This window comes from Bos indicus, chromosome 8 (genome assembly GCF_029378745.1).
Source record: "Bos indicus isolate NIAB-ARS_2022 breed Sahiwal x Tharparkar chromosome 8, NIAB-ARS_B.indTharparkar_mat_pri_1.0, whole genome shotgun sequence".
Lineage (NCBI taxonomy): Eukaryota > Metazoa > Chordata > Mammalia > Artiodactyla > Bovidae > Bos > Bos indicus.
Window position 1 is genome coordinate 14,356,440 of NC_091767.1, and position 72,089 is coordinate 14,428,528.

Below are 72,089 nucleotides of genomic sequence, written 5' to 3' on the forward strand. Positions count from 1 at the left end.
GTATTCTTCACAGAGCTAGAACAAATAATTTCACAATTTGTATGGAAATACAAAAAAACACAAATAGCCAAAGCAATTGTGAAAAAGAAGTATGGAACTGGAGGAATCAACCTGCCTGACTTCAGGCTCTACTACAAAGCCACAGTCATCAAGATAGTATGGTACTGGCACAAAGACAGAAATATAGATCAGTGGAACAAAATAGAAAGCCCAGAGATAAACCCACGCACCTGTGGACATCTTTTCTTTGACAAAGGAGGCAAGAATATACAATGGAGAAAAGACAATCTCTTTAACAAGTGGTGCTGGAAAACTGGTCAACCACTTGTAAAAGAATGAAACTAGAACACTTTCTAACACCATACACAAAAATAAACTCAAAGTGGATTAAATATCTAAACATAAGACCAGAAACTATAAAACTCTTAGAGGAGAATATAGGCAAAACACTCTCCGACATACATCACAGCAGGATCCCCTATGAGCCATCTCCCAGAATATTGGAAATAAAAGCAAAAATAAACAAATGGGACCTACTTAAAATTAAAAGCTTCTGCACAACAAAAGAAACTATAAGCAAGGTGAAAAGACAGCCTTCAGAATGGGAGAAAATAATAGCAAATGAAGCAACTGACAAACAACTAATCTCAAAAATATACAAGCAACTCCTGCAGCTCAATTCCAGAAAAATAAACAACCCAATCAAAAAATGGGGAAAAGAACTAAATAGACATTTCTCCAAAGAAGACATACAGATGGCTAACAAACACATGAAAAGATGCTCAACATCACTCATTATCAGAGAAATGAAAATCAAAACCACTATGAGGTACCATTTCATGCCAGTCAGAATGGCTGTGATCCAAAAGTCTACAAGCAATAAATGCTGGTAAGGGTGTGGAGAGAAGGGAACCCTCTTACACAGTTGGTAGGAATGCAAACTAGTACAGCCACTATGGAGAACAATGTGGAGATTCTTTAAAAAACTGGAAATAGAACAGCCTTAGCCAGACATCCTGGAATGTGAAGTCAAGTGAGCCTTAGAAAGTATCACTATGAACAAAGCTAGTGGAGGTGATGGAATTCCGGTTAAGCTATCTCAAATCCTGAAAGATGATGCTGTGAAAGTGCTGCACTCAATATGCCAGCAAATTTGGAAAACTCAGCAATGGCCACAGAATTGGAAAAGGTCAGTTTTCATTCCAATCCCAAAGAAAGGCAATGCCAAAGAATGCTCACACTACCGCACAATTGCATTCATCTCACATGCTAGTAAAGTAATGATCAAAATTCTCCAAGCCAGGCTTCAGCAATATGTGAACCGTGAACTTCCTGATGTTCAAACTGGTTTTAGAAAAGGCAGAGGAACCAGAGATCAAATTTCCAACATCCACTGGATTGTGGAAAAAGCAAAAGAGTTCCAGAAAAACATCTGTTTCTGCTTTATTGACTATGCCAAAGCCTTTGACTATGTGGATCCCAATAAACTGTGGAAAATTCTGAAAGAGATGGCAATACCAGACCACCTGACCTGCCTCTTGAGAAATCTGTATGCAGGTCAGGAAGCAACAGTTAGAACTGGACTTGAAACAACAGACTGGCTCCAAATAGGAAAAAGAGTATGTCAAGACTGTATATTGTCACCCTGCTTATTTAACTTATATGCAGAGTATCATGAGAAACGCTGGCCTGGAAGAAGCACGAACAGGAATCAAGATTGCCGGGAAAAATATCAATCACCTCAGATATGCAGATGACACCACCCTTATGGCAGAAAGTGAAGAGGAACTCAAAAGCCTCTTAATGAAAGTGAAAGTGGAGAGTGAAAAAGTTGGCTTAAAGCTCAACATTCAGAAAATGAAGATCATGGCATTTGGTCCCATCACTTCATGGGAAATCGATGGGGAAACAGTGGAAACAGTGTCAGACTTTATTTTTCTGGGCTCCAAAATCACTGCAGATGGTGACTGCAGCCATGAAATTAAAAGACGCTTACTCCTTGGAAGGAAAGTTATGACCAACTTAGATAGCATATTCAAAAGCAGAGACAATACTTTGCCAACAAAAGTTCGTCTAGTCAAGGCTATGTTTTTTCCTGTGGTCATGTATGGATGTGAGATTTGGACTGTGAAGAAGGCTGAGCACCAAAGAATTGATGTTTTGGGAGAAGACTCTTGAGAGTCCATTGTATTGCAAGGAGATCCAACCAGTCCATTCTAAAGGAGATCAGCCCTGGGATTTCTTTGGAAGGAATGATGCTAAAGCTGAAACTCCAGTACTTTGGCCACCTCATGTGAAGAGTTGACTCATTGCAAAAGACTCTGATGCTGGGAGGGATTGGGGGCAGGACGAGATGGAGACGGTACAGGATGAGATGGCTGGGTGGCATCACTGACTCGATGGACATGAGTCTGGGTGAACTCCGGGAGTTTGTGATGGACAGGGAGGCCTGGCATGCTGTGACTCATGGAGTCGCGAGTCGGACACGGCTGAGAGACTGAACTGAACTGAACTGAACTGACGACCTGGAAATCCCACTGCTGGGCATACACACCGAGGAAACCAGAATTGAAAGAGACACGTGTACCCCAATTTTCATCATAGCACTGTTTCTAATAGCCAGGACATGGAAGCAACCTAGATGTCCATCAGCAGAGGAATGGATAAGAAAGCTGTGGTACATATACACAATGGATTATTACTCAGCCTTTAAAAAGAATACATTTGAGTCAGTTCTAATGAGGTGAATGAAACTGGAGCCGATTATACAGAGTGAAGGAAGCCAGAAAGAAAAACACCAATACAGTATACTAATGCATATATATGGAATTTAGAAAGACGGTAATGATAACCCTGTATGCAAGACAGCAAAAGAGAGATGTATAGAACAGTCTTTTGGACTCTGGGCAGAGGGAGAGGGTGGGATGATTTGGGAGAATGGCATTGAAACATGTATAATATCATATAAGAAACAAATCACCAGTCCAGGTTCGATGCAGGATACAGGATGCTTTGGGCTGGTGCACTGGAATGACCCACAGGGATGGTATGGGGATGGAGGAGCGAGGGGGTTCAGGATTGGGAACACGTGTACACCCATGGCAGATTCATGTTGATGTATGACAAAACCAATAATATATTGCAAAGTAATTAGCCTCCAATTAAAATAAATAAATTTTTAAAAAAGAAAAAGAAAGAAAACTTTTGCAGAGATAATAGTTGAAAACTTCCCAAACATGGAAAAGGAAATAGTCAATCAAGTCCAGAAAGCACAGAGAGTCCCAGGAAGGATAAACCCAAGGAAGAACACACCAAGACACATAGTAGTCAAACTGACAAAAATTAAAGACAGAGTTAAAATATTAAAAGCAACAAAGAAAAAAAATGACAAGCCACATATAAGGGAACTCCCATCAGTTTATCAGCTGATTTCTCAAGATAAACTTTCCAAGCCAGAAGGGAATGGCCTGGTAGATGGCCAGTGATTAAAGGGAAGATCTACAACCAAGAACACTCTACTCAGCATTTGATGGAGAAATCAGATTTGATGGAGAAACCAAAAGCTTTCCAGACAAGCAAAAGTTAAGAGAATTCAGCACCACCAAACTGGCTTTACAACAAATGCTAAAGGAACTTCTCTAGGCAGGAAACACAGGAGAAGGAAAAGACCAACAGAAAGTAAATCTGAAACAATTAAGAAAATGGTAATAGGATCATACAGATCAATAATTACCTTAAATGTAAATGAATTAAATGCACAAATCACAAGACATAGACTGGCTGTGTTAGGGGAAACACATTGATTGAAACTGCCCAACACTGGCCAGCCACCATAGTAACTATTTGCATGAGTTATTTTATGACAGGAGGTAAAGAACACAGAACTAATAAGCCACCACAAATCATAAGGGTTCAGAAAAGGTCAAAGTGAGACACCACGTGTCTTACCATCTCCCAGAATCCTCCATCATGGCTGAGCAACGCATGTGCCACCAGGAAGGACTCTGAGTTAGAATGATTGGCCAAAGACAACCCAGAAACTAATCCCATCACCATAATACCTGAGACTGCAAGCATAGCAGTTGTCCTGGGTTCCCTTACCCTACTGCTCTCTGCCCGGGCACCCCTTCCCAATAAAATCTCTTGTTTTGTCAGTTCCTGTGTCTCCTCAGACAATTCATTTCTGAGTGTTAGACAAGAGACTGCTTTTGGGCCCTGGAAGGGGTTGCCCTTCCTGCAACATTTGGGTGGATGAAAATGTGTGCATGTATGCACTTCCACTTACCACATCACTCTGCTTGACTCTTCCCCAAACTGTATTCAATTATTTTATATTGTTAATCATGTCCCATTAGGCTTGCAATTGTAATTACCTTTTATTTTTTGTCTGGCAATTGATTGTGAAAAATGATAAACATCTTTTACTATTGTGATTATATAACTATTACTCATTTAATACCATTATATCATGATTGTTCGGAGAAGGCAATGGCAACTCACTCCAGTACTCTTGCCTGGAAAATCCCATGGATGAAGGAGCCTGGCAGGCTGCAGTCCATGGGGTCGCAAAGAGTCAGACACGACTGAGTGACTTCATGTTCACTTTTCACACTCATGCATTGGAGAAGGAAATGGCAACCCACTCCAGTTTCTTGCCTGGATAATCCCAGGGACAGAGGAGCCTGGTGGGCTGCCATCTATGGGGTCACACAGAGTTGGACACGACTGAAGCAACTTAGCAGCAGCAGCAGCAGCATGATTGGTCAACAGAAAAATAATAGAATTCTATATCACCAAAACCAGGATCTAAAAGAAAAACCTGTAATCACTTTTTTTTTAACTTATTTTTTAATTGAAGGATAATTGCTTTACAGAATTTTGTTGTTTCCTGGCAAACCTCAACATCAATCAGCCATAGGTATACATATAGCACCTTCATTTTGAACCTTAGTCTCATCTCCCTCCCCATCCCACCTCTCTAGGTTGATACAGAGCCCCTGTTTGAGTTTCCTGAGACATATAGCAAATTCCCGTTGGGTATCTATTTTACATATGGTAATGTAAGTTTCCATGTTACTCTCTCCAAACATCTCACCCTTTCCTCCCTTCTCCCCATGTTGCTGCCCTGTAAATAAATTCTTCAGTACCATTTTTCTAGATTCTGTGTATGTGTTAGCATATGATATTTATCTTTGGCTTTCTGACTTACTTCACTCTGTATAATAGGCTCTAGGTTCATCCATCTCATTAGAACTGACTCAAATGTGTTCCTTTTTATGGCTGAGTAATATTCCATTGTGTATATGTATCACTACTTCTTTAACCACTCACTGTTGATGGACATCTAGGTTGCTTCCATGTTCTAGCTATTGTAAATAGTGCTGCAATGAACAAGATACACATCTCTTTTTCAATTTTGGTTTCCTCAGGATATATGCCTAAGAGTGGGATTGCTGGGTCATATAGTGCTTTTATTTCTAGTTTTTAAAGAAATCTCCATACTGTCTTGCCTAGTGGCTGTATCAATTTACATTCCCACCAACAGTGCAAGAGCATTCCCTTTTCTCCAGCCCTCTCCAGCATTTATTGTTTGTAGACTTTTTGATGATGGCCATTCTGACTGGTGTGACGTGATATCTCATTGTAGGTTTGATTTCCATTTCTCTAATAATGAGCGACGGTAGGTGTTGTGAGAGGGCATCAGAGGGCAGACACACTGAAACCGTAATCACAGAAAACTAGCCAATCTGATCACACAGACCACAGCCTTGTCTGACTCAATGAAACTAAGCCATGCCATGTAGGGCCACCCAAGATGGGAGGGTCATGTTGGAGAAGTCTGACAGAATGTGGTCCACTGGAGAAGGGAATGACAAACCACTTCAAATCCCTTATGATTATACAGTGGAAGTGAGAAATAGATTTAAGGGACTAGATCTGATAGACAGAGTGCCTGATGAAGTATGCACGGAGGTTTGTGACATTGTACAGGAGACAGGGATCAAGACCATCCCCATGGAAAAGAAATGAAAAAAAGCAAAATGGCTGTCTGAGGAGGCCTTACAAATAGCTGAGAAAAGAAGAGAAGCAAAAAGCAAAGGAGAAAAGGAAAGATATAAGAATCTGAATGCAGAGTTCCAAAGAATAGCAAGGAGAGATAAGAAAGCCTTCCTCAGTGATCAGTGCAAAGAAATAGAGGAAAACAACAGCATGGGAGAGACTAGAGATCTCTTCAAGAAAATTAGAGATACCAAGGGAACATTTCATGCAAGATGGGCTCGATAAAGGACAGAAATGGTATGGACCTAACAGAAGCAGAAATATTAAGAAGAGGTGGAAATAATACACAGAACTGTACAAAAAAATCTTCATGACCAAGATAATCACGATGGTGTGATCACTGACCTAGAGCCAGATATCCTGGAATGTGAAGTCAAATGGGCCTTAGGAAGCATCACTACAAACAAAGCTAGTGGAGGTGATGGAATTCCAGTTGAGCTATTTCAAATCCTAAAAGATGATGTTGTGAAAGTGCTGCACTCAATATGCCAGCAAATTTGGAAAATTCAGCAGTGGCCACAGGACTGGAAAAGGTAGGTTTTCATTCCAATCCCAAAGAAAGGCAATGCCAAAGAATGCTCAAACTACTGCACAACTGCACTCATCTCACACGCTAGTAAAGTAATGCTCAAAATTCTCCAAGCCAGGCTTCAGCGATATGTGAACCGTGAACTTCGTGATGTTCAAGCTGGTTTTAGAAAAGGCAGAGGAACTAGAGGTCGGATTCATGTTGATGTATGGCAAAACAAATACAATATTTTAAAGTAAAAAATAAAATAAATAAATAAATAAAAAAATTGCCAACATCCACTGGATCACTGAAAAAGCAAGAGAGTTCCAGAAAAACATCTATTTCTGTTTTATTGACTATGCCAAAGCCTTTGACTGTATAGACCACAATAAACTGTGGAAAATTCTGAAAGATATGGGAATACCAGGCCACCTGACCTGCCTCTTGAGAAACCTATATGCAGGTCAGGAAGCAACAGTTAGAACTGGACGTGGAACAACAGACTGGTTCCAAATAGGCAAAGGAGTACATCCAGGCTGTATATTGTCACCCTGCTTATTTAACTTACATGCAGAGTACATCATGAGAAATGCTGGGCTGGAAGAAGCACAAGCTGGAATCAAGATTGCCGGGAAAAATATCAATCACCTCAGATATGCAGATGACACCACCCTTATGGCAGAAAGTGAATAGGAACTCAAAAGCCTCTTGATGAAAGTGAAAGAGGAGAGTGAAAAAGTGGGCTTAAAGCTCAATATTCAGGAAACTAATATCATGGCATCCGGTCCCATCACTTCATGGGAAATAGATGGGGAAACAGCGGAAACAGTGTCACACTTTATTTTTGGGGCTCCAAAATCACTGCAGATGGTGACTGCAGCCATGAAATTAAAAGGCGCTTACTCCTTGGAAGGAAAGTTATGACCAACCTAGATAGCATATTCAAAAGCAGAGACATTACTTTGCCAACAAAGGTCCGTCTAGTCAAGGCTATGGTTTTTCCAGTGGTCATGTATGGATGTGAGAGTTGGACTGTGAAGAAAGCTGAGCTCTGAAGAATTGGTGCTTTTGAACTGTGGTGTTGGAGAAGACTCTTGAGAGTCCCTTGGACTGCAAGGAGATCCAACCAGTCCATCCTAAAGGAGATCAGTCCTGGGTGTTCACTGGAAGGACTGATGCTGAAGCTGAAACTCCAGTACTTTGGCCACCTCATGAGAACAGTTGACTCACTGGAAAAGACCCTGATGCTGGGAGGAATTGGGGGCAGGAGGAGAAGGGGACGACAGATGATGAGATGGCTGGATGGCTTCACCGACTTGATGGACATGAGTCTGAGTGAACTCCGGGAGTTGGTGATGGACAGGGAGGCCTGGCGTGCTGTGATTCATGGGGTCACAAAGAGTCGGACAGACTGAGTGACTGAACTGAACTAAACTGAATAATGAGTGATGTTGAGCATTTTTTCATGTTTTTGTTAGCCACCTGTATGTCTTTGGAGAAATGTCTGTTTAGGTCTTTTCTCAGTTTTTGAATGGGTTGTTTGTTTTTCTGGTATTGAGTTGAATGAGTGCTTATAGTTTCTGGAAATTAATTCTTTCACTTTTTAAAATCCAGATGCACATTAGAATTATCTCAAAATTTTTTGAAAAATACAAATGCTCAGCTATTGCTTTTTTTCTCCAGAGCTCCAGATAAGTTTCTAATGAGCAGACAAATTTAAAAACAACTGGAATATATGATGATCCCTTACTTTTATCTATTTTTTATCTATTTTTTTCACTTTTTCTATTTCATATTCAATGCTCCCATTTCATTTAGTTCATGTTCTCCAATTTCTCCATCTGTCTTTTTTTTTTTTTACTGTTCTTTCTCAAGTCTTTATCAAGTGTAGTAAAAAAGCTTTTGTATACATATATAAATATGCATAATATGTATATTTTAGAAAACATGAATTTTTGCCTAATTAAAAAATTATGACATTTTGATTCCAGTGTTTGACTTAGTATGAATAGAATGCTAGATTTCTAATTTAAAAATAGATATACAACAAGCAACAAAGGTTTATTGTGTAGCATAGAGAACCATAGTCAATATCTTGTAATAACCTATAATGGAAAAAAATTTCAAAAATAATATATATATATATTTGTATAACTGAACCACCTTGATGTGCACCTGAAACATTGGAAGTCAACTGTACTTCATTAAAATATATATTTTTTTTTTTAAAAAGAAATATTACACGTAGGTGAACAATCATAAGAACATCTTACTTTTCTTTTAAAAGAATGGAAGCCAAAGATAAATCAAAGATAATCAAGATATACTTATATCTTAAATATAAAGATATATTTAAAGTGTTGAAAGAAAATATACACTTGGTTAAAATTTTTTTAAATATAAAGGTTAGGTGCTTTCCAACTTCTGTTTAGGATGTTAGCAAGCAAGAAAGAGCATTACTCCCACATCTATAACAACAACCACAGCATTCAACTCACTATATAATCTAAAATGTCACAGCTTTTCCAGAACTCATTAGATTCATGGTTACAGGACAACCAACTCAACCAAAATCCAAGGATGACAAGTACAGCCACGAAGAGACAAGATCTAAGTGGTCGGTCTTCTGGGGCAGATGACAGATAACATACAAACATCTAAAAATTCAAGTAAATATTTACCACATTGCTAAAGGTGGAGTGTGAGCTGATTAGAAAATATAAACCCTAAAAACGAGACACAAGGGACATTCTCAATTATTTGCAGGATCTTCACAGACCTAACCCAGTGCTCAAGAGAAAGATCAGGGCCAGGACAGGGAGATCTGAGAAAGCCCCCTTATGGTGCAGGATTCTGGAAGGGGAACACTACAGCTGGAGCAGCACAAAACTTCACCTGAGCCTGCCTCTCTTGTCACTCTCTAGAGAACAAAAGTCTTAAGTTCCTGGATGGAAATAAAAATCAAATCACATAAACAAACCCCTGTTTCCCTGAGGGTACAAATAAAACCCATAAAAATTGGAAACGACCGGTATGCCCCTCAACTGGGTAATGGATAAACAGTGATGCAGGCATACAACAGCATTTCTCTGCAATAAAGAGGAACAAAGTATTAATAGCAATATGAATAAATCTGAAATGCATTATGCTAAATGAGAGAAGCCAGACTTAAAAAGCCACATGCTGCATGATTCAATTTATATGACATCTTTTTAAAAGGCAAGGCAATAGAATAGAAAATAAATCAGTGGTTACCAGAGACTGTGGGTGGCAGGTGACTACAGATGGGCACAGGGTAATTTTGGAGGGTGAAGGAATTGTTCTCTATCTTGAATGTGGTAATGGTTACAGAACTGTCAGCACTTGTCAAAACTCTCAGAACTACACATAAATAGGGTAAATTTTATTTGTATAAATTGTATTGTATTCTAAAAGCTGTAAAAATGTATTAAATTATAAAGGTGAAATAAATACTTTTTAGATAGGCAAAAAATAAAAGCATTTATCTTGGTAACCTGCACTAAGAAATGATAAATTCTGTAGGCTAAAAATATATATAAGTATTTTTGTTTGTTCATTAGTTTTGTATGTTTTGTTTTTGTATATTAACCAGAGATTTTTTAGCCTAGCTAAGTTCACTTATTAATTCTAGGAATTTTTGATTTTTGAAAAATGCTTAGGATTTCTTATAGGAACAATCTTATCGTAAGTAAATATGAACAGAGCCTTTTAATTTTCTTAGGGATATTAAGAAAATTGATTAATCTCTAGGCATTAAATTGATGCCTAGACTTAGCATCAACATCCACTAGGCTTTTAAAAAATTACTTTTACAATTACAAAAAATAAAAATTATTGTTCTGAAATGAAGTTGTATTGCGTGTGTGCTCAGTCGTGTCTGACTCTTTGCAAGCTGTAGTAAGCTGTAGTACTGCCTTACAATTCAGATTAGTATTATAGTTTATTCTGGTAGAAAAATACCCCTAAAATATTAATAAACAACCAAGAAAATAAATACTTCTTTTCTATATCCTCTTCCAAGTTTTGCTGAATCATTTAAAATATGTGTCTGGTCCAAAGCATATTTTCAGATTATTCTGGCTGTAGTAGGAAATGATGTAGACAATCAAATAATACATCTCCTTTTTTGACATGTGCAGTATTCCCCAATCTCATTTAACTTGAGGAAATGCTTCAACAGCAATGGTCTTATTGGGATTTATTAGTGATCTTCTGAGACATTTAAAAAGTCCATAAATATATCCCATTTTACAATCTACAATGAAAAATAACTTGGAAACTCTACATACACTTTAAAGGTTATTTCAAGTTTCCAGTTGGATTACAAACACTAGGAAGAACTAGACTTGCCACCTACTTAAAATCAAGATAGTTCAAGGCTGGAAGGTTATGTTAATCTGATTCTTAACTGAAGGCTTGCATTATTTATAGGAACTATAATCACAAACCTGTCCACAGACAATTCATCAATCACTAAAGCATTCCCATTTTTGAACATTTGAGCTCCAGTTTTTAAAAATAACTGCAACGTTGTTGTTCAGTCGCTAATCGTGTCTGACTCTTTGTGACCCCATGGACGGTAGCATGCCATTTAGCTCTTCTGACCTCCATTTTCTCCTGGAATTTGCTCAAATTCATGTCCATTGGCTTGGTGATGCTATCTAACCATCTCATCCTCTGTTGTCCCCTTCTCCTTTTGCCTTCAATCTGTAAGTCAATTGAGTGGGTAAAAAGCACTCTCCCATTATTCCCATTATTCCTAGTTTTGTCTTTAAGGAGACTTCAGAGCATGGTTCTTTCAGAGTCCTACAATGAGATAGGACCATTGTCACATTTATAACTAGTTCAGTTCAGTTCAGGTCAGTCACTCAGTCGTGTCCGACTCTTTGCGACCCCGTGAATCACAGCACGCCAGGCCTCCCTGTCCATCACCAACTCCCAGAGTTCACCCAGACTCACGTCCATCGAGTCAGCGATGCCATCCAGCCATCTCATCCTCTGTCGTCCCCTTCTCCTCCTGCCCCCAATCCCTCCCAGCATCAGAGTCTTTTCCAGTGAGTCAACTTTTCGCATGAGGTGGCCAAAGTACTTTAGCATCATTCCTTCCAAAAAAATCCCAGGGCTGATCTCCTTCAGAATGGACTGGTTGGATCTCCTTGCAGTCCAAGGGACTCTCAAGAGTCTTCTCCAACACCACAGTTCAAAAGCACCAATTCTTCAGCGCTTAGCCTTCTTCACAGTCCAACTCTCACATCCATACATGACCACAGGAAAAACCATAGCCTTGACTAGACGAACGTTTGTTGGCAAAGTAATGTCTTTGCTTTTGAATATGCTATCTAGGTTGGTCATAACTTTCCTTCCAAGGAGTAAGTGTCTTTTAATTTCATGGCTGCAGTCACCATCTGCAGTGATTTTGGTAGCATTACTTAAATACTAATGAGAAAATAATGTATTTTTGAATTTTGAAATATATGGAAAAGAGAAAAGATGAACATTAAAATATCCTGGTATTCTGCCAACCAGTGATACCTACTCAACATTTTAATACACTTAAAGATATTTCTTTACAATCTTCATCAAGGCATATATCTTTGTATAATTTGAATTATAGTGCACACTCTTATTTGTATCTTCCATAAAACAATGTGATCATTTTCCACATCATTTAATGTTACCTTAAGGCTGCAGATACAAGTGTGTGACATCTTTTATTTTAACATTCTTATTATTATTAAATGGGATGGCGCTAGTGGTAATGAACTCACCTGCCATGCAGGAGACATAAGAGACGCAGTTTTGACCCCCAGGTTAGGAAGATCCCCTGGAGGAGGGCAGGGCAACCCACTCCAGTATTCTTGCCTGGAGAATCCCTGGACAGAGGAGGCTGGCAGGCTACAGTCCATAGGGTTGCACAGAGTTAGACACGACTGAAGCAATTTAGCACATATGCATATTATTGAATATTAAGTTGGTTTATATTTTTATGATTGTAAATGATCTCAATGTTTACATCATTCATTTTTCCAGTCAATATTCTTTCCTCTAGATTTCCCTCATATGTACCATCACTCTTTCTCTTCCATTTTAGTACCCAGAACATCATTAGTTATGTAGTAAAAAATAAAATAATATGTGACATATGGGCTAAGTATATATTTAGCCTTAATTTCATTCAACTAAGTTGGCTTATGTGCTTTGTTATTTTTAACAGATTTCAGTTATCTTTAGCCTGAGTTAGTTAAACTACCAATCTAGTTTATGCTTTATGTCCAAAAATACCTTATTTCAGTAAGCACTAAGAATGCTCTATCTCATGACTGTAGATGGAAACCAGTCAACCAAAGACTAGCAGTGATAACTTCACATTGACCAGTTTACAGAACAAAAGTGTTCCTCTCTATTCCTGTACAGCAAATTGCTGCCTCTAAGACACTGCTCCTCCCTTCACTCCAAAGTGATGAAGTGGCCTTCCTGATAAATGCTCCTGTGACATGTTTCACCAAGGAAGTAGAATACATGGAGGGCCATCTGAACTGTCCCCTTTAAAAGAATAAGAGAAGATACACCTAAAAGAGGGAGAAATAACAAACCACAAATGGTCCACAAAAAGAGAGGAGGGAAGAGGAAAATCACAGGCTTATGCTCAATTTTTTCCCCATGTTTCACAAGACAAAAACCTTAAAATGTTTTCAGTCTTATTCCAGGGACACTCATTCATGGGCCACTTTCCTCTCTGTCTTTCCTCCTTGCTTGTTTCTTGCATAAAATATTCAGAGAAATGTGATTAAGTTTAATTATCTACTTTCCAGATGTTTCTGAATGGACAGGCTCACTACAACTATTTTTAATAAAATCTCTTCCTACCTGGACAACGAGACAACACTTATTCATGTTATGTTAATCACTTCTTAATGGTCTCCTACACCAACATTCACAAACAGAGCCTCAGAATCCTAAAATAATTTTGTTAAAAAATCTCTGAATTTGCACTATCTACAAAACATGCCCCTCTCTAAATACCCCTAGTTACTTAAATAGGATCACAATATTTTAATCACTTCTCTAATTTGTTCTTCCTCTGTAGTCCTTTTTTTTTTAACATAATGATATTTCCATATACCCAACTTTAAATATTTAGAGACAGAGAAAACAAATGCGAGAATATAATAAAAATGGAAGAGACTGTCATTCCTGATAGAGAAATTAGCACATGCATGTCAGTGGGAGGGGCCGGTTGTGGTTGAATAGCCCTCTTTCTGCTTTCTTCTCAACCTTGTCAGACTAAACTATATACAATGGTTTCTGAAGTAGATCTTATCTTCCAAAGAGAGACACAACAAAATACTGCATCCGGCATACTTTCAATGTAACGCTGAAAATTATCCCAGGTAGTAGGGATAATAGTAGGGATATCCCAGGTCCCCTCTTCTTGATCTGGGGTGAACTTTTGTGTATGTTTTAAGTGAGAGGAATGACATTTTATCACTTCTAAAAATAAAGGATTACAGTTCATATACTTCTGCCTTGCTCTCTTGGAACTCCTGCTTGGTAAACCACACTGTCACACTGTGAGGAGACTCAGATGAGTCCACAGAGAGAGAACACATGCAGATCAAAGTGGGGGTGCTCTGACCCACAACCAACCTATGTCCCAGCTACAAACAGCACGTAGACCAGATGAGGAAGGAATCACCTCCAGGTTATTCTAGTTCCAAGATGTTGAATCACCTTAAGCCTTCAAGTCTGCCCAGCCAAGGTCCCAGAGATGGTGGAACAAAGAAAGTTGTTCTATTAAATTCAACACTAATTTCTGACCCTCAGAAATACCATTACTAAGCATAACAAATGATGGTTTTAGAATACAGAAAGGCCTCTACGTTAGGAACCTTCAAGTTGCAAACTTTCAAAGATGTGGACTTGTGTTTACAGGTCTAATCAGGTAAAAAGGTGTGAGTGAAACTGTAGCTTGCCATCCACCTCCTGGGCTTTCCAGGTGGCTCAGTGGCAAAGAATCTGCCTGCCAATGCAGGAGACATGGGTTTGATCCCTTGGGTCAGGAAGAGCCCTTGGAGAAGGAAATGGCAACCCACTCTCGTATCCTTGCCTGGAAAATCCCATGAATGGAGAAGCCTTGGAGGGCTATAGTCCGTGGGGTCACAAAAGAGTTGGATACAACTTAGTGACTAAACAATAACTCTGTTTTCTACTGCTGACAATCCTTTAGCTCTATGACCTCCTACCCCTTCTCCCTCCTCCAGTCAGTAACTCTTCTTGCCTGTTCACTCGATGCCAGCCCATTAATGACAGCTGTTGTACTGTGCTTTTCAAGCTACTGTACTGTTAGACTAAAAATGTTTTTGTTTTTTATGTACTATTTGTGTGAAAATTATTATAAATCTCTTACAGTATAGTACTATATAGCCAATTGTGTTAGCTGGGAGCCGGACTAACTTAGTCGGACTTATAAGCAAATTGGACTTATAAGCAAATTGGAACTTGCTTTCTGAATGGAACTCGTTTGTATGTATGGGACTTACTGGACTAAGTTTTGGAGTGATTATTTTATTACGGATCAAAAAATAACTGATAGCATTTTCCTCTCTCTTTCTTCCTCTGTCTCTAGCCTCTCTCTCTCTCCTATAAGTTGCCTTCTCTTTACATCTGCCATCATAGTGTTAGACAAAGAACAGGCTCTGGGATGATGACAATGACAGAAGAAATAACATCTTCCTTTCATTAAGTGCTTCTTGAATTTCAGTCACTTTGATAACTGCTTTTCATGTATAGTTGACCCTTGAAGGACACAAGGGGTTAGGTATGGCAACTCCCCATGCAGTGGAAAATCCAGATGTAACTTTACAGTCTGTCTCTATTTGTGGTTCTGCATCAGCAGATTCAATCAACCTCCCATGAGATACAGTATTGGAGTAGTATTTTTTTTTTAATCCATTTGTAGGTGAAGCCACAAAGTTCAAACCCTTATTGTTCAAGGGTCAATAGTATTATCTCATTTAATTTAATTTTTACAAGAAATCTTTGAGGTATGTCTTATAACCCCTATTCCATCCTTTAGGAAACTATAGCTTAGAGATGTTATATCACTTGCCAAGTTTGTTTATCTAAACTAGGCAGATTTCTTCACCATGGAGCTTTAATTCTGGAAGCAGAAATACATGATAAATAAAAACAAAAATGAACAAAATGATTTCTAATTATGGCAAGTGTGACGAGGAAACCATAAGCTGATGCAATAGAAAGTAACAAAGGCAGAAGGAAGAGTGGGACTTACTGATAAAGGTTGGTCATGGGAAGCATTTCTGAGAAAGCAAAACTATATTTTTCTCTTTACAATTCTAGGATATTTTAGAACTGTCAGTCAGTTTCCTTTATAATCCTAAAATGTTTAGCCTTCCTCAAGTCTACAAGTTATCTTCCTCCAATTTTCCTTTTCTCAAAATTTGAAGATTTTCTCCCCAACACATTTCCTACTTGCATGAGGATTTCTGGAATTTTCTCAACTCTGTAAGTTTTCAGGTTCAAGGCATCATGGGAATAAAAATGAAGTGTTAAGACTGAAGTTATTACTTGGAAGCATCTTGGAGTAATTACAGGAGGAACACAGGGAGAGTGTTCATGGAAGATTAGAGACTAGTCTCTGGCCTCCCAAGACACTCGGAAGATCACTCAAACTCTGCTCACTTTATCTCCCGTTCTTTTCTCACACCTACTTCCTATGCAGTTCTCTCCAGCAAAGCAAGTCATCATGCTTTCTTGGCTCACCTTGAACATGAAGACTGTTACTAAACATTTCAATAGAAGCACTAACAGAACAAAGAAATGATGGCACTGACTGCCTAGTGATGTTTATTTATTTATTTTTTTTAATGAAAGCCACAGGTACTTTTCATTGGATTAATATTTGTATGTGTTCAGTCACTTACCCATGTCTAACTTCTTTGCAACCCATGGACTGTAGCCTGCCCAGGCTCCTCTAACTATGTAATTCTCAAGGCAAGAATACTGGAGTGGGTTGCCATTTCCTTCTCCAGGGGATCTTCCCAACCCAGGGATCAAACCCATGTGTCCTATGGCTCCTACACTGGCAGGTGGATTCTTTACCACTGAGCCACCTGGGAAGCTTATCAGCTCATAGGATGTGGTAAATCTCATGGCTGATGTGTCTGGGCATTGTATGAGTGTCACTGCTTATGAACATCCTACGAGCACCCTCCCAAATCAAAATACTGAAACCACTTCTCTCTTGGACCAAGACTAGCCCCTGTGAGATTGACTGGGGCACCACAGAAAGGTCACTTGAGACCACCAGGAGCTTATCAGGTCAACACCAAAGAGGAAAAAGAGAAAAAGAGTCTTGGACAGATAAGAGACAGATAGAAAAAAAAAAAAAACAAACATGGATGGAGGAAAAAATTTAGCAGCCCAGAGATACAAGCCATCCTGGAAAAAAAATTAAAAGAAAAAGGGATAAAGGGGATAGATGATGTTGCAGTCAGCAGCATATTTGTATATGCTGGGAATTGAAGGATCAACATCAGTCTTTCTCCAAGCCCCTTTCTCTCACTTAAAGTCTCTGTGTAATAAAGGACAGCTTCACATATTTTATCCTCAGTAGCTTGATTCCAAAGCTAGTTATCCACTTTAAATGTGTAATCCTCAGTTTTATGCTTCTCATTTCTCACACAATAAAACATTAGACTCAGTTAGTTAGTAATGGGACTGAATTATCTAAATGAAAATTAGTGATGTTAAAGGCAGGTCTGGGCTGGGAACCAAGAGGGTCTCCCATCAACAGGCGTATCTATCACCAAGGTCATCAGGTATCCCAAATGTGGCCCCAGACACCTTCATCCTGCCCTCCCTCTACTCACAGACTACTCTGTCTACTCACAGAGACCCCACGTGACATAGGTTCCCTTGAGCATGGAACTTTGCAGATGAAACTGCCACACAGCATCAGTAATAAATGATAAACAGTGGGGAAATGTAATGAGGGGGAAGGGAGAGATGGCAGAGCAGAATTCCCTGAAGTCATTAGAATGAGTCTCCACTAGTATGTAGTTCTAGTAACAGTCCCCTAGAAGCCCTGATTCCAAAATGTTCTTTCTGCCACAGGCCCTTCAGAGAAACACCTGAGAACAAACCTAAGCTCTGTTGACACTATTCTTGCTTTAAATTCCCATAAGATTTTCATCTGGCTGACACTTTCAGTGTCTTCTTAGTGTCTTTCTATTGCTTGATTATTTGCATTTGCTTCCAGAAAACATGCAAAGATCCCACAGGATAAGACTGTTACGGTTTCAAAAGCCACATGAGACTTTAGGCTTAACTTTCCATAAAACCATTTGTTATACTGGGATATTTATGGTCAGCTAAGAAATAAGTCCATCTTGAGGAAATCCTCAAATTTTTACCAGGGCCTGATATTTTCTTTCTATTGAAGCATTAGAATTAAAACAATAAAAATATTAACTAACTTTTATGCCTGGGTCAGAAAGATCCCATGGAGGAGGGCATAGCTACCCACTCCAGTATTCTTGCCTGGAGAGTTCCATGGACAGAGGAGCCCGGCAGGCTACAGTCCATGGAGTTGGAAAGAGTGGGATATGACAGAAGCAACTGAGCACACACACCTTTTATGCAACTACTGCACCTTTCATCAGAGTATACATGGAGCAACAGGCTGAGCTGCTTCCCCTGCCCTGTACTCACATGTTGGGCTGGTCTGGGAATTCCAAGTCCCCCATAGATCTAGATGTCTTCATAATGAGTCATGTGTGCTGTTATATTAGCTATCAGATCCAAGTTTCTGTCTCTTTCTATGCACCCTAGAAGATCTGGGAATTGGATCTAGACAATTGTCCTTTCCAGATCTCCTCTGTAACATCAGTTTTCCCCTAAAGCAAAATGGCAAGCTATGGTGTGTAGGCCCAGTTCAGTCATCACCCTTTTACCAATAAAATCTCAATGGAACACACCCACTCTCATTCATATAGGTATGGTCCATGGCTGCTTTCTGAATAAAAAAAGGCAGCTTAATAGTTTTGACAATGATCATATTATCTACAAACCTAAAGTATTTAATATCTAGCTATCTAAAGAAAAAGTTAATTGATCCCACCCGCTAGAGGATTTCTGTTGTTGTTCAGTCGCCAAGTCCTCTCCAACTCTGCGACAGCATGGATGGCAGCACGCCAAGCCTCCCTGTCTCTCACCATCTCCTGGAATTTGCCCAAGTTCATGTGCATTGAATCGGAGATGCCATCCAGTTATCTCATCCTCTGTTGCCCTCTTCTCCTTCTTAGTCAGTTAGAGAAGGAGAAGGGGCTTTTTGAAGAATGTTAAATTCTTTTCCTCATCAAATTGATTTCCAAACAACCTGGTACTTCTCACTGCCCAGGCTAACAGAGCTTTGTCTGTTCAGCAAATTCCTCCAGAGACCAAGCCAACTTGTGCTTTTTGATCTATGGAATCTAACCACTTGCCATAAACAGGAATAATTTATGTTATTCAAATAAGGCAGTCCTATTAAAGGAATCAAATCATAAACTTAATCAACCTATTATATATTTCCCAAATCCCTTAGATTTCTGTTTTTCTCGTATTCCATACCACTTAGAAATACTAGAGTTTAATGTCTCCATTCAGATTTCTATGGAATCCTTTGAATATTACGCTTTTCAACAAACTTATTAAGATACAATTCACATGCCAAAAATTCACGCATTTAAAGCTAACAACTCAATGATGCTTAACACATTCCCAGATCTGTGAAATCATAATTGCAATCTAATTTTACAACATTCTCATCATCCCAAAAAGAAACTCTATACCCACCAGCAGTTGTTCCCAAAACCTCACACCACCTTAAGCCCGAAGCAAACAGTAATCTACTGGATGTCTCTGAACTGCCTATTCTGGAACTTCTATTTAAATGTGAGCACACAGTTGAGGTCTTCTATGACTAAATTTATTCACTTAGCATAATATTTTCATAAGTAACCCGTGCTGTTGCATGTACCTGCACTTCTTTCCTTTTTATGTATGGCTGAGTAACACTCCATCGTAGGGAATTCTACCCTTTAAAATCCATTCTTCAGTTGGTGGACATTTACCTTGTTTCTCCTTATGAATACTGAGGTTATGAACATTCACTTACAAACTTTTATGTGAACATACATTTTCAATCCTCCAAGGAATATATCCAGAAAGAGAATTGCTAGGCCATATGGTAACATTATATTTAACACTTGGAGAAACTGCCAACCTGTTTTCCAAAGCCTCTACACCACTTTACATTCCCATCAACAATGCAGGAAGGTTCCAATTTCTTCACATCCTCCTAAACACCAATTGTCTTTTTCACTGTAGCCATCTTAGTGAAAGTGGCATCTCATTGAGGTTTTGATTTTCATTCCTAATGATTAATGGCATTGAGTATCTTTTGCTGTGCTTATTGGCCATTTTTATTTCTTCTTTGGAGAAATATCTATTGAAATCAATTGCCTATTTTCAGTTGGGTTATTTTATTTTATTATGGAGTTACAAGTGTTATTTTTTTATAGCTATAAATCCATTACCAGATATATGACTTGCAAATATTTTCTCTCATTCAGTGAGTTGTGTTCCCACTTTCTTTTTTCATTGGAGTGTAATTGCTTTACCATGTTGTGTTAGCTTCTGCTGTGCCATGAAGTGAATCAGCTGTATGTACACATATATCCCCTGGGACCTCCCTACCACCTCCCTTCCCTCCCACCCATCTAGGTCATCACAGAGCTTTGAGTTGAGCTTCCTGGGCTTTACTGCAGATTCCCATTAGCTACCTATTTAACACATATTTAAACACACACACACTCATATATGCTACTCTTCTAATTTTCCCACCTTCCCCTTTCCCCACTGTGTATACACATCTATTCTCTAATTATTAGAGAATTAAAAATCAAAATTACAATGAAGAATCACCTCACACCAGTCAGAATGGCTATCATCAAAAAAAAACAACCCTATAAACAATAAATGTTGGAGAGGGTGTGGAGAAAAGGAAACCCTCTTGCACTGTTAGTGGGAATGTAAATTGAGATGGCCACTGTGGAGATCAGCCTGGAGGTTTCTTAAAAAACTAAACATAGAACTACCATATGATGCAGCAATCCCATTACTGGGCATATACACTGAGAAAACCATAATTCAAAAGGACACATGTACCCAGTGTTCATTGAAGCACTATTTACAATAACCAGGACAGGGAAGCAACCTAAGTGTCCATCGATAGATGAATGGATAAAGGAGAAGTGGTACGTGTGCACAATAGAATATTACTCAGCCATAAAAAGGAATGGAATTGGGCCATTTGATGTAAATAGACTTAACATTTGTCATACAGAGTGAAGTAAGTCAGAAAAACAAAGATAATATATTAACACAGGTATTTAGAATCTAGAAAAAAATGATACCGATGAACCTAGTTTCAGGGCAGGAATACAAATGCATAGAGAACACACATCTTTCCACTTTCTTGATTGTATCCCTCCTTTGAGGGTACAAAAGTTGTAAATTTTGATAATGTCAAGGTGTCTATTTTTTCTTTGGCTGTTAATGCATTAGGTACCATGCCTAGCCCAAGATGGTGAAGATTCACATATATATTTTCTTCTAAGAGCTTAATATTTTAAACTCATATTTAGGTATTTTTATTTACTTTGAAGTAATTTTTGTATATTGGCATGAATTAAACTTCCAACTTCATTCTTTTGCACTGCATATCTGCGCCAGTTCCATTTGTCAAAAAGATTATTCCTCTCCAATCAAATTATCCTGGTACCTTTGTTCACAGTAAATTGGCCCAAAATGTAAAGGATTATTTCTGGACACTAAATAGTATTTCATTGAACTGTAGTATGTCTAAATGTGTAAATCCTCCAATTTTGTTATTTTTAAAGACTGTTTTAGCTATTCTATATTTCTTGCATTTCCATAATGAATTTTAGAATCAGCTTGTCAATTTCTGCAAAAGAACCAGCTTGGATTTGATAGCTGAACATACTTTACATGTTCTCTGTGAAACTTGAGATAACCTGCTAAATCATAAATATCTTAGACTGGATAGCTGATGGGCATCAGCTATAAAAGTAGAAAATATTGCTTGGGAAAGAAGCTTGGGAAGGTAAATGTAGAGAGCTCTGAGCACCACTGAAAGATTATTGCCACCCAGTCTGCTAGACTGTAATTCTGGCATCACTCCTTTTTTCTGGGAAAATCTCATTTCAACCTAATCAATTTCTCATGAAGAGTTCCTCCTCTCTCTCCCTGTGTCTCAAATTGTTACTTCACTGCACTGCAGTACAAATAGTAGCATTAGCTACCACGTATTGTGCCACTTATTATTCAAAACACATTGCTTACATAATATATTTAATGTCTGTAACCAACTTAATTGGTAAATGATATTAGTTTTATTACACAGATAAAGATATAAGGAGTCAGTGGAGAGCTTTATATATTTAGGTAGAAAGTGTTACAGATGGAATTTGGACTTATCCCACGGCAGACGGTAGATTAGTGTCAGTCACATTGTTGTGTCCGGCTATTTTGAGACCTCAAGGACTATAGCCCGCCAGTCTCCTCTCTCCATGGGATTCTCCAGGCAAGAATACTAGAGTGGGTTGCCATTCTTTTCTCCAGGGGATCTTCCTGGAGATTGAACCCAGATCTCCTGTATTGCAGGCAGATTCTTTACCGTCTGAGCCATATAACTCTTAGGCTTTTAATCTATATTTAAAATTCCCTCCCTCAAAGCACCCAATTAATGCATGCCCTTGAAATCAATTAATCATTCAAAAGTAAATCAAATTTCAGCAGTGCCAACAATCTGTATTATCTTTGTGAGTTCTGAGTCACCATGAAACAAATCGTAAATCAACTTTCATGTAGTAAGAGATCTAAAGAAAGCCCACCTGTCATTTAAGAGCAACTAGAGCTTAACCACAGTAAAGTTATATGTGATGACTTGGTTGAGCCTCAAAATAATCCACAGGGAGTGAAATAGGAAAAGGACATTGATGATAAAAAAAAAAATGTTGAAGATGGTGAGAGATATATCAAGCTCACTTTCACGTTTTACCTGCTTTTGAAAATCATAATGTCCACAATAGAAGTTTATTTTTTGAATCAGCAGTTTTGAGAATTTTTAATCCCAAGAGATTAATAGTATCTCTTTTACAGAATTAGTAACCTCGGGAAAAAATAAAACAAGATAGAATAATACTTGAGACAAGGTAAATACATACATGATGAAAACCATAGCAACAAGACTATTTCTTTGAGAACTAGTTTAAACTGATGGTTCCAGCCTTTTGTCTCATTTTAAAGGCTCCGATTTTCTCTCTCCTCCCTGTGTCCAAATTCTAGCTACCACTGCTCTAGATGGACAGTATAAAACTGCCTCAGTCCTGTCCTGAACCCTGAATTATTTGCCTCTCTTTTTCTCCCAAGCTACTCATCAGCTTATATAATCACTTTATTCTGCAACTCGTGGAGTTCAAGCTTCAAGTTTTTTCCCAGCACTTCCTTTACCCATGCTCAGTCAAACTCCACTTTCTCTAAACTACTAAAGTGGCCTTAGCATTATTTTTTGGTAGACCTCCAACAACAGGGAAAACCCCAGGCCATGTGCTCTGAAACCTATTGTCTTTATTCCTAGGTCATGATTTTCATGGGATGCTGCCAGCAAATGACAGAGACTGCAGGGATACATAACGAGTCTCTTCCTGGAAGACATGGGATTTCTCTGATAGGCAACTTTGGCTAGCAAGTTCCCAAGTACCCTACTGAATCTTTCAGAGACCACACAGCTGATTATAACATTTCCACCCACCCTACCTTCCCCTTCACTCAGAGTCAGTGCTGCCTTGTCATCTGACACCTGCTTCTCCAGATTCCCCAGGCTTCTTCCCCATTTTCTCTCACAGTTGATTTCCATAATAAAAATCCTTGCTTGTGGGGAGGCATCAGTCAGGAGTTTAGGATGGAAATATACACATTACTATATATAAAATAGATAACTAATAAGGACCAACTGTGTAGCACAGGGAACTCTACTCAATACTCTGTAATGATGTATATAAGAAAAGAATCTTAATAAAAGGAGGTTGATAAATGTATTCATATGATTCACCTTTCTATATACCTGAAACTAACACAATATTATAAATAAACTATACTCCAATCATTTTTTTAAAATCCTTGCTCATTTAATCACCTTGATATCTACTTCTTTGTTGCTGATTAGTTGCCAAGTTGCATCCAACTCTGTGACCTCATGGACCAGGCTCCTCTGTCCATGGGATTCTCCAGGGAAGTATATGCCAGTATACTGGAGTGGGTTGCCATTTCCTTTTCCAGGGAATCTTCCTGACCCAAGGATCGAACCCAAGTCTCCTACCAGCAGGCAGATTCTTTACCATCACACCACCAAGGAAGTCCAATCTATTTCTTGGAGGACTGCTAATAACTACATTTTGGATGGCTTCCCACTTCCAGTCAATTTTAAGTACAAGTTCTTTGGATTTGTTTTACCCTTTGGTCTGATAACAGCATTTACTGTTTATCTCTCCTCCCAGAATCCTGGAAAGGAAGTTTGAGAGGCACTGTATCTCTGTTCTCAGACTGCACTCAGAGCCCCTTTGGCTGCTGGCCTTTCTTCCACACAGTATTTACCGTAGCTCAATGTTCTCTTTATTGCAAATGTGAATTAGGCACTTGTGGGTTCCTTGAGAGACTTTATTAGAGATATCCTCGATTCCTACCCATGCTGATAAGAGATATCTGATTTCAGTTTAATTCCTTTCTGCTCTCTGCCCCAGCTTAGTAGAATCTTAGAGCCTCTGTTAGTAGAATCATTCACACAGAGAATAACCTTCTAAAGTGTGGTCCCTACAAAGCAGCTCAAGCTCACCTCCTTCAAATGCTCAGCAGACCCACAAAAATCTACACATTCTTGCTACACCACAAGGGGTGGGAGCTGACTGCTACATATCTGTTGTCTCTCCTCCCAGGATTTTCCTCCTGCCTGTCCACAATTATCTTACTGCTGTATTCAAAAAGGCACAGATGTCCAACCTGGATGGGAGGGAAGTTTGGGGGAGAACGGATGCATGTATCATCGTTGGTTGAGTCACCTTCGCTATTCACCAGACACTACCACAGTGTTGTTAATCAGCTATACCCCCCAAGACAAAATAAAATGTTTAAAGTTTAAAATTACAAACATAAATAAATAATTTAGGTGATGAAAAAAAATTGTAAAAAAAAAAAAAAAGGCACAGATGTCATATCAGCAAACCACTTCATAAGAACACTTCTGAAAGCGAAGTGAAATGCCAGGATCCTCCTCTCTCTCTACAAATTATCGTCTCTGAACCACATCCCTGAGATTGTGGATGAGGGACATACACCTAATCTTCAACAGGAAAGGGCAGCACAAGCTCTATCACTCACTTCTAGGGTCTCATATAGGACTTCAACAGAGTTCTTTGAAATAGCTGCCTTTCCTGTAGTATTCCTATGTAAATGGAATAGAGGAAAAGAATGGATAGTTGACTAGTAGAATTTACTGGACCATGACTAACTAAGCCCTAGAAAGGTGTCAGACTCCAATTATCCTGGAAATTCTTTAAAATATGGGGAGTGTTTGAAACTTCATTGCATGAGTTTAAGGTTCCCCAAATCAATTCCATGGCAAAGGGACATTTCATGAAATGCTCTGTGATACTTTCTCCCCTCGAAAAGCCCAGTTCTAACCCTTTCTGACACTACACCTCCTTTTTAAACTGCTGACCTTTAGCTCTGTTATCTCTGGCTTTTAATTCTACCTACGGAGTGAATTTAACTCAGATGACCATTATGTCTACTACAGTGGGCAAGTATCCCTTAGAAGAAAAGGAGTAGCCATCATAGTCAGTGAAAGAGTGTGAAATGCGGTACTTGGATGCAATCTCAAAAACAACAGAATGATCTCTGCTCATTTCCAAGGCAAACCATTCAATATCACAGTAATCCAAGTCTATGCCCCGACCAATAATGCTGAAGAAGCTGAAGTTGAACGGTTCTTCAAAGACCTACAAGACTTTCTAGAATTAAGGACATCTTCCAAAAAAGATGTCCTTTTATTACAGGGGACTGGAATGCAAAAGTAGGAAGTCAAGAAACACCTGGAGTAACAAGCAAATTTGGCCTTGGAGTACAGAAAGAAGGAGGCCAAAGGCTAATAGAGTTTTGCCAAGAGAACCCACTGGTCATAGCAAACACCCTCTTCCAACAACAAAAGAGAAGACTCTACACATGGACATCACCAGATGGTCAATACCGAAATCAGATTGATTATATTCTTTGCAGCCAAAGATGGAGTTCTATACATTCACCAAAAACAAGACTGGGAGCTGACTGTGGCTCAGATCATGAACTCCTTATTGCCAAATTCAGACTGAAATTGAAGAAAGTAGGGAAAACCACTAGACCATTCAGGTACGACATAAATCAAATCCCTTGTGATTATACAGTAGGAGTGACAAATCAATTCAAGGGATTAGATCTGATGCACAGAGTGCCTGAAGAAGTATGGACAGAAGTTTGTGACATTGTACAGGAGGCAGGGATCAAGACCATCCCCAAGGAAAAGAAATGCAAAAAGGCCAAACGGTTGTCTGAGGAGGCCATACAAGTAGCTGTGAAAAGAAGAGAAGCCAAAAGAAAGGAGAAAAGGAAAGATATACCCATTTGAACGCAGAGTTCCAAAGAATAGCAAGGAGAGATAAGAAAGCCTTCTTCAGTGATCAGTGCAAACAAATAGAGGAAAACAATAGAATGGGAAAGACTAGAGATCTCTTCAAGAAAATTAGACATACCAAGGGAATATTTCATGCAAAGATTGGCTCAATAAACGACAGAAATGCTATAGACCTAACAGAAGCAGAAGATACTAAGAAGAGGCAGCAAGAATACACAGAAGAACTATACAAAAAAGATCTTCACAACCCAGATAATCATGATGGTATGATCACTTACCTAGAGTAAGACATCCTGGAATGTGAAGTCAAGTGGACCTTGGGAAGCATCATTACAAACAAAGCTAGTGGAGGTGATGGAATTCCAGTTGATCTATTTCAAATCCTAAAAGATGATGCTGTGAAAGTGCTGCACTCAGTATGCCAGCAAATGTGAAAAACTCAGCAGTGGCCACAGGACTGGAAAAGGTCAGTTTTCATTCCAATCCCAAAAAAGGCAATGCCAAAGAGTACTTAAACTCCCACACAATTGTACTCATTTCACACACTAGTAATATTATGTCCATAATTCTCCAAGTCAGGCTTCAACATTACGTGAACTGTGAACTTCCAGATGTTCAAGCTGGATTTAGAAAAGGCAGAGGAACCAGAGATCAAGTTGCCAACTTCCATTGCCTCATTGAAAAAGCAAGAGAGTTCCAGTAAAAAAAAAATCTATTTCTGTTTTATTGAATATTCCAAAGTCTTTTGACTGTGTGGATCACCACAAACCACGGAAAATTCTGAAAGAGATGAGAAATTCAGACCATCTGATCTGCCTCTTGAGAAATCTGTATGCAGGTCAGGTAGTGACAGTTAGAACTGGACAAGGAAGAACAGACTGGTTCCAGTTAGGGGAAGGAGTACGTCAAGGCTGTATATTGTCACCCCGCTTATTTAACTTATATGCAGTGCACATCATGAGAAATGCTGGGCTGGATGAAGCACAAGCTGGAATCAAGATTGCCAGGAGAAATAGCAATAACCTCAGATATGCAGATGACACTAACCTTATGGCAGAAAACAAAAAAGAACTAAAGAGCCTCTTGATGAAAGTGAATGGGGAGAGTAAAAAGTTGGCTTAAAGCTCAACATTCAGGAAACTAAGATCATGGCATCTGGTCCCATCACTTCATGGAAAATAGATGGGGAAACAGTGGAAACAGTGACAGACATTATTTGGGAGGGGGGGGGCTCCAAAATCACTGCAGGTGGTGACTGCAGTCATGAAATTAAAAGATGTTTGCTCCTTGGAAGAAAAGTTATGACCAACCTAGACAGCATATTAAAAAGCAGAGGCATTACTTTGCCAACAAAGGTCCAGCTAGTCAAAGCTAAGATTTTTTCCAGTAGTCATGTATGGATGTAAGAGTTGGACTATAAAGAAAGCTGAGTGCTGAAGAATTGATGCTTTTGAACTGTGGTGTTGGAGAAGACTCTTGAGAGTCCCTTGGACTGCAAGGAGATCCAACCAGTCCATCCTAAAGGAAATCAGTCCTGAATATTCATTGGAAGGACTGATGCTGAAGCTCCAATACTTTGGCCACCTGATGCGAAGAACTGACTCATTTGAAAAGACCTTGATGCTGGGAAAGATTGAAGGCAGAAGGAGAAGGGGATGACAGAGGATGAGATGGTTGAATGGCATCACCGACTTAAGGGACATGAGTTTGAGTAAACTCTGGGAGTTGGTGATGGACAGGTAAGCCTGGCATGCTGAAGCTCATGGTTTCCCAATAAGTACAGACATGACTGAATTGAACTGACTTGCAGTTGATTGGAATTCTCTTTGATGCTATCTTTTCTCAGTATGCTACCCTGCTAGTTTAACCCAGTAAATGGATGCAGAAAACATATATTTGCCTATATGAACATATTGCTTTCAGTGCTTTTTGAATGAGATTTGAGAGATTATTAGTTCATCACCTCATGTTCATCTTTTTTGCCTTTCATTTCATTAAAATTTAACGACAGAATAGTTTTAAATTTAAACCTGTTTGTCTTATGACAATCATAAGATACAGGTTAAAACTTCAGTTCCAGTGCCTTAAGCAGTAACTTTGTACGCTGAGTTATTTTGGGTACCCCACTTACTGCTTTGGGATTATTTTCTTTGTTGAGAAGATGTTTTTTGAGTTAAGTCCTATTTCTCAATAGCAACATTTTCTGAAAGATTGCTGTGTCTGTGCTGTCTGGAATCACACCACAGATGAAACAGTAGGCCTAGCTACACCTCATTGCTTATCAAGATCAACTATGTTTCCAAGGATTACTTATTTCCTTTATATTCCACATGGTCTCAAATATGTTCTCCATATTTTTGGTCTCCCTCAAATGATTATTTGTTCCCCTTTTGTATGATTATTTAGAACTACTAAAAATCAAGAATCTAGAAATCCACTTTTACTCTATCAGACCTGGATTCCTAACTTGTTTATTAAATATTATAGGACAGTCAGAAATCTTGAGGAGGAAATGGGGCAAAAGACTTTCCAGTACTGTAAAAGGAGCATCATTCTCACTACTCATCAATCACTGAGTATCTGTCATCCTTCCCACTTCATGGAACTTTCTTCTAGTTGAACTTATAAATACCCCATACAATTTCAACTCAGACATTAACACCAGTGGACTGAAATTTTCACAAGCAAAAAGATATCAATATTCATAACTCAAAATGAAAAAGAAGGAGATTTTATAGCTATAGATTCAATAGTGATGCTCACGGTTTTATGTAAAATAGAAATGTTAGTCCCTTAATCCAAAATTATAACTCAATAGCGATCTTAGGATAATTTTCAGCTACCAAATTTAATCCATGACTGATAACTTTCTTTCTAATGAAATCTTGACAGCCTGTATTTGGAATCTTGTTTAGAGGAGATTCTAAAATTCCCACCAAGCCATAGTCTACTCCTGGAAATTTCCAACTAAGAAAATATTTTTACCACTGGATGTGTTCTTTTTACTCATTCTCCAACATGCCCTGCAAGACCATGTTGGATGTCCCATCTACTTACCCAAGACACAACTCATTCCAGATCAGCCTTGTTTATTTCAAGTACATTGCATGAAAAGGACTAGGAGTTGATATTTGAGCTGTAGTATTCCTTAGTCACCAGTATGTCTATTTCTCTCCTGAGGCATTCTGGAGATTTTATTCAATCTCCTTAACTTATTGCCTTCTGTAACAATTTTCATCATTAAAAAAGAGTTGTCAGCTGAGATGATCCCAAAACATAAACTTATCTTTTTTAAAATAAACATATTTTAAAACAGAAAGGAGTAATCAGAGAAAAAGGGAGAGAGTAGGAGAGGGAGAGGGAGAAAGAGATAAGAAAAAAATAAAGGACATATAAAGACACTAACAGACATTGCCATTGATGAATAAAATTGACAAGCCAGAGCAGTAAATAATCAGCCTGATACAAGAAGAAACATACACTCACGTCTGATGCTCCAGAGACAGTAGGTGGTACATCACAGTGCATCCAGCTCAGGAGACTCATGTTGGTGACTGTCCATCTGCAACTTGACTTCTTCAGTTTCATCATTCTCTGTCAGTAGCCATGTTTCTCTGTGTGCTGGGGGAAAAGGGGAAATGTATCAGCTTAACATTCCCAGAAAACTATATTCCATGTACTGTGAGGAAGTTTTGCTCTTTTCATGGGCTTAAAATATAATGACCACAGTTTCTCCGTGTGGACTAAATATGGTACAGTGCAACTTTTTAATATTTTATTTCTGACAAGAGAACTTGATTTTCAAATGCAGATGACTGTATTCTTGGAAATTTTATGAGTTTCATTTTCCAATTACTCATGAGGAATCCCTCCACATCTCTCCCCCCCCCCCATGATGTCTGCTCTCTTTATAGAATGTTATTATAAAAATGACCCTAGCTACATTTATTGAGCCCATGCTGAGTGCTAGGTACTCTAAGCAGTCAGGTTACAAACATCATCTCATTCAATCTGCAAAGTGACTTTATACAGGCAGTAACAGTCATTCCATTATAAGGATTGCAAAACTGAGGCCCAGACATTTTTAAAAAAGGTTAAAAGGTATAACTTTTCAGAGTGTCCTATGTTTTTTCTTTCCCTAATTACCCATTTATATTTACATATAGACTTACTCCTAAAAGCCATTTCCCTAAATTTATATTTCCTTTATTTAGAAGATTTTAAAATTTCACCTAACCTTAAATATATATCCAAAGTATCAGGTCTACCTTATATTTATTAGGCTACTTTTGTTCTTAAGTTAGCTAAGAGATTCTAAAGTATAGTAAAATACATGTGTACATTCATCATACCCAGACCTTGAGGATTTCATTTGAAATCTTGCTCCCTACGTGATGTCCTTGTCTTCAAAACTCAAAACCACTAATGGCCACAACACACAGCACAGCTTATTGATATAGATAATAAACATGGCCATCTGCCCAATGTGGAAATAGAGTAGGTCAGAGACAAAGAGGAGACTTCCTTTGCAGTACAGGGTCATATCTGGTCACCCAAGCCACAGAATATTTGTAATCTATTCCCCATGCCTTTTCTCTTTGTTCTCCCACTCATGTCACACTCTAGCAAAGTAATGCTAAAAATCCTCCAAGCTAGGCTTCAACAGTACATGAACTGAGAAATTCCACATGTTCAAGCTAGATTTAGAAAAGTCAAAGGAACCACAGATCAAATTGCCAACATCCATTGGATCATAGAAAAAGCAAGAAAATTCCAGAAAAGCATCTACTTCTGCTTCACTCATTACATTAAAGCCTTTGACTATGTGTATCACAACAAATTGTGGAAAATTCTTCAAGAGATGGAAATACCAGACCACCTGACCTGCCTCCTGAGAAATCTGCATGCAGGTCAAGAAGAAACATTTAGAACCAGACATGGAACAACAGACTGGTTCCAAATTGGGAAAGGAGTGCATCAAGGCTGTATACTGTCATCCTGCTTATTTAACTTCTATGTAGAGTACATCATGAGAAACGTCAGGCTGGATGAACCACAAGCTGGAATCAAGATTGCTGAGAGAAATATCAATAATCTCAGATATGCAGATGACACCAAGTTTATGGCAGAAAGTAAAGAGGAACTAAGAGCCTTTTTTTTTTGCCATTTCCTTTTTTATAAATTTATTTTAATTGGAGGTTAATTACAATATTGTAATGAAAGTAAAAGAGGAGAGTGAAAAAGTTGGCTTAAAACTCAACATTCAAAAAAGTAAGATCATGGCATCCAGTCCATTCACTTCATGGCAAATAGATGGTGAAACAATGGAAACAGTGACAGACTTTATTTTCTTGGGTTCCAAAATCATTGCAGATGGTGACTGCAGCCATAAAATTAAAAGATGCTTGCTCCTCAGAAGAAAAGCTAAGACAAACCTAGATAGCATATTAAAAAGCAGAGATATCACTTTGCCAACAAAAGTCTGTATAGTCAAAACTATGTTTTTTCTAGTAGCCATGTATGGATGTAAGAGTTGGACCATAAAGAAGGTTGAGAGCCAAAGAATTGATGCTTTTGAACTGTGGTGCTGGCGAAGATTCTTGAGAGTCCCTTGGACTGCAATGAGATCAAACTATTCAATCCTAAACGATATCTGTCCTGAATATTCATTGGAAGGACTGATGCTTAAGCTGAAGCTCCAATATCCTGGCCACGTGATACAAATAGCCAACTCATTAGAAAAGGCCCTGATGCTGGGAAAGATGGAAGGCAGGAGGAGAAGGGGATAACAGAGTATGGAATTGTTGGATGGCATCACCAACTCAATGGACATGAGTTTGAGCAAGCTCTGGGTGATGGTGAAGGACAGGGAAACACAGTGTGCTGCAGTCCATGGGGTCACAAAGAGTCAGACATGACTGAGCAACTGAACAACTCCATGTCAAATCCTGGCACTGCTGATAAATCCCAAGAATAACACCACCAAAACCACTTTTTTCTGTAATTACACATTCAGTTTGAGTTACTACCCTGGTACTCATAACTACTATTAACTGAATAAGGAAAGTCATCACAAGTACATGAATTGTAAAAGAAGAAAATAGAAAGAATGCCCACCAGATGTAAATACTGAGAGTAGCTCTTGTTCTAAACAGAAAAAAAACATGTTATCTAATTTCTGAAATGTATGCTTCCATTTTCCTGCAGGAGAAAACATGTAGGGGTGTGAAACACAGCTCAGTTGCATCAGAGATGATCACCTTCTGTTTACTACCAGAAAATATATTCCTATGGACAACTCCTACCCCCTCCTCTATAATGCTTCCACACATCTCAGTTCTTTCTATAACATCTTGCCATTCCTTACTAGGTAAGTTTGCTCTTAAAGGATATCTATTATGAAAATTCATTACTGGAAGTCTGTTAATATTTTATAGCACAACGGAAAAGCTTACACTCATCATTCAAAATAATGTGACATTATGAAGTCACTAAGAGTCACCAGGAAGTCACCACTTCCCTGGTGGCTCAATGGCAAAGAACCTGCCTGCCAAAACAGGAGACATGGGTTTGATCTCAGTTTGGAAGATCCCCTGAAGAAGGGAATGGCAACCCACTCCAGTATTCTTTCCTGGAGAATCCCATGGATAGAGGAGCCTGGCAGGCTACAATCCACGGGACTCCAAAGAGCCAGACACAACTTCATGACTAAACACCAATGAAATAGAAAGGGAAAAATAGTCACACATAGATTCCTTTCTGTGCTCCCCTTTCTCTGGCTTATAAGTAAATGCCATCTGCCGAGTCCAAGTCAGATGGCTCTAGAACAGGGCCAGGCTGCATTCCTCTTTCTAACAAATGATCTGGGTATCTGTACAATGAACTGTGGATAGGTTTCCTGGTTTCTATGCTTAACAGGCACTTGTCTTCTTTCCATGATGTCCCTCAAATGTATAGAGTTCAAAATTGTTATGAATATTTGCTTAGAAAATCTGAAGTTTGAAAGCTCAGAAATTTGTCTCTCCAAAAGTTGAACAAATATGTTTGTTTTCCCCCACCCTCTAGAAGAAGGCTTCTTAATAAAATACCTCTTAAAGTTAAGACATCCTATTCACAATGAAGAGCTTAAGACTGAAAGACGAGTATAACGGTCAAGTGTAGGAAACAATGAGATTGAAGTAAACATCTCAAGAGGATAGTGGAGGGGCTACCTGTACACCCTGGAGAAGTTCCTGAACATGAAGCACTGCTCAGTTAACTCCCCCACATACCAGCTTCCTTCCCATAATCCTAACACATGGAGTATTTCCTCAGAATAATTACTCATGACTTCTAGACAATGGAAAGTCTAAGTAGGAAACTACAATATGGAAACTCACTAGTTTCAAAATCAACATACTTAGAAAATAATAAAGAGATTAACCTAGAGAATAGTAAATACGTTAGTATTGTAGCTCTCAAGAACAATTGTTCCTGTTGTCCCTCCTCAGATCTTTGGCTTTGAAGAGTAGACTCCACAGATTATTGCTACTGAAATTTAACCCATTTATACATGATTCATAAAAATTTTGCACCCTGTTGGGAAGGCACTACCTCTTTTCCTGCATTTTATGCCAGGTTACCAATTTCATATTTGTGGGTCTCACATAGCAGAGTCACTGCAACTGATTAAATGCTTGAATAAGGAAGGTTTTCTGTATGTCATGATGTTAAAGCACACCCATATTGAAGATTTTCTAGCTATCTTACCCACCAGGCTTTTCCAGAGAGAAAAAATGTATGTGTCTATGTGTGAAGAGTTGATAGGGTAGGGATGAGAAAGAGAGGTATCACGTTGGATGAGTGTCAACTCAAGTCTTCTCTACTCAGCTTGTGCACTTTTAATTAAGACTGGAGGCACCTCCCTCAACTGTCTACTAATGTGACAACCTCACTCCACATTTTAAATTTGTTCTTTAATATTTAGATAGTTTGGATGGAAACACATCACTGATTGTGAAATCCATCTTCTTTTCTAATGCACAGATTTTAAGTCATGCATTTCTCTATAAGGAATCCTTAGCAGCACCCCACAAATGTCATGGTTTTGCAATGTATCATTCATTTGAAATACTTTCTAAATTTCCCTGTCATGTCATTAGCATAGTTGTTATTTCAAATAAGTTATCTCCTTTCCAAACTTTTGGTGAATTTTCAGAATGTCTGAATTTTATTAATTTTTAAAATAATTTCAACATCATCAGAAAATGTACCCTGTGATCTCAGTCCTTTGCCATTTTGAGACATTTTATGGCCCAGCATATCATCTACCTTAATGAACATACAAGATGCCTTTCAGAAGAATTGTGCATTCTGACTTCATTGGGTTTAAAGTCCCCAAATGTCTAATAGATCCTGTTGACTGAAAGTGCTATTCAAACCTCTCATATTCTTAACACTATTTTTGTCTATTCTTTCAATTATTGGGAAGGAATGGTAAAACCGCCAAATATTACTGCAGTTGGATATATTTCTTCTTTTGTACCTGTTAAATGTTATGTACTTAGAATTTCTGTTTTAAGGTGTATATTTAGGACTCCTATGTCTTCTTTTTTCCTTTTAAATTTTTATTAGAGTATAGCTGATTTACCATGTGCAGTATTCTTGTCTGGAGAAACCCAGGGATGCCGGAGCCTGGTGGGCTGCCATCTACGGGGTCGCACAGAGTCGGACACGACTGAAGCGACTTAGCAGCAGCAGCCTCAGGTATACAGCAAAGTGAATCAGTTTTACATATATATATATATATATATCTCCACTTTTTTATATAGATTTTTTTCTCCATATAGCCATTACAGAGTACTGAGTATAGTTCCCTATGCCACAGGTCTTATTCACAGGATTCCCTTGCCTGAATGAAATGACCTTTTTATCATTATTGAATGTCTTTTTCTCTAATACTGGAATGTTACTTGAAATCTTCTGTGTCTGATATTAATACAGCAAAGTTATCATGAGTATTGTTATCATGGTTTATACATTTCATAGTAGTATCTTGCTTTGTATCTAGTCTGACAATCTCTTCCTTTTAATATAAAAATTGACTAGATCATTTTTTGTTGATCTAAGTCAGCCATCTTCTTAATTGATTTCTTTTTAAATTAGTTGTGCTCTACTTGCCTGCCTTTTTTGCTCTGAGAGTTTTAAAATAAAAATAATTTATTTTGTCTCCTTTATTGCCTTTTGAGTTGTATCTGTAAATATTCAGTGGTTACCAAAAAATTAAAAGATTCCTTTCAAACTTATGAAAGTCTATTCAGAACTAATATTATACCACTTTCAGTTCAGTTCACTTCAGTCACTCAGTCCTGTCTGACTCTTTGCAGCCCCATGAATCACAGCACACCAGGCCTCCCTGTCCATCACCAAATCCCAGAGTTTACCCAAACTCATGTCCATTGAGTCAGTGATGCCATCCAGCCATCTCATCCTCTGTCATCCCCTTCTCCTCCTGCCCCCCATCCCTCCCAGCATCAGGGTCTTTTCCAATGAGTCAACTCTTCGCATCAGGTGGCCAAAGTACTGGAGTTTCAGCTTCAGCATCAGTCCTGCCAATGAACACCCAGGATTGATCTCCTTTAGGATGGACTGGTTGGATCTCCTTGCAGTCCAAGGGGCTCTCAAGAATCTTCTCCAACACCACAGTTCAAAAACATCAATTCTTCAGTGCTCAGCTTTCTTCACAGTCCAACTCTCATATCCATACATGACCACTGGAAAAACCATAGCCTTAACTAGATGGACCTTTGTTGGCAAAGTAATATCTCTGCTTTTCAATATACTATCTAGGTTGGTCATAACTTTCCTTCCAAGCAGTAAGCGTCTTTTAATTTCATGGCTGCAGTCACCATCTGCAGTGATTTTGGAGCCCAGAAAAATAAAGTCTGACACTGTTTCCACTGTTTCCCCATCTATTTCCCATGAAGTGATGGGACCAGATGCCATGATCTTTGTTTTCTGAATGTTGAGCTTTGAGCCAACTTTTTCACTTTCCTCTTTCACTTTCATCAAGAGGCTTTTTAGTTCCTCTTCACTTTCTGTCATAAGGGTGGTGTCATCTGCATATCTGAGGTGACTGATATTTCTCCCGACAATCTTGATTCCAGCTTGTGCTTCTTCCAGCCCAGCATTTCTCATGATGTACTCTGCATAGAAGTTAAATAAGCAGGGTGACAATATACTGCCTTGATGCACTCCTTTTTCCTATTTGGAACCAGTCTGTTGTTCCATGTCCAGATCTAACTGTTGCTTCCTGACCTGCATATAGATTTCTCAAGAGGCAGGTCAAGTGGTGTGGTATTCCCATCTCTTTCAGAATTTTCCACAATTTATTGTGATCCACATAGACAAAGGCTTTGGCATAGTCAATAAAGCAGAAATAGATGTTTTTCTGGAACTCTCTTGCTTTTTGGTGATCCAGTACCACTTTACATAAATGTAATAAAACCTTATCACCATATATTTCTATTGATCTCTATGCGGTCCTTTATGCTACTGTCATATTCTACATGTTTAATAAACTTGACAATATGTTACCTTAGCTTTTAACATCTAATTTTCCTTAAAAAGAATACTTAAAAATAAGACTTTATATTATAAAAATTTTATAACCTACCCACTCTTCCCATTCCCATTATTAGATCCTAGTTTCTATTAATTATTGCTTTAGTGTAAAGAAACTCTTTTAGCATTTCATATACTCCACGCCTGCCAGATACAAATTCTTAGATTTCATTATTTAAAGTAATCTGTATTTCTTTCATTTTTGAAATACATTTTCACTCAGTAAAGAGTTTTAAGTTGACTATTTTTGTTCTTTCACCATTTTAAGATGTCCTTCCATTGTTTCATGTTTTGCCTTGTTTCTGATGACAAATTATTTGTATTTCTTATTCTTGTTTGCCTGTATGTAAGGCAACTTTTACTTTGCTGTTGTTTTTTGGTTTGATATTTTATCTTTACTCTTGGTTCTCAACAGTTTGGTCATAATGGGCATTTAACCTGATTAGTGTATGTTAAGTTCTTGAATCAGTGGGCTCATGATTTTTCTCAAAACTGAGGAAGAAAATACTTTTAAAAATTCTGCTTTATTTTCTCTCATGCCTCTGTTTCTGAGACTCCAGTTGCATGTATGCTAGACTGCTTATTATTATCACACAAGCCATTGATACTATACTGAATATTTTTCAAATATTTCTCACTTTACTGCAGTTTTGGTAACTTCTATTTATCTCATGTATGGATGTGAGAGTTGGACTATAAAAAATGTTGGACTATAAAGCTGAGTGCCAAAGAAGTGATGCTTTTGAACTGTGGTGTTGGAGAAGACTCTTGAGAGTCCCTTGGACTGCAAGGAGATCCAACCAGTCCATCCTAAAGGAAATCAGTCCAGAATATTCATAGGCAGGACTGATGCTGAAGCTGAAGCTCCAATACTTTGGCCACCTGATGCAAAGAACTGACACATTTGAAAAGACCTTGATGATAGGAAAGATTGAAGGTAGGAGGAGAAGGGGACAACAGAGGATGACATGGTGGGATGGCATCACTGACTCAGTGGACATGACTTTGAGTAAACTCCAGGAGGTGGTGATGGATAGGGAAGCCTAGTGTGCTGCAGTCCATGGGGTTGCAAATAGTTGGACACAACTGAGCGACTGAACTATAAACAGATTTAATGACAATGTTTCAAGCTCTGAAAAAAAGTTCTCATAATTTTATAATCATTAATATAAAACATTATTTTACATATTCTTATTGGTCTCAGGCATATCTCCATTTCCCTGGGTTTCTTTGAGTTAATAAGGCCCTCAATTTCAATTCAAGTGTACTTAGAAATTCTAAAATTTAACAGATACTCTTGCAATTCAATTTTGATAATTTTTTTTTTTTTTTGTATATTCTTTCTGGAATGTAGTTTTTCAGAGAATTGCTTCTTTTCTATGGTCAAAGTGTTCTGTGCACAGGACAAAGATACCAGCCTGAAAAAGGCAAACTGATCGTATAAAAAATCCTAGTGTGGGAGTATTTGGGTGGTAAGGGTACTCATGCAACCCGCTGTCCATTGAAGATGGCAATCTAGTCACTAAGGCAGTGACTGACCTTCCTAACCACCCACAGACACCAACTTTCTGCTCTCATGCTTATTCCATGAAAGCTTTTTCTGGTCAAATCTTAACCAGTGGCATCCACACTCAGATTCAGCTTATATATCCTAACAGTAAAACACATCTGAATTATTCATGGCAGTATGGAAAAAGCAAAGAATGACATAGAAAAAAAATAGAAGAGAAATATACAGTCTCAAGTTAAAGCCTGATAATTCTCAGTTTATGAAACTCTTGTCAGTCTACTGAACAAACACTAAATGCCGTGGACACTCTGTGGGCTTTTACATATCCCAGGCTTTTACTCCTGCCTTGCCAATGGTCCAGGCCTGAACATTTAATTGAATCATCTAATACCACTTCTTGGATTTTTTTTTTTTTTACAGAGAAAAATTTTAAAATAATTCCAACTGGGATGTTGACGGTTTTCAAATCTAAAGAGTCCTTTTAAATCATTTCCCATGCTGCTTACCCTGTTTCTGGCATCTCTGAAATCTCAGCATTATTGGCATGCATTGGCAGTGATACCTCTACTTAACACTACTCTCTTCTCCAAGATACCAACAGTCCTTCTCATAGGTAAACTACACTGTTCAATACATCCTTGTATTGATAAAATCAAGGTTTAAGTTTGAAGATTTCCTGATCCTCAGTGTTCCTCAGAGTCTTATGTTGAAGAGAAACTATTATTCAATTACTGGTAAGCCCTCAGATAAATTGGAAATGACGGTCTGTGAACTCCCTAGTCACCTCGTACTTGCCTTCATTCCTATTTAAGGCATTAGCCTTTTTGAACAAACCCACATTATACACCAAAACACATGGGCAGCTAAAATAAAGAGGAAAAGAACATAAGATCATGAGGAAAAAGAAAAAAAAAAGAAAAAAACAACGGGAGGAAAAAAGTTATATACAGACATTTCAGTTCTAGGGTTAGTGGATTTCTAATATTGTCTTAATCCATATTCATACATTCAAACATGGATAGTCTAAAAATATGACTATTTAGTTCTTTGCTACATTCTCTCTCACTAGTAGAGAAATTCCAGGAAGTAGACCTAGACAATTGGATTAAAAATCACTCCAAACACACAAATAGCAACTTTCAGAGAATAAGCAAAAAGAAATAATTAAGAGAAATTAACACAGGTAGAATGAGACAAAAAGAGAATAACTTCATAGCCTTAGAGTCAATATTGTTATTTGCAACATTTAAAAATTTTTCAAAAGTAATTTCTGACATCAAGAATTTTTTATGACATACATTAAGACTCAGGTTGGATCCCTGGATTGGAAAGATCCCCTAGAGTAGGAAATGGCAATCCGCTCCAGTATTCCTGCTTGGGAAATCTCATGGACAGAGGAGCCTGGCGGGCTACAGTCCATAGCGTTGCAAAGAGTCGGACACGACTGAGCACACACAAGAATATTCACAAACATAAGGTTTATGACCTTGACTTTTGATTTGACTGTTCAAAATCACCCTAGTGTGTTAGTCTCTCAGTCATGTCCTACTCTTTGTGACCCCATGGACTGTAGGTTGCCAGGCTCCACTGTTCATGGAATTCTCCAGGCAGAAATACTAGAATAGGTAGCCATTCCCTTCTCCAGGGGATCTTCCCAACCCAGGGACTGAACCCAGGTCTCCTCTATTGCAGGCAGATTCTTCACCATCTGAGCCACCAGAGAAGCCACCCTAGATGCCACTGACTTGTTACATATTTCATGTTGAAGAATAGATTTTATTATAATTGACCTCAGCCTACTTCTTTGTTGTTTTCATAGAAGTTGCTTTAAACGTGTGCAGCAAAATTAGCCCCTAAGTAAGCTATTCCCTCAGTTCTGTAAGTCTTCATAACAGAAGATTGGAAGACAACCATATTCAAATCAAGCTGAGATGGGTAACATCGCCTCTAAAATTTCTCTAAAGGAAATTGCTGCTAAGCTGCTGCTAAGTCACTTCAGTCGTGTCTGACTCTGTGCAATCCCACAGACGGCAGCCCACCAGGCTCCCCATCCCTGGGATTCTCCAGGCAAGAACACTGGAGTGGGTTGTCATTTCCTTCTCCAATGCATGAAAGTGAAAAGTGAAAGGGAAGTCACTCATTTGTGTCCAACTCTTAGTGACCCCATGGACTGCAGCCTACCAGGCTCCTCTGTCCATGGGATTTGCCAGGCAAGAGTATTGGAGTTGGGTGCCATTGCCTTATCCAAAGGGAATTACTTATAACAATACTAGAAATCTAAATGCCAGTTAAAGACATTTCCCTCAATTAATTTCCTTAGAGACATTCCATGGCAAGATTGTAGGACTCTGTGACTATGGTTTTTTGTTTGTTTGTTTTTGTTTGGTTTGTTTTTGGTGTGAGGGACAATCTAATCTCTAATGCCTTGAATTCCATCTAGAAGTTATACACTTTTTTCCCAAATATTTCTCCTTGATTCATTTAATGTTTCAAAAACTCATCTGACTGTAAAACAGGCCACCAAATCAGTAGTAAAAGAGAGAAAAATAGAAAGGAAGACCAAGAGTAAGAAACATAGACAGGTAGAGGACCATAGAGAATACACAGCCCTAGAATGGGACGGTGGAGCCTGGCGGGCTGCCGTCTATGGGGTCACACAGAGTCAGACACGACTGAAGTGACTTAGCAGCAGCAGCAGCAGCAGAATGGGAATGGCTATCTGGCACAAAAGAAATACATTTTTTGCTTTATCGTTCAAAGTGTCACTGGGAATGAGCTAATAAATGACTTTGAATGAATGATCTTTTCCTCTCTCCTCCTTGCAGGTGACTTTAAAGGGAAGTGCTTCAGCTCAATGTGGCTACAAAGCTTATCCAGTGAAGATTCCTTTTATTGCACAAACATGCCCCTTTTCTTCTACACGTTGACATAACTTCTACATGACTTATTCTCTTGTACTGAATATGTGTTCTCTGTACCTTGGAGAGTTCTTAATATTTCACATTCAACTTGAAGATTTAGGCTTAATTCTTACTGGAGGCAATTAAGTTTTTGGAAATATTTGAGTCCTACCTATGCATCACTCATGGGGTAATCCTCGGTGCTAACCCCAGAATTTCTATTGTCTTAATGAAGTTGCAACAGAAAGTATCGTTACATTTTCTAAGCTCCCTGCGTGCCAGAAACCTTTCTCAACTGACATAAATCTGTCCCCTAAGCATCCTAACATAATACATGAAAGCTATGATTCACTCCCTTTCTTAGATGATGAATCTGAGATGCAGGTGTTAACTCTTTTTCAAAAACAAACAGGTCAGACTTGTTAAACCTAAGAGTTGTGATTTGGAGCCAGCCTTATCTGACTTTAAAATCAGGGTTCTTAAGCATGACATACTACTGATAGGCACAGAGCAGGCTACCAATTAATGTCTGTTGGTTGAAAGAATGGCTCCATCAAACAATCAATCAAACATTGAGAATCTCCCAGAAACAGTGACCTTAGCAGTCTCTCCAGTCACATCACTGGCTCCATCACAAAGAAGTCACTCTTAACCAGCTTGGTCATGTGAAAATTTCACAGTGGGATGTCGTACACAAATAGGTTTTTTTTTTCCCCTAGAAAATAGACTATGCAGATTATTCCAACTGGGCCTTCACACAGTGGTAAATGTTCCCAATTTTAAAAAGCTCTTACTTCATTACTGATGGCCTGTCCTCATCACCCAGTATGTGCTGCAACTTCCCCTGTCAGTCAATCCTGGAATACTTGCCACAGTGCTGTGGCTTCTGCTATAGCAGCCTGGTTATCCATAAGCTTGTTAATATATGTTCTGAGCCATTAATCGCAAACCTGTCAACCAAAGATAGGTATTTCCTTTTTATATACCAGACAGTGCATGATACATGCTGGAACGTGTATATATTTTACTTTTAAGTATTAATTCAAGCTGCTGATCTACTGGTTAAAATAAAAAGCTCAGTGTGTGCTTAGTCACTCAGTCATGTCTGACTCTTTGTAACACTTTGGACTGTAGCCTGCCAGGCTCCTCTGTCCATGGAATTTGTCAGGCAAGAATACTGGAATGGGTTACCATTTCCTACTCCAGGGAATATTCCTGACTCAGGGATTGAACCCACATCTCCTGTTGTCTCCTGCATTGCAGGCAGATTCTTTATCTGTTCAGTAATTCTCACCAAAGCTCTCCCCCATATTATCTTCAATATTTCTCTTCATTTCGAGTTTTGTTTGGCATTGGTGATGGATAGGGAAGCCTGCAGTGCTGCAGTCCGTGGGGTTGCAAAGAGTCAGACACGACTGAGCGACTGAACTGAACCAGGCATGTTCGTCTGTGCTAGATTACTAGTTTCTCACTATTCAGGCCTAGGCAGTTCTCATTTCTCTGAATGACAACTGGTACCAACTTCGGCTACATTCCCTGGGTATCCTGAAGAAGAAAGTTCGTGAACTTCCTCCACTTCCTTCCCATGTCCATTTGCTATCATCGTGTGTTCTACTCTCTAATGGCTTTCTAGAATCTTTCAAAGCTCTCTCCCCACTACAATGTAATTTTTTATTTATTTCACAAATGTTAAGTACCTATGCTGTGCCAAGCATTCTTTAGTTGCGGAGAATACAGCCTTTAACCAATCAGAAGGACAGCCCCATCCTAATGGAACTGATATTTTAAGGAGTAAGAGGAGACTTTATTATCTTATCTCAAGTAAAATATGCATTCCATTAGATGGTGGCAAGTGATATGGAACATTAAAACAGAAAGGGGCTGGGAGTATATGGATGTAGGAATGTTATAATTTTAAATACTGAGGTTGTGTAAAGTGAAGTGAAATTGCTCAGTCGTGTCCGACTCTGCGACCCCATGGACAGTAGCCTACCAGGCTCCGCCATCCATGGGATTTACCAGGCAAGAATACTGGAGTGAGCTGCCATTTCCTTCTCCAGGGGATCTTCCCAACCCAAGGATCAAACCCGGGTCTCCTGCATTGCAGACAGACGCTTTACCGTCTGAGCCACCAGGGAAGCCCAAGGTTGAGTGAAGACCTTATTTAAAAGGAAACATTTGAAGAAATTGCTGATGCAGAGGACAGAGAAAACCATAAGGTTACCTAAGGAAAAGTATGATTCCCAGGAGAGAGACTGACAACTTCATTCTCCTCAGATCTTTAAGTTGATAAATGTTTTTTATCATGTTTAAATAAGTTTGATTTTGAAATACAAAGTGGAATATATTAAATACTTTATAACATATAATGAGACATGATTATTACCAGAATAACAATAAATTTACTTTTTAAAGAACTTTATTCCACTTTGAAAAAAAAATGGTATTACAAAACATATTCTACTTACATTTGAAACAAAGACTCTCAGATTCAGCACTGCTGACATTTGTGGGGGTTGTGGGGGTGGAAGTGGGGCCCATGCCTTAGTAACACATTTAGCAGCATCCCTAACCTCTACCTACTACATGCTGGTAGCATCCACACCCATGCTTATGACAACAAAAAATGTTTCCAGGTATTGCCAAAAGTTCCCAGGAAAAAAAAAAATCCCCTTTCTCTCCATTAGGAATGACTGGTTTAAAAGAGCAAGGATCAACAGCCTGCCAACTTCCGTTGTTAAGAATTCAGTATATTCCAGTAAGATACAAGCTTCACCTTTACAGAAAAAGTATAATAACAGGCGCAATCCATAAGCTCTATGGTTTAGAGTGGCTTGAAAAGTCATTAAGGGAAACTTCCCCTCAATCAGTGCTGCTGCTCATGTTAGCCCCTTGTCACCAAGAGAATTTGACACCCCAGGCAAGGCAGTATTACAAGATTTGAGATAAGAGAGGTGTGTGGGGGTTGTGCTTTTTATAGTTTAAAAGTACGAAAAGGGCTAGTGTGAATGCAAGCAAATTCTAAGGGAGTTTTATAAAAATTGTGTGATGAAAGTAGAGAATTTGAAAATGGATTCCCTTAAAACGGTCCCTGTTGCATATCCCATGTTTATGCTCTGATCTCTTTTTTAGTAGCTTTATTTTCCTTCACAGGTACCTCTTCAGTGATTTCAAAATTCTTCTTCCTATCACAGTTCATCCAGATGTGCTAACCCTTGACTCAGACTGGACCATAAAAACTTTTCATGGGTTGTATTCATTATATCCCACAGAGTTCTTACCCATGTTCCCTTGGACTCTAAACTATCTTCAATGGCATTGCCAGCCTGAGACAGCCCCTGAACTAGGAGTTTTCAAAAGTAATCCTTCCTATGTTTAGAGTCCTCTTAAAATTGTCTCTCCAGCCTGTATTAAACATTTCTCAAATCTCTGATTTTTGTCAAATTCATAAAAGCTCTCAAACTTGTTTTCCTTCCATCAGACCTTAAAATTCAACTTTAAACATCCATTCAAACTCAGTATTCTTAGCTCCCTGTAACTTCACATAAAAAGCTATGTGGAACATAGCCAAATAATAGACCTGTAAAATATCCCATTATGCAGAACACACTGTAAGTGTGTGTTAGTCACTCAGTCATGTCCAACTCTTTGTGACCCCATGGACTGTAGACCCTCAAGTTCCTCTGTCCATGGAATTCTCCAAGCAAGAATACTGGAATGGGTAGCCATTCCCTTCTCCAGGCCATCTTCGTGACCCAAGGATCAAACCCAGGTCTCCTGTACTGCAGGCAGATTCTTTACTGTCGGAGCCACCAAGGAAGTTTTATAAGCCATATATCAGTATTACCTATATTGAAACGTAAAGTCTCCATATTATTTACATTCTTCAATTCATATTTTTTAGAGATTTGAGAAAGTCTGATCATTCTAGAGTCCAAATCTGTGAAATTTGTATGGAAAACTACCTTATCCTTATGGACCTTAGAAAGGACTTCTATTCTGAGCTATTCGTCTCCATCCATCTCACACTGTGCTTCCTGACTTCTCCTGCTCTGCTTCCTTTCATTCTGGATCTGACATCTGTATTCCTAAAGATTTGAGTCTGCCCTGGGAAATGTAACACTTGTGTGTCTCTTAAACTGACTTGGAGCTCCTGGCCCAGGTCTTGCTCATTTTGGTAACACTATTTCTTCTCATCCCCAGAAAACCCAAGGCCCTGTCCAAACTGCTTGGCCAGAGAGATATAGGTCCTTTAACTCCATCCTCCACCCCCAAAGACTAGGATTTTACATACATCATCATCCAATATATTATTCTCTTAATTACTTCTTAGATCATCAGTTAAGCTAAAAGAGTTACCAGTTTCTCTCTCTGGTAGATGTTTTTTCTCTCTCTAGATGTTTTTGGCTTTACTAAATCTCCAAAGTATAAGTCGTCGGCCTAAAAGGCTAAAACCCTGCCTCATTTTCCTTCATAGTCACTGGGCTCATTCTCTGGTACTTTTTTTTTTTTTTTTTTCTGGCACAACTTGCAGCTCGTGGGGATCTTCCTTGACTAGGGATTGAACCTGGGCCATGACAGTGAATGCCCAGAGTCCTCACCACTAGGCCATCAGGGAGGTCCTCTGGGCTCATTCTCTGACTTGTGATGTACCTATTATGAGTCTCTCTCCCTTCTGTATATATTACTTTTCATTTCTTTCCCTAAAGAGTAAATTCTAAACCTTCTGGGAGGAACCACTGCCCATTCATAAATGTTTCCAGCTTGAAGAATGAGCCTTTATTACACTTAAAATCCATTCTTTGTTCTTTGGCAAGTTCTGCATGAGCACTACGTGTGCTATGCCTGGGACACTGACATCGAGGATAAATACCCTCTTTCCATCAGCAGACTGAGCTGACTGTCCAGTGCCCTGACTGTCTGTGTACAAAATTGGCTACTACCCCTCATGATACAGGCATGAGAGTGGATATCAACTGTCTCTCTTCATGACACTCCTGTATGCTACCCATGTGTTTTCTCTGGAATTCTAGGTTTTGAGAAATGATTTATTCACATTTCTCTGCCACTGAGGTCAAAGATGGTAGGTATTTATAAACAATGGGTCTCTTCACCTCCACTGCCTTTCCTGCTAAATATATCCCTCCCACTGCAGAAGAGGTAGGCTAATAATTGATGAGGCCATATGACTGAGTATAAAAGACTGGTTTTAGAGAAGAGATCCAGGAAGGAGAAGAGGGAAGCCCTGGTCCAACAGACACATCTCTAGTGACATATCTCAAGAAACCAGGTCATAGGAAAACACCTCTCATTCTTCCTCTCCTCAGCTGCCTCCTCCCACTTTATGTCATTAGCAGTGCCACTACTGACTGCTATTCTTAGAACTGCAGTCAGTGGTTAAATTTCATCCAACAGTTATAATCGAGTTTGCAGAACAAGTAAAGCAAAATACAGAATGAGCAAAGTTAAAAGAACAGAGATCTTGGAGCCAAGAGAAAGAATGGTGTACCTAACATTGTTGGGGAACCTCCCTTAATGCTCTAGACAGGGACAATGGACCACAATCACGGACCCTCAAGGACAGCCCTGGAAGGTGATGCCATTTATGAAAGTTCTTTTCTTCTGGCGCTCTCTGATCCTAGCAGGGGGCAGGGGATGGACAGGACACTAAACTCTTGTCTCTTTCTCCCTCCTCCCACTACTACTTCCATCTATCCAACAGGTGCCGAGTGTGCATCCTCCCAGCATCCTATTACATCTTTACTTGTTACGCCTCTCTCAAAGATCCACACTGGGAAGGTTCTGAATATTTCATAGCACGGGAGAGAATTTAGGCTAAACTCTGCTTCAGTTCAGTTCAGTTCAGTCGCTCAGTCGTGTCTGATTCTTTGTGACCCCATGAATCGCAGCACGCCAGGCCTCCCTGTCCATCACCAGCTCCCGGAGTTCACTCAGACTCACGTCCATTGAGTTAGTGATGCCATCCAGCCATCTCATCCTCTGTCGTCCCCTTCTCCTCCTGCCCCCAATCCCTCGCAGCATCAGAGTCTTTTCCAATGACTCTGCTTAGAGATATCCATTATTCAAGGATAATCTAGTACGTGCCCTAACACAATCACTGATTGAGAGCTTCTCTATGGTCTCCTTGTGTCCCTTCCTGGACAATAAATATTCAGAATTGGTAACATGTCTTAAGCAAATGACCTTTATTCATATGTCCGTTTGTTCACCAGATTATACCAATATAAATACAAAGTCTCCTTTCCTTTGTATTATTGTCTGGGAAAATCTTAGCTAAGAAATGACTGGTTGTATAAATTATTGAACAAGTGTAAAATGGAATAACATAGAGTTTTTATTTTAATTTTATTACATGTACAAAGATGCAATTGATGTAACATTGTAAAGAATCTGCCTTCCAATGCAAGAAACATGGGTTCAATCCCTGGGGCACAAGGATCCCCCGAAGAAGGAAATGGAAACCCACTCCAGTAGTCTTGCCTGGGCAATTCAATAGAGGAACCTGGCAGGCTACAGAATATGAGGTTGCAAAGAGTCAGACACAACTGAGCATGCACATATGCTTTATGAGTTTAGGGTGTACAATGTATTGATTTAACACTTATATATCACAATACAATACCACTATAGCATTAGCTAGCATCTCCACCATATAATTAATTTTTTGTTGTGAAAACATTTTAAAATCTAGTCTGTTAGCAACTTTGAAATATGTCACACAGTAACATTGACTATAATCATGATTCTGTACATTAGATCTCCAGGATTTATTCATCTTCTTAGTGGAAGTTATTATCCTTTAATCAACAGCACTCTAATTTTCCCACCCTCTAGTCTCCTAGTAGCCACCATTTTACTCTTTATTTCTATGACTTTGGCTTTTTTCAGATTCCACACATAAATAATATCATATAGTGTTAATTTTCCTCTGTTAGACTCACTTCATTTAACAAAACAGCCTCGAGTGATCCATACTGCTGCAAATGGCAGGATTTCCTTTCTTATGATTGACTAATGTTCCATTCTATACAGATATATCACATCTCTGTCCATTCATCTATTGACAGTTTGTTTCTGTATCTTAAAAGGAACATAGAAGTGCAGATATCTTTTTTGAGATCCTGTTTTAATTTCCTTTGGATATGTCCCCCGATGTGAGATTGATGGGTTATATGGTAGTGCTATTCTTAATTTTCTGAGGCACTTTCATTTGTTTTCCACAATAGTATACCAATTTATATTAATTATCACCAACAGTGTACAAGGGTTCCCTGTTCTCCTCAGTTCAGTTCAGTCGCTCAGTTGTGTCTGACTCTTGGCGACCCTATGGACTGTAGCCCACTAGACTCCTCTGTGTCCATGGGATTCTCCAGGCAAGAATACTAGAGTGGGTTGCTATGCACTCCTCCAGGGGATCTTCTCAACCCAGAGATCAAACTCACTTCTCTTATGTTTCCTGCATTGGCAGGTGGATTCTTTAACTATCTGAGTTTTCTTAGACTCATGTCTATTGAATCAGTGATGCCATCCAACCATCTCATCCTCTGTCACCCCCTACTCCTCTTGCCCTCAGTTTTTCCCAACATCAGGGTCTTTTCCAATGAGTCAGCTCTTTGCATCAGGTGGCCAAAGTATTGGAGCTCCATCCTTCCAATGAATATTCAGGACTGATTTCCTTTAGGATTGACTGGTTTGATCTCCTTGCAGTCCAAGGGACTCTCAAGAGTCTTCTCCAACACCACAGTTCAAAAGCATCAATTCTTCTGTGCTCAGCCTTCTTTATGGTCCAATTCTCACATCCATACATGACTACTGGAAAAACCATAACTAGGCAGACCTTTGTCAGCAAAGTGATGTCTCTGCTTTTTAATATGCTGTCTAGGTTTGTCACAGCAATTCTTCCAAGGAGCAAGTGTCTCTTAATTTTATGTTTGCATTGAGTTTGGAGACCAATAAAGTGAAATTGGAACCTGTTTTAACATTTTCCCCATCTATTTGCCATGAAGTGATAGAACTGGATGCCATGATATTAGTTTTTTGAATATTGAGTTTTAAGAAAATGTGTAAATAGAATCTGTATTAGGTGACCATAGATGCAAGGGTTTATTTCTGGGCACTTTATTTGCTTCCACTGGTCTGTGTGTTTATTCTTAGGTTTTTTTTTTTTTTTTTAAGAAAATGAGTCACATCAATATGTAATAATATATAATTATATCAGATATTTTACCAAGTCAAAAGGCAAGGTGCAGAAAATATTTGTGTGTCTGTTTGTGGATATATATACTATTAAAGAAAACAAATCTGCAGATTACAATAGTATACGTTGGGAGAGTGGGCAGACACAGGAATATAAAGACCTTTGTATGTCCCCCTAAAGAGGCTGTACTTGACCCAATAGGTATATGGTTGAAAAAGATAACTAAATATTAGTGGGAAGAAAACATAATTTAATTGCTGTTGTTTCTACATCCAATTATTTTTCAGTGCATGTAACACTCAATAAAGAAATTAAAAGAATTGTGTTACAATTGGGTTTATATTGGGTTTATATTCTGATTTCTAAAAGTATTGGTTTTTAAATACCCATCTGTGTTAACAACCTTTGGGTTTAACAGCAATGAGATAAATATTAAATTTAGAATAGTACCTTCAATATGGTCATACTATTCCCACTGTTTATTGCTTCCAGTCTTGTGTACAAAATAATCTGCTTACAATTGACTAAAAGGGGGAAAAAACAGCATGTATTAGCATACCCTTTAACTCTCATGTTCTGTACTATGCTAATTTTCAGTCAGGAAGGGCCTTGAAGCTCTCTAGACAACTACCTTAATCCCAGGTTTTTCATCTTATTTTGAAGTTAGGCACAAATGAACTTTTTTACCAAACATAAATATGGTAAATCTGCATTCTGAATGCCGATGCAAACTCTTCCTGTAATTTAAGCTTTTTATTATTCTGTCTCATCTCAAGAAGGATAAGAAAACTAATCATCTCCTTTATAAAACTCTTCAAATAATCACAGTGGGTTAACATTCATCTCATCTCTAAAGTGATCTATAAAAAAGTATTATATATTTCCTCATAAGAATCTAGCTGTCAGCCCTTTAAATACTTTGGTCATGATTTTTGATTTATTCATATCTTTCATAAAAATCAATTATCAGAATTTCAAAGCTGAGTTCACTGTTGCTCTCAAATAAGACTCAAATCCAATTCTGTTGATGCTACAAATGTCAAGATGATTTTAAATTATTTTGTGTTGGGACCATATTATATAATCCCAACTCAGTGTTAGGAACAATCAATATTTTTTTATTCAATAAACATCTATTGAAGTTCTACTATATGTCACACAATATAAACATAAAGTTCCATTAAAGAGTATAAGAGACAATGAAATAAAATGTTACATACCTTATGAGAAGAACTTCAATACAGGAGCACAGCCAATGCCATAAGCAGTGAAAGGACAAGACATCTAGTTTTGTCATAGGCTGGAGAGAGTAGAAGAGATTCATAGAAATAAATAGTTTTGGTTAAAATTTGAAAGACAAAGGTAGATAAGAAGGACATTAAAAAAGGGCGGGGGGGGCTTGTAAAATGTAAAAAGATAATTTGAGTAGCCACAAATAAAACCAATGTATGTGGAGCTAGATAAACGCTGGAATGTAGGGCTGGAAAGAAAGCAAGAGACTAAATTATTGTAAATTGCTGAATGAAATCAGTAGAAATAGAAATGTGATATACAACAGATTATAAAATTGTTTATGTAGAAAAACTCAACAGGATGAACTAATTGCTTTTGACTTAGGAATGTGAAGTCAAGTGGGCCTTAGAAAGCATCACTACAAACAAAGCTAGTGGAAGTGATGGAATTCCAGTTGAGCTATTTCAAATCCTAAAAGATGATGCTGTGAAAGTGCTGCACTCAATATGCCAGCAAATTTGGAAAACTCAGCAGTGGCCAAGGACTGGAAAAGCTCAGTTTTCATTCCAATCCCTAAGAAAGGCAACACCAAAGAATGCTCAAACTACCGCACAATTGCACTCATCTCACACACTAGTCCAGTAATGTTCAAAATTCTCCAAGCCAGGCTTCAGCAATACGTGAACCATGAACTTCCAGATGTTCAAGCTGGTTTTAGAAAAGGCAGAGGAACCAGAGACCAAATTGCCAACATCCATTGGATCATGGAAAAATGAAGAGAGTTCCAGAAAAACATCTATTTCTGCTTTATTGACTATGCCAAAGCCTTTGACTGTGTGGATCATAATAAACTGTGGACAATTCTGAAAGAGATGGAAATACCAGACGACCTGACCTGCCTCTTGAGAAATCTATATGCAGGTCAGGGAGCAACAGTTAGGACTCGACATGAAAGAACAGACTGGTTCCAAATAGGAAAAGGAGTACATCAGGGCTGTATATTGTCACCCTGCTTATTTACCATATATGCAGAGTACATCACGAGAAATGCTGGGATGGAAGAAGCACAAGCTGGAATCAAGATTGCCAGGAGAAATATCAATAACCTCAGATATGCAGAAGACAACACCCTTATTGCAGAAAGTGAAGAGGAACTAAAAAGCCTGTTGATGAAAGTGAAAGAGGAGAGTGAAAAAGTTGGCTTAAAGCTCAACATTCAGAAAATGAAGATCATGGCATCTGGTCCCATCTCTTCATGGGAATTAGATGGGGAAACAGTGGAAACAGTGTCAGACTTTATTTTTGGGGGCTCCAAAATCACTGCAGATGGTGATTGCAGCCATGAAATTAAAAGATGCTTACTCCTTGGAAGGAAAGTTATGACCAACCTAGACACCATATTAAAAGGCAGAGACATTACTTTGTCAACAAAGGTTCGTCTAGTCAAGGCTATGGCTTTTCCAATGGTCATGTATGGATGTGAGAGTTGGACTGTGAAGAAAGCTGAGCGCCAAAGGATTGATGTTTTTGAACTGTGGTGCTGGAAAAGACTCTTGAGAGTCCCTTGGACTGTAAGGAGATCCAACCAGTCCATCCTAAAGGACACCAGTCCTGGGTGTTCACTGGAAGGACTGATGCTGAGGCTGAAACTCCAAAACTTTGGCCACCTCATGCAAAGAGTTGACTCATTGGAAAAGACCCTGATGCTGGGAGGGATTGGGGGCAGGAGGAGAAGGGGATGACAGAGGATGAGATGGCTGGATGGCATCACCGACTCGATGCACATTAATTTTGGTGAAATCCAGGAGTTGGTGATGGACAGGGAGGCCTGGTGTGCTGTGATTGATGGGGTTGTAAAGAATCAGACATGAATGAGCGACTGAACTGAACTGAACTAGGTGTAAAAATAAACACACAGACACACACACATACAAGGAAAGAGGTTAAATAATTGGTTTGTTTTATAAACTAAACATTAATAACTAGTGTTATTAAAGTATGATTGACATACAGAAAGCATTACAGATTTAATGTACACAACTCAATGAGCTTGAAGATTAAGTATAAACCTGTGAAATCATCACCATAATCTATATCATAAATGTATCACTTCCAAAAGTATTCTCCCACCTTATTCATTACTAATTTTTTATAAGAACACAACATTAGACCTACCATCTTAGCAAACTTTTAAGTATACAGTAGAGTTCTATTAACTATAGACACTATGATGTACAGAATGTGGCTCAGTTACTAAATCGTGTCCGACTCTTTGCTGCCCCTTGGACTGTAGCCTGCCAGGCTCCTCTGTCCATGGGATTTTTCAGGCAAGAATACTGGAGTGGGTTGCCAGTTTTTCCTCCAGGGGATCTTCCTGACCCAGGGATCAAACCTGCATCTCCTGTACCTCCTTCACTGGCAAGCGGATTCTTGACCACAGAGCCACCTGGGAAGCCCCGATGTACAGTAGATTTCCAGAACTTATTCATCTTATATAACTGAAACTTTACACATTCTATTATTTTCCCATTTCCTCCTTCCTCCCACTCCTGGAAATCACCATTTTACTCTGTTTTTATGAATTTGACTATTTTAGACTCCTCATGTAATTGATACCACTGATGCAGCTACTGTGGAAATATCCAATAAATGGATAAAGAAAATGTGGTGCTTATGTATATACAATGGAATATTATTCAGCCATAAAAAGGTTCATAACTAGTGACAACATGGATGGACCTGGAGGACATTACACTAAGGGAAATAAACCAGTTACAGGACACATATGTGTTTTTAAAACAGGTAAACATCAGAGCTGAAATTTATCATCTATCTCATTTAAAGCATACTTTATTTCTTGTAACTGCTGTCTCTGATCCTAATTGGATATAAAATGTCTCCACCTTTTTACTGTAATATTACTTTTACACTCACATTTCCTTAAGACCAGGAAAAGGAGTACGTCAAGGCTGTATATTGTCACTGTGCTTATTTAACTTATATGCAGAGTACATCATGAGTAATGCTGGGCTGAATGAAGCACAAGCTGGAATCAAGATTGCCAGGAGAAATATCAATCACGTCAAATATGCAGATGACACCACCCTTATGGCAGAAAGTGAAGAAGAACTAAAGAGCCTCTTGATGAAAGAGGAGAGTGAAAGAGCTGGCTTAAAGCTCAACATTCAGAAGACAAAGATCATGGCATCTGGTCCCATCACTTCATGGCAATACATGGGGAAACATTGGAAACAATGACAGACTTTATTTGGGGGGGCTTCAAAATCACTGCAGATGATGACTGCAGCCATGAAATTAAAAGACGCTTACTCCTTGGGAGAAAAGTTATGACCAACCTAGACAGCATATTAAAAAGCAGAGACATAACTGCCAAACAAACGTCCGTCTAGTCAAGGCTATGGTTTTTCCAGTAGTCATGTATGGATGTGAGAGTTGTCCAAAGAAAGCTGAGTGCTGAAGAATTGATGCTTTTGAACTATGGTGTTGGAGAAGACTCTTGAGCATCCCTTGGACTGCAAGGAGATCCAACCAGTCCATCCTAAAGGAAATCAGTCCTGAATATTCATTGGAAGGACTGATGCTGAAGCTGAAACCCCAATACTTTGGCCACCTGATGTGAAGAGCTGACTCATTTGAAAAGGCCCTGACACAGGGGGAGAAGGGGACGACAGAGGATGAGATGGCTGGATGGCATCACCGACTCAGTGGACATGAGTTTGAGTGAAGTCCAGGAGATGGTGACTGGGATGCCTGACGTGCTGCAGTCCATGGGGTCACAAAGAGTCAGAGACGATGGAGCGACTGAACTGACTGACTGACAGGTTTGCCTGGTGGCTCAGCAGTACAGTGTCTGCCTGCAACGCGGGAGACCCAGGTTCAGTCCTGGGTCAGGAAGATCCCCTAGAGAAGGGAATGGCAACCCACTCCAGTATACTTTCCTGGAGAATTCCATGGACAGAGAAACCTGGCAGCTACAGTCCATGTAATCGCAAAAAGTCGGACATGACTGAGCAGCTAACACACACACACACAGAAGTGCACCACAGAATAAATCCATAGCCTGATATCTATGACTTAACATGAATTTTTACTACTGGCTAACAAATTTTTACTACTCATATTCATCATTCACATAATCAAATTTATCTTTCTAGCCAACATGCACTAGAAGTTGTTTCCCATTTCCATGCCTTTTTATTAATGCAGCCCTTTCTACCTTGAATATGCTAATTCCTATACACAACTATTAGAAATTTGTCCCAGTCACTAAGGACTGAAACTCTAACGCACCCACTTTTATTAAACCTTTTTGATTAATCTATTTTTAAAGCGATCTACTCTATGTGTTTGTGTGTGTGTGCATATGCATTATATAACAAAAGAAAACACACTGTTCTTTTTAACTGAATAAACTATATTTTTAAACTAAATTATTATGTAATGTCCAGGACTTTTTTAATTCTATTGCTTTTTTTTTTCAATTTTAGGAAACAGTACAGTAATTAAAAAGCACATTCTTTTTTTCTTACATTGGTAATAGAACAAAAACTTTGTTCTGAAAGAATACACTCACTAAACAGCACAGAAAGTGATTCAGAAATGAGAGAAATGCATTTTTGTGTTTCTGACAGCTTAAAATAATGCTGTTTCCTAATATTCAAAAAATGATAATAGTAACTTAGGAAATTATGTATTTGCCAGATATGTTTTAGAAATAGATCATTAACACGTTAGTAAATGAATATAAAATGCCTTATATTAAGGTATATATTATACTAGTTATTTTAATATTAATTCATAAATCTTTGTGACTTGAACTGTCTATATGGAAAACTATAACAATGATAAATTATTGAGGAACTTCATTATATTTGTTGATAAAGAGTAGCTTTCTATGGGTGGATGAGTGTAGCTCTAGAAAAATATAACCAGAGACAAATCCTCAAGTGTATAACATGTTCTATGCTGTCTAATCGGAGAAGGCGATGGCACCCCATTCCAGTACTCTTGTCTGGAGAATCCCATGGATGGAGGAGCCTGGTAGGTTGCAGTCCATGTGGTCGCTAAGAGTCGGACACAACTGAGTGACTTCACTTTCACTTTTCACTTTCATGTATTGGAGAAGGAAATGGCAACCCACTCCAGTGTTCTTGCCTGGAGAATCCCAGGGATGGGGGAGTCTGGTGGGCTGCCATCTATGGGGTCACACAGAGTTGGACATGACTGAAGCGACTTAGCAGCAGCAGCAGCAGCAGCATGCTGTCTAATGCAGCTTTATGCCATAGACTGGTGGCTTAGTAGTAAAGAATCTGCCTGCCAATGCAGGAGAAGCAGGTTTTATTTCTGGATCAGGAAGAACCCCTGAGAAGGAAATGGCAACCTGCTCCAGTATAGTTGCCCAGGAAATCCCACGGACAGAGGACCCTGGTGTGGTACAGTTCATGGGGTCTGCAAGAGTCGGATACGACTTAGCAACTAAACAACAAAATGCTGTATAATCCTAAAATTTCCTGGATCTATCTCTTTCCAGTGTGATTTGAATAAATACTGATTTGATAAACAATTTTTGAGTTCCTTTCCCAGTTACTGAAGCGTAGAAAACCAAGTGACCTTCTAAAGGGCTTCCAAGTGAGGGTCCTTCATGCATAGAAAGACACTGAAAAAAAAAATGCTTTTTCCATTCTTGTCTCTGAACTTTGGTGCAGGAAAATATGATATTTAGGATGCCATTTCAAGAGTATGGATATACTCATGCCATATACCGAATATACTAGAGAAAATACACTGAAGATAGCAGAGAAAAATATGGAAAGACAATTCCAAGACTTGGTGATTTCAACTACTTTTTTTCCCTAATTTTAGCTCCATCTATCCTCAGGGTGTTTCATTTAAGTTTATTTTCATTTCAGGTTTCTGTTTCTTTCAGCAAAGATTTCCTTACTTACAAGAAAACCTGTATTTAACATGGGCGCCATACATTTGATTCTACATAGTTCTTACTCTTTCAAACAAAAAAAGAAAAAGAAAAGAGAGGGAGAAAGGTGGAGAGTGGGGACAAGAGTGTAAAAGAATAGGAAGTCTGCCTGTCATTTCCTTACCTGAGCCATGGCCTGGAATAAATATCGGATAAGAGATATGGATCCACTTTTCTTTCCACTGGGCCTCAGGGTCCTTATGGCAGTCTTACTGTGGGCAGCCAGCTCCTATGAATGTGATTTTAATGTTTGGTGCATTTTTGTTTATACTTTGTGGCCCTTAAATGTAAGTCAACCACTTCACTTGGTGCTTTTGAAATAAAAACAGTGTTCTTCAACACTGGAGGAAACCCTGATTTTTCTGAGCTTATTGAAAAATGGGGCTCTCGGGACCTCCCTGGCGGTAGAGTGGTTAAGATTCCATGCTTCCAGTGCAGGGGGCATGGGTTTGATCTTTGGTAAGGGAACTAGGATCCCTCATGCTGCAGGGTCATTTAAAAAAAAAAAAAAAAAGGAAAACAAAAGAAAAATGGCACTTTTCTCTTCTACGTAGGTAAGAGCTTTGATTGGTATGTATGATTCAACAATATAATCCTACATGTTGGCTTACTTACAAATCTTTTCATTGTGTTCAGAGGATTGTGAATGCAGTAGGCTCACCATTATTACTCAGTTATTTGACACCACTATATGACAGGTACTACAGTAACTGCATTACTTAGGTTATCTGATTGAATTTCACAGCTTTCCTCGGTGATATAGAAATGGCCCACGCTTACAAACAGAGTGACCAGCTAAACTGAATCTGAGTTTCAGAGAGATCAGCCCATTTGTTTAGGTTTGTATACTTACTAAATAGTTAGCTATAGGAAAGCATATAATTTACTTTCTTCAATAGTAGGGAATAAAAGTTGAAGTAAAAAGGCAACCATTAATTGGCATTCAGATCAGAGTGTTTTCTACTAGGGAAACTTTTGTCGTCTTTCAGCTTATAGGAATTAGGGGATACTCGCTAATTTTAGGTCATCCTGAAACCAGGAAGCCAAGTTCAGTACAGTTCAGTTGTTCAGTTGTGTCTGACTCTTTGTGACCCCATGGTCTGCAGCACGCCAGGCTTCCCTGTCCGTCACCAAATCCCAGAGCCTACTCAAACTCAAGTCCATCATGTCAGTGATGCCATCCAATCATCTCATCCTCTGTTGTCCCCTTCTAATCCCACCTTCAATCTTTCCCAGCATCAGGGTCTTTTCAAATGAGTTGGTTCCTGGCATCAGGTGGCCAAAGTATTGGAGTTTCAGCTTCAACATCGGTCCTTCCAATGAGTATTCAGGACTGATTTCCTTTAGGATAGACTAGCTGGATCTTCTTGCTGTCCAAGGGACTCTCAAGAGTCTTCTCCAACAACACAGTTCAAAAGCATCAGTTCTTCAGTGCTCAGCTTTCTTTATAGTCCAACTCTCACATCCATACATGACTTTTGGAAAAACCATAGCTTTGACTAGATGGACCTTTGTTGGTAAAATAATGTCTCTGCTTTTTAATATGCTGTCTATATCAGTCATAGCATTTCTTCCAAGGAGAAAGCATCTTTTAATTTCATGGCTGCAGTCACCACCTGCAGTGATTTTGGAGCCCCAAAACATAAAGTCTGTCACTGTTTCCATTGTTTCCCCATGAATTTGCCATGAAGTGATGGGATCAGATGCCATGATCTTAGTTTTCTGAATGTTGAGTTTTTAGGCCAACTTTTCACTCTCCTCTTTCACGTTCATCAAGAGGCTCTTTAGTTCTTCTTCACCTTCTGCCATAGGATGGTGTCATCTGCATATCTGAGGTTATTGATATTTCTCCCGGCAATCTTGATTCCAGCTTGTGCTTCATCTAGCCCAGCATTTTGCACAATGTACTCTGCATATAAGTTAAATAAGCAGGGTGACAATATACAGCCTTGACATACTCCTTTCCTGATTTGGAACCAATCTGGTGCTCTATGCCCAGTTCTAACTTGCTTCTTGACCTGCACACAGATTTCTCAGGAGGCAAGTCAGGTGGTCTGGTATTCCCATCTCTTTCAGAATTTTCCAGTTTGTTGTGATCCACACAGTCAAAGGCTTTGGAACAGTCAGTAAAGCAAAAGTAGATGTTTTTCTGGAACTCTTGGTTTTACGATGGTCCAGCAGATGTTGGCAATTTGGTCTCTTGTTCCTCTGCCTTTTCTAAATCCATCTTGAACATCTGGAAGTTCACAGTTCATGTACTTTTGAAGTCTGGCTTGGAAAATTTTGAGCATTACTTTGCTAGTGTGTGAGATGAGTGCAATTGTGCAGTAGTCTGGACATTCTTTGGCATTGCCTTTTTAGGGATTGGAATGAAAACTGACTTCTTTCAGTCCTGTGGCCACTGCTGAGTTTTCCACATTTGCCGGCATATTGAGTGCAGTGCTTTCACAGCATCATCTTTTAGGATTTGAAATAGCTCAACTGGAATTCCATAACCGCCACTAACTTTGTTCGTACTAATGCTTCCTAAGGCCCACTCGACTTCACATTCCAGGATGTCTAGCTCTAGGTGAGAGATCACACCATCATGGTTATCTGGGTCATTAAGATCTTTTTTGTATAGCTCTTCTGTGTATTCTTGCCACCTCTTTTTAATATCTTCTGCTTCTGTTAGGTCCATACCATTTTTGTCCTTTACTGTGTTCATATTTGCATGAAATATTCCCTCAGTGTCTCTAATTTTCTTGAAGAGATCTGTAGTCTTTCCCATTATACTCTGAGGTAATGTTATTGTTATCATTGCCTTAAACCTAATATTTCATGGGCTGTTAGAGAATAATATGCTTAACCTGTCTATTTTTATAAATATCAAGTTATTAAGGCAAAAAAGGTGGATGTGCAAAAATAGGCATTAAAAAGACAAAATGCAAATTTTGCGTATGTATGTGCTTAAATCTACATATGTATGTGTTAACTGTGCTAATATTTAAAATATTTTTAGATAATTTCTACAGATCCCAATTATTTTCCACTACAAAGCAAAATTTTTTATGAATGTAAAAAAGGACATTTTGTTTCTCCTATATTGTACTTACTGGTAACCAACATATTGACTGCAGGGTTTTGTTTTTTTTTTTTCTTTTAGGTGTCTCAAATGGCACACTCAATCAAATTGACTATACAATGATCCAGAATAGCCATTAAAAGACAACCTTGAGGTGAAATGCTTCGACCTTTATGAAACTTTAAAGATTGGCTTCCCTAAGGATCAGTTTCTGACCCTACACTTTACCTTGCAAGTTGGCACCTGAGGCATTCTATCAATGCAAAATTTCACTGAGGTCCTTCACATTCCTAAGAGTTGTAATGCAACATCATTGATCATTTTCTTTCAGTGGAAAAATACCTCACCCCCACCTCCCTCAAAATCTATGACAATTAATGCTACTATAACAAGCTTTTTTTTTTTTTTAATTTGAACAAAAGATATACATGTATACTTTTTTAAAATAAAGAGCTACATAGCAGCTCTCCATCAGCTAATACAGTCCTTATTTGCACCTCCTCTGTCAGGCAAAAATAAAGTGTGAATTGAAGAATAAGGTTAGAACACAAACAAAGCACCCATGTTTCGGGGACAAGCTGGTTACTCAGTCATCTTTGGGGGTTTAATAAGTACATGATGCTGTTATATAAAGGCATCATTCCTCATGCTATGGTAAGAGAGTTTGGGTTGCAAAGAAATTGATTATGAATACTCTCAGCCCAAATTGTTTCGGAAAGACTCTGGTGTATTACAGAATTCAGAATAGATTTAGAAATTTGACTTACATCAGGATCAAATAGAGCAAGTAAAAGATCAGTCTACTGCCAAGGAGTAATCTCTCTGTGCTCCCACTGCTAGCACCATCCCTCACACAGGTCAGGATAGTTTAGTTTTCAAAAAACAATCAGAATAATTCATGGCATTAACAGAGTAAAAGAAAAAAACCTATATGCTCACTTCAACAGATACATAAAAAGGATGTGACAAATTCATTGTACCTGATGTTAAAGAAAATATTCTCAGCAAATATAAGAGGATCTCTACAATCTTTTTTTTTAATTTTATTTATTTAACTTTAAATAAACTTTATTATTAATAATAATTAATAATAATATATATAATATATAATTATATATAATATATATTTTATTAATATATTATAAATATATTTATATTTTATATAAATAATAATAAATAAAAATAATAATTTTATTAATTTATTATTATATATATAATATATATATTAAATATATATATTTATTATATTATATTATATAGTTATATATATAATATAATATAATAAATATATATTATATATAATATAATATATAATAAATATATTAATAATAATTAATAATAAATAAATAACTTTATTTAACTTTAAAATATTGTATTGGTTTTGCCATATATCAAAATGAATCTGCCACGGGTATACATGTGTTCCCCATCCTGAACCCTCCTCCCTCCTCCCTCCCCATACCATCCCTCTAGGTCATCCCAGTGCACCAGCCCCAAGCATCCAGTATCGTGCATCAAACCTGGACTGGTGACTCATTTCATATATGATATTATACATATTTCAATGCCATTCTCCCAAATCATCCCACCCTCTCCCTCTCCCACAGAGTCCAAAAGACTGTTCTATACATCAGTGTCTCTTTTGCTGTCTCGCATACAGGGTTATTGTTACCATCTTTCTAAATTCCATATATATGTGTTAGTATACTGTATTGGTGTTTTTCTTTCTGGCTTACTTCACTCTGTATAATAGGCTCCAGTTTCATCCACCTCATTAGAACTGATTCAAATGTATTCCTTTTAATGGTTGAGTAATACTCCATTGTGTATATGTACCACAGCTTTCCTATCCATTCATCTGATGATGGACATCTAGGTTGCTTCCATGTCCTGGCTATCTTAAATAGTGCTGCGATGAACATTGGGGTACATGTGTCTCTTTCCCTTCTGGTTTCCTCAGTGTGTATGCCCAGCAGTGGGATTGCTGGATCATAAGGCAGTTCTATTTCCAGTTTTTTAAGGAATCTCCACACTGTTCTCCATAGTGGCTGTACTAGTTTGCATTCCCACCAACAGTGCAAGAGAGTTCCCTTTTCTCCACACCCTCTCCAGCATTTATTGCTTGTAGACTTTTGGATAGCAGCCATTCTGACTGGCGTGAAATGGTACCTCACTGTGGTTTTGATTTGCATTTCTCTGATAATGAGTGATGTTGAGCATCTTTTCATGTGTTTGTTAGCCATCTGTATGTCTTCTTTGGAGAAACGTCTATTTAGTTCTTTGGCCCATTTTTTGATTGGGTCATTTATTTTTCTGGAATTGAGCTGTAGGAGTTGCTTGTATATTTTTGAGATTAGTTGTTTGTCTGTTGCTTCATTTGCTATTATTTTCTCCCATTCTGAAGGCTATCTTTTCACCTTGCTTATAGTTTCCTTTGTTGCGCAGAAGGTTTTAAGTTTAATTAGGTCCCATTTTTTTATTTTTGCTTTTATTTCCAATATTCTTTCTATTTTGTTCCATTGATCTATATTTCTGTCTTTCTGCCAGTACCATACTGTCTGATAAATGTTGCAACAAAACTCCAACAACTAATGCACAATTAATGGTGAACAATTAGACACTTTCCCAAAGATCAAAATCAACTCAAGGATATCAGTTACTTAATTATATTTAGAATTGTTCTAAAAGATAGTTAAATGAAAGACAGATTAACAGGAATAAGTGAAATGGTACCTATTTGCAGATGACACTATGTAAAAGGAAATTCTATTCAAACTATAAAATTGTGCTAGAATAATTAGGTCAACACCCAAAATTTCAATTGTTTTTCCATGTATTACCTGAGACCAGTCCAAATGAAATAGAAACAAAATCATTTATAAAGTTATCAAATACCTAGGAATAAATCTAATGAAAATTACTACAAAATCTTGATAAGAGAAATTAGCCAAGACTTAAAAATCAAACATGTTTATGTGTTGGAAGATTAAAAAAAAAATTTTAAGTCTTTGTTGAATTTGTTAAAGTATTACTTCTGTCTTATGTTTTGGTTTTTTGGCCACAAGGTATGTAGGAGCTTAACTCCCTCACCTATACCTCCTGCATTGGAAAGCAAAGTCTTAACCAGTGGACCACCAGGGAAGTCCCTGAAAGTTATCAAGATATCCATTTTCCCCAAGCTGATCTAAGCTAGATTCTGTATGCTGCTGCTGCTGCTAAGTCGCTTCCAATCGTGTCCCACTCTGTGCAACCCCAGAGACGGCAGCCCACCAGGCTCCCCCGTCCCTGGGATTCCCCAGGCAAGAACACTGGAGTGTGGGTTGCCACTTCCTTCTCTAATGCATGAAAGTGAAAAGTGAAAGTGAAGACGCCCAGTTGTGTCCGACTCCTAGCGACCCCGTGGACTGCAGCCTCCCAGACTCCTCCGTCCTTGGGATTTGCCAGGCAAGAGTACTGGAGTGGGTTGCCATTGCCTTCTCCTCTGGATTCAGTATGCTGCTGCTGCTGGTAAGTCGCTTCAGTCGTGTCCAACTCTGTGCGACCCCAGAGACGACAGCCCAACAGGCTCCCCCGTCCCTGGGATTCTCCAGGCAAGAATACTGGAGTGGGTTGCCATTTCCTTTTCCAATGCTTGAAAGTGAAAAGTAAAAGTGAAGTCACTCAGTCGTGTCTGATTCCTAGCGACCCCATGGACTACAGCCCACCAGGCTCCTCCATCCATGGGATTTTCCAGGCAAGAGTACTGGAGTGGGGTGCCATTGTCTTTTCCAGCATAGTTCTAGTCTAAATCACAGGAGAATATATATAGAAATTGACCAGCTGATATTAAACTTCATACAGGAATACAGAAATGTAAAGCTGCCAAAGTAGCCTTGATAAAGAAAAGCAATGTAAGAGAATTTAAACTACCTGATTTCAAGACATACTATAAAGTTACAGCAATCAAGACAGTGCAATGGGAGTCTAGAAGCATAACAAGTCAATAGACGAGTGGTCAAATGCAGACTCGCACAAGCATGTTCACCTGGTTTTCAGCTAAGGAGGCAAGGTAATTCAGTGAGTAAAGGGAAGTATTTTGCTATTACAAAAATATATATATATATTTAAATGAGGAAAAAAACCTTAACTACTCCCTCCATATAAATGGTAAGGATACATTGTAGACACAAACATTAAATCTTGAACCATTATATTCCTAAAAGATGACATAGGGCAATAAATTTAGAAATCCTCACAGAGTTAAGAATTTGAGCGTTAGTAGAGATTTGAAAGATATGCACTCATGGAATATATAGAAAATGATACAATATTCACCTGTTATTTAACGAACATTGTTATTTACCTAGTTATGTGCTGGTTGTCTAGAGTAGAGCAGTGAAGAGTGCAGACATGATCTCTGCTCTCACTGAACTGGAAGAAAGGAAAAAAAGAATGAAGGGAGGGAGAGAAAGAGGAAGGGGAAGAGGAAAAGGGAAAGACAGAAAAGAAATTTGAAAGTATTACAGATGCAGAGACATCAATTATAATAGTTCATTTCTTTTTCAAAGTTTTGTTGACTCTCCCTAGTAACAGTACAGGAGCTAGAATGAAAATGAAAAGTAGATAATGACAGGAGAGTGCCATCACTGAAATGAGTGTAAGACACCTGTCTCTGTCCTCCCAAGAGATCAACAGTCAGACCGCTATCCACAAATGAGAATAGCTGTAGGATAGTGCTGCAGTTCATGCTGCAACACTTAAGAAATGTCAGCATCACAGTGAACAAAAAACCTGAGAATAACTGCATGAGGAGCAAGACGATTCCATTCTGACTTATTCCAGCCCTCAAGCTGGCATTGCTCAGTGCCAAGAAGGAATTTCCCAGCTAGAAAGAGCTCCCCTTGCTGGGAAGGAAGGGCAGGATGAGCAACCAGCTTCTTACTCTTTGGAGGCCTCATAAGAAAATCCTCCTTCTGTTTCATCTCAGCCAAATAGGCAAAGCAGAAATGGCTGGTAAAAAGGAAGTAATGTTGGCCACACAGCAGAAGTAGACAAACAGCTTTCACCAATAAATAAACTAAAGGTGAGAACAGTATCTGTAGAACCTGCATTTTCTCAGAGCTTTTGCCCCATGGGTATTTGTGTTAGCTGATGTTGGCCTCCTTAGTCTTCCCAGTTCCTTCTTCCACCACCCACTAGAGACTCTGCACTGTCCTGGTAGTCAGCCTAGGCCTCTGCCGCTGCACACCAGATGCCAGACTTGACTCTGCATGGCTGACCCACAATCTATCCTACAGGAAATCAACCCTGAGTATTCATTAGAGGACTGACGCTGAAACTGAAGCTCCAATACTTTGGCCACCTGATGCGAAGAGCCAACTCACAGAAAAGATCCTGATTCTGAGAAAGATTGAGGGCAGTGGGGGAAGGGAGCAGCAGAGGATGAGATGGTTGGATTGCATCACCAACTCAGTGGACTTGAGTTCAAGCAAAGTCCAGGAGATAGTGAAGGACACGGAAGCCTGCTGTGCTGCAGTCCATGGGGTCGAGGAGTCAGACACAACTGAGTGAATGAACTGAACTGAACTGAATGAATGATCCCCCGGTGCTGCATACATGCTTGAGGCTAGCCTCCCCAGCTGTGCACTTCAATGTCACTAGCTTGACATGCTTCCCTGGCCTTGGACAAGCCTCTTGTGTAGCCATGAGAGAGCTCATTGCCAGCCAGAGATCTCACAGCTCCTTGTGAGCCCAGATCAAGTCCTACCTTCTGTCACTGGCCTGTACCACTGCACTCACCTGTGGTTAGTCCCTCTGGCTGTACTTCTACATCATTCCACCCTCACCTTCCAGCAAAATCCTCATCACCGGACTCCACTGCCATGCATTTGTGATGACCCAGTAGCCATGATAGTGCAACCAGTAGCCATGACTCCCCACAGCACAGCTGCCAGTGTGCCTAGAGTTAACTCTAGTCTTTTGCTGCCTGCCTGACCCCCATCATTATGTATGTGAACATCTGTAAGCAGCCCTGCCACTAAACAGGAACATGCAGCTGGCTTCAACAGCAGGGTGTGTGCACACCCCTGGCTCTTGTCACCACTGTTCTCTGTCCTGGTCCCTAGCCACTGAACCTGCAGGTGCTGCTAAGAAGACAATACCCCTTGTTGCCAATAGGGATGCCCACAGTGCTCTCGAAGGACTACACATTTGTCACTGCTACATCAGTGCCTGAAGCCATAGAGACATAACGCTTCCCAGGACCTGATGCCACCAAAGACCCATGCACTTGCACCCTACACCACTAGACCTTATGATAAAACTCCCGGTCAAAACCCCTTATGAATATAGATGCCAAAATTCTCAAGAAAATATTTGCAAATTGAGTTCAGCATCATATTAAAAGAATCATATACCATGATCAAACTAGATTTATTCCTGAGATGTAAGAATCGTTCAGCATATGCAAATCAATAAATTAATATGCCATATTAATAGAATGAAAGATAAAAATCATATGATAAATCAAGAGCAGAAAAAGAAGTGGACAAAATTTAACACCCTTTCATAATAAATTCTCAATCAATTAGGTGTAGAAGCAATGAACATCAGCATAACAATTAGGTGTAGAAGGAATGAACATCAACATAATAGAAGCTGTATATGAAATGTACACAGCTTACACCATACTCAATGCTGAAAGATTAAAAGCATTTCTTCTAAGATTAGAAACACAAAATATGTGCCTGTTCCCACCATATCAATTTATTCAGTGTAATACTGGAAGTCATAGCCATAGCAAGCACACAAGCCAGAAACAAAGAACAGGCACCCCCATTAGAAGGAAGAAGCAAAATTGTCTTTTTTCAGATTATATCATCTTAATACATAGAAAATCTTAAAGATTGCACCAAAAATACTGTTAGAATTGATCAACAAATTTAGTAAAGTTATAGGATAGAAAATCAACAGATTAGTTGTGTTCTGTACACGAACAATGAAATATCTGAAAAAACTAAAGAAAATCTAATTTACAATGGCATCAAAAGGATTGAATAGGAATAAATCTAATCAAGGAGATGAAAGATCTATATACCGAAAAAGCACAAACTTTGATGAAAGAAATAAGTCACAAACAAATGTAAAGATTTTTGTATTCATGGATCAGGAGAATTAATATTGTTAAAATATCTATACAATCCAAGTGATTCACAGATTCAATACAATACCTATCAAAATTCAAGTGGCATTTTTTTTTAAAGAAAAAGAAAAAAAATCCTAACATATGTGTGGAACTGCAAAGACCATGAACAGTGAAAGCAATCTTGAGAGAGAAATACAAAGCTGGAGGTATCACACCTCCAAGTTTCAAACTACACTACAGAGTTATACTAATCAAATCAATATGGTATTGGCATAAAAAGGAGACATAGACAAATGGAAGATAATCAAAATAAACTTCTATATGGGGTCAACTAATATTTGACTAGGGAAGCAAAATACTCAATGGGGAAAGGATAGTCTCTTCAGTAAATGGTGTTCATAAAACTAGATAACCAAATACATAAAGATGAACTTGGATCTGCATCTTAACCACTCATGAAAATTAACTCAAAGTGGATTAAAAACTTAAACACTAGAAATGAAACCATAAAATTCCTAGAAGAAAACATAAAATGAAACTCTTCAACATTGCTCTTGGCAACAATATTTTTGGATATGACACCAAAAGTACAGGTACCAAAAGCAAAAATCAAGTGGGACTGTATCAAACTAAAGCACTTCTAGTCAGTGAAAAAACAAACAAAAAATTAAACCTACAAGATGGAAGAAAATATTTGCAAAACATATATTCAATAAGGGATTGATATCCAAAATATGTTTTTATTCATACAACTCAATAATAAGAACATCTGATTAAAAATCGGCAGAGGAACTGAATAGATATTTTTCAAAAACATATACAAATGGCCAACAGGTACATGAAAAATGCTCAACATCACTAATCAACAGGAAAACACAAATCAAAACCACAATATAACCTCACACCCGTTAGAACAGCAAAGATTAAAAAAGACTAGAGACAACAAGTATTGGCAAGGATGAGAAAAAAAGAGAACTTTTGGACACTGTTAGAAAGTAAAAGTGAGGTCGCTCAGTCGTGTCTGACTTTTGCGACCCCATGGACTGTAGCTTACCAGGCTCCTCCATCCATGGGATTTTCCAGGCAAGAGTACTGGAATGGGTTGCCATTTCCTTATGCAGAGGATCTTCCCGACCTAGGGATCGAACGCTGGTCTCCTGCATTGTAGGCAGATGCTTTACCATCTGAACCACCAGGAAAGTCCCACTGGACACTGCTGGTGGGAATGTAAATCAGTGTAACTACTGTGGACGATACTATGGAAATTCCTTTATATTTAAAACAGAATTACCATATGATCTAGAAATTCCAGTTCCTGGTACATATCTAAAGGAAATGAAAATGGGATCTCAAAAAGATACCTGGAATCCTATGTTCATTGCAGCAATAATCACAATAGTCAAGACATGGAACAACCTATGAGACTACAAATGGGCATATGGATCAAGACATGGTGTATGTGTCACACACATACTCACACACACAAGCACAAATGCTGGAATAATATTCAGCCATAAACAAGAAGGGAATTCTGCCATTGGGACACCATGGATGGGCCTTGAGCGCTTTATGCTAAATAATTTTAAGTCAGATAGCAAAAGGCAAATATTATATATCCTTTATATGTGGAATCTAATAAATCTGAACTCATAAAAACAGTAGGATGGTGGTTACCAGGGGGCTGAGTGGTGGGAGAAATGGGGAGATGCTGGTCGAAGGGTACACACTTCCATTTATAAAATGGAAAAGCTCTGAGATCGAATGTATAGCATGGTGATTACAATTAATAGTACTGTATTATGTACCTAAATTTTCTAAGAGACTAGGTCTAAAATGTTCTCACCAATAAAAAGAAGTAGTAAATATGTTTCATGACGGAAGTGTTAGCTAACACTATGGTGGTAATTGTTTTGCAATATATAATTGTGTTTAATCAACTCATTGTATACCTTAAATTTGCATACTGTGATATGACAATTTATCTCAATAATGCAAAAATCAAAAAAAAAAATAAAGGCAGATTAACTTGGAAAATTTCATCGACTCTAATCATTTGAGAATGAAGGTTCTATATCACCATAATGTTATTCTTAAAACCAGGACTACTACTGAGAATGCTCATGATTCCGTAAGATTTACTCTTTAACATGTGGGACCCTAGTTCCCTGACCTCAGATGGAACCTGCTTCCTCTGCTAATGCAAGGCAGATTCTTAACCACGGGACCACCAGGGAAATCCAGATTTTTTAAGCATTTGTTTATTTATTTTGGCAGTTTTGGGTCTTAGTTGAGGCACATGAGTTTTTCAGTATGCCAGATATTTGGATGTACAGAGGATCACAGACACTACTCTTACTCAAGAGTCAATTGTAATCAAAAGTCATACAAAAGGAAGTATCTAAAATGTATATAAGATAGTTTTTGAAATGACCGTCAATATGTTTGCTTCCCTGGAGGCTTAGATGGTAAAGAATCTGCCTGCAATGCAGGAGACCCAGGTTGTATCCCTGGGTTCGGAAGATCCCCTGGAGAAGGGAATGGCTACCCACTCCAGTATTCTTGTCTGGAGAATTCCATGGACAGAGGAGCCTAGTGGGTTACAGTCCATGGGGTCACAAAGAGTCAGACACAACTGAGAGACTAACACTCAATATGTTTCACAGAACATAATATTTTAATTATGAAAACTATAGATAATATTCTTAAGTATGAATAAAAAAATGCCTTAGGAAAAAAAGATTTACTCTTTGAATGGCTCTCTGGATCTCACATTGCTCAAAGCCTACTTCAATCATAAGAATTCTTGAAGGCAAATGTGAAACTGATCTAAAAAATAATTAGGTGTGTTGAAGATGTTCCCTCAAATACCTAAAATTAGTTCTATGTAAAAATGTATGTCTTATATCGTTCCTAGAAACCACTGTTCATGTACCAGTATGTCAAATATTTTATAATCTCAAATGAAAATTTCAATTGTATTAATTGATATACATGTAGTTTTTTAATGTTCATATTACGGATACTCATGAACTATTGAAATCTTGAAATTATTATGGCAATAAAAAGCACTAAAAAAATGAACTCCACATATGACTCTGAAAAAAACTAGATTACAATTTCACACCTTGTATTTTTAAACAATCACATTTTCCTGTTTTGCTGAGTTATCAGTGCTCCCTGAAGTTATCTTTCTTCCCCAAAGTATCTGATTCTGTATATAATATTATATTCAATGTCACCTTTATTAAATAGGACAAAGCATTCCTGCCACCTCTTTCATCTCTGACATTTCCCACTGAATCAGTTGTCACTAAATAAAGATACATCTTCTTCACCATCAAATAAAATTAGTCTGAGTTATATCTATATCTTCCCATTCTAAACAACCCAGCAACTTGAATCCCATGTGACCTGAAAAGAAAGTTAATCATCTGAAGTTAATCATCTGTGTTTCAAGTCAAAATACAATATGTAAAAATCATAGTTTATACTGCAGCTGCTACTGCTTAGTCACTAAGTTGTGTCCAACTCTATGTGACGCATAGACTGTAGCCCACCAGGCTCTCTGCCCATGGGATTTCCCAGGCAAGAATACTGGCGTGGGTTGCCATTTCCTCCTCCAGGGGATCTTTCTGACCCAGGGATCAAACCTGTGCCTTCTGCATTTCAGACGGATTTATTACTGCTGAGCTACCTGGGAAGCCCTCGTTGTTTATCCTATAGTATATTTATTGTTTGTGGTATTTTTCCCTAACACAGGCATTGTGCTCAGAATCATGACTATGAATAATGGGCCATAATAAACTTCTGCATCCAAAGTGTTCACAGTTGTTAGGGCAAGACATTTCTCCATAGGGCTTGTATAAAGGTACATTGTGGAGTCTGGAATGTCTTATGCAAGAACACACTTCTTTGGAACAAGTGAAGCTGTTTTTCATCCCTATAGACAAGCAAGGGCTGCTTTGAAGGAATCAATAAGAAAATATCTCTTGAAGGACAAATGGATTAAAATATATATATATATATACACACATACACATCCGCACATACATATAAGCATACACATATATAATACATATAAACATATATTACTATTTATCTCTAAAAAAGAAGGAAAATCTACCATCTGTAATAACATGAATGAAGCTGGAAGACGTTATGCTAAGCAAAGTAAACAAGACACAATAATAGAAACGGTGCATGATCTCACTTATTTGTGAAATCTGAAATTGCCCACCTAGTGGAATCAGAGTTTAAATGGTAGATGCCAGGACTTAGGGAGAGGGGGACATGGGGTGATGTTGGTGAAGGGATACAAATTTTCAGTTATGCAAGATAAATAGGAACTGGATGTATTGTACTGTGTATATGAAATCTATGAATGCATATCTGACTTCTCAACACGTAAAAACACAAACAAAATGTAAAGGTGATAGACATGCTAATTAGCTTGATTGTGGCAATCCTGTAACAATGTATACATATATCATCACATCAAGTTGTAATTAAATATATGTCAATAATATCTCAGTAAAGATTTTTAATGTACATATCTGAACTGCCCTCTTTCCACCAGGTTGGTAACTAATGAATATCCTTCCTGTATATTTTTCAAACCTCTCGGCCAATGTAGCACCTAATTTTGGTGGCACATGGAGGACGGTGGCCTGGAATAGGGTCAGTCATCCTGCGCTTCTACTATTTGTCCTGGTTTACAAGAAAGTGGGCAAGTGTCCCCCAAGATGCTATAGGACCTTAGAAGCTCTGGCAGAATGGGACCCCTCTGACAGGAGCTAAACTAATTGAGGAAGGTAACATAAGCAAACTAGGGATCCCATGTCTGGAAAACGCATCAAGAAAGAGAGAGGACTTAATAAGAGTACTCAGAACAGCACATTAACTCGCTCCATGAAAGACCAACATTTGGTTACCTTTACAAACAGGGAGTGGGAATGAGCAGAGAGCTTGTGACAGTTAATTTGCAGGAGAGGCAATGCTTCCTAATCAGGGGCAGAGACTTGTCTTTTGTTTCCTCTATCAAT